Genomic DNA, 72,089 nt, shown 5'->3' with positions numbered 1-72,089 from the left:
CACAACAGGTGTTGCAATCACACCCAGCTTGCTCTACTTGACTCATTAGGCTCTATGCACAGCAGAAAGAACTGTAGAACGCCGCCACACTCCAGATCAAACAAAAGTCTCAAGGCGCACGGCTCAACAATATTATGAGTGAGAAAATAGCCAGCACACTGGCTATTGTCCTTTTCATATAGTTTATTTACCTCTCCATAGAAAGAACAACGGACACATTTAAACCTAACGGGTCTTCCTCAGCGTGTGAGGTACAAATAGTGAATGGTGCAATAAAGTCCAAATGAATACAGGTGCCAACTGTCATCACCTTGAAAGCTAACAATGAGGACTCAGTATTATTAATAGGGTACCAGGAAAGGACACAACTATGTGAAATATACCATGCAATTATATAATTTGTAGGAGATCACATAGAGCCAACTCCATATACATAAATGTAGGCCACTGCAGGGCTTATTAAGTGCCTGAAAGGTTGGTTAACCTAATAAACAAGTGACTTGTGAGTTTCAAAAATACATATGACAAAAAAATACAGATTTACAGTAAAAACTTGAGGTGGAGGCCTATAGATACACTCTAATAATGGCACACGCCCCTGCACTGGACGTGTTTGGAATGGTTGATTATATTGCTTTGGACCTCTAATTTAATGGTTTGAAATGTGTTGGTGCCAATTTGAAAACGCCAATATGGCTGACTAAACGTCTGAAAGAATTCACAAAAAGCAGCTCAATAGAAGCTCCTCATTAAGACCCTTAGGGTGCTCTGTCTGTAGTGTGTGGATCCAGTAGGCCTCCCTCTGGAGTCATTCTTTGTCCCTATCACCACCTCTCTATAATGGGCTGATCGACCACCTCTATCCCCTGAAACCTCAGAGTGCAGCCACCATGCAGAAAAATAACCAGGACTATTGTATAGAATTTTGTTATTGTCAGAATTAATGAGCAGATGGCAATGTCATAAAGAATGAATACAAGTGCTGAAGGTCAATCCCTATACTGCAAAAGGTTAAACTATCTTGTGCTGAATGCTGTTGGCAGATTTGATGTACCATACCTCTCCTGAAACAAAGCAATTATTCTGGAAACACAGGACTACAATTAGCAGAGATACATAACTGAAATGACTGAATTACTTCAAATCTGTTCAAAACAAACAGCCTACAGCAAATATGGACATAAAATGTAGAATCTGTGCTAACAGCAAAGATATTGTGACCTGCAGACAGACATGGTAATCGTACAGATATATTCATCATCAAAGAAACCGGACAATTAAAGTCTCTAGTACAACACATTTATAATAAAACTTAATTTGTACAAAAAATAACTAGTAGTAGGCCTAACAACTAGTAACTATAACAGTTATACAATAGTAACACAAGATAAGGCAAAGGATTGCTCGGGTGAAGAAGTGAGATGACATTTGTCCCATCCCTCAAAATGAACAAACAAGAAGCCGGAATTAACTCCATACATCAGGGGTTCTCAAACTTTTTGGGCCCAGGTACCCCCTGGAGGGTATATTTTCCAGGTACGCCCTCATCCTCGCAACACCGATAAGCATATACTTACAACCTCATGTGTACATTTAGATGCCATTAAACTATTTGTATTAAACACTTCTCAATCAAAATCATTCTGACCCATTTCATAGTCATAAACAGAAACCACTACTACAATATGAATCATGTGCCAATAGTCATTTTATTACGGGGCCAGAGCTCAGCTCTGGACCTTTTTTAATGTTGCCTGTATTCTTCTGTTTCTGCCACTTTTCGCAGTTCTGGCTGAACCGTGCTGTCGCTTTTTACGAAACTCGGCCATATGGTAGATGGTCATGAAAAACGATCAAGAAATAAATCTCACAATCTTTCGTCAAAAGGTGGCGCTATAGCACTCAATTGAAAATGCCAACTTTGAACAGGTATAACTCATGCCCTGTTTGACCTACAGCAATAAAACTTCAATACACACATGCGTCTACTCATGATGAACAACTTTCACACTCTGACTTTTGACCTCTGACCTTTAGATCTCCCACCATTTTGAATTATATGAAAAACAGTTCAAACCTATCTCCTCCTGGGATTTTTGAGTAATCTGCACGAAACGTTTTACACATGAACTTTGGACCTATGCCGACAAACCTATGCAAAAGATTTTCCATAAGTGAAAAAATGAAGCTTTAATGAGCCAATGAATATTGCAGTTTTATGACAATTATTCATCTGCCCCTAACACATACATGCAGACTCACATTTCTTTGAAAAATTGCAATAATGTAGAGGGTCATTCCAAATATCACTGAAACCAATCTTACTCCAATTGGTCAAACGGGGGCGCTATAACAATTTTTTTTAAATGCAAACTTTAAACAGGCAAAAGTCATGCCTCGTTTGGCCGACAGCCATTAAACCTGCTTACACATGTGCCTTGACTCATGAGGAACACATGTATCACGTTGACCAGTAAGCTCCGCCCTTAGATTGTCCGCAATTTTGAGCAGTTTGAAAAACACTTAAACCCAGGATTTTTCAGCTATTTGCGTGAAACTGTATCATCTCTCTGATCTCTTTTTTCACAGATCTTGTCTGTTGGTCCAATGGCTTCTCCCTTAAGCGAGTGCCTCACGACCGTAAGGTTGCCGTTTCAAGCTTCACTTGATGCAGACTCATTTAAATTGAATTGCAAAAAACATGACTGTATCAATGAATACATGTGCAAACGGTAAAGATGACATGAAATGCTTATTTGAGAGGGTATGTTTTTGCAATGTATGACATACTTCATTCTGAAAATAGCCGATCTACAATCTCAAAACTTTTCAGATAGCAACGTGTTTCTGAGCTTGTAGAGCGGCTGGTTTCACTGGTTCACTTTTATCTTCAACAGACAACCTCAGCCTAGATAAAGCTATAGCACTATAGGTAGTGTTGCAGCCTGTCAATCCGAAGGTTGAGAGTTCGATTCCTGTTAATAGTCTAGGACCTGGCTAAGATATGTATGCACTTGATTTAGGAGAGATTATCTCAACTGTTCTTGGCTAATATGACCCCAAGGAACAACTTAGGAACTGTGACTAATTCTCTATCCGGGGCGAAATACCCGAAAATGACCACGCCCTTTTAAAAATAACCACATCCTGTGTGCTACTTCCAACATAGCTGTATCTTCTAAACCGTTTGAGCTACAGATTACCTGAGGTGCTCAAAATGTTCAGAATATCCATGTCTAGAGGGACGTAGAAAGGCGTAAAATGTATAATTTGATATTTTATGAGAAAATGGCCAAAAGTCCAGCAGTCTAATAGTTGAAGAATTCTGTCTTCTCAGGATGAGGTACCTCTCAATGCTCCTTGTGCTACTCCTAAACCAATCAATCTCAGCGAGTGCATCCTATGCCAGAAGAAGAAAACATCCGGGTACCTCTGTAGTGGTGAAATTGGCAGACATGTTATACTTTCACTTGCTAAACAAGCAGAGTGTGAAGACTCTCAAGCTGCTAGGGTTCTTCAACTCACAGAGCAAGAGCAGAGTATCATGAAATACCACAGCTCATCTTGCTATAGAATATTTCAAAAGGATATGAAAAAGACTGACAGCATAACCATAACCAAACCATTAGAACAGGCAGAACCATCTCAGCAGCAGTTGCCTATTCATGCTACATCTGAGTGACGCAGCAAGAGGAAGAAGAAGTCCAGTGTAACTACAAATGTCTGTATCATTTGTGGTAAGGCTAAAACTACAGTTAAACAGAAGAAAATACACGTATTGTTCACAATCTGTGAAACGATGGCCCCAAAAACTACTAAATGCAGCCATGTTGTTCAAGGACCATGTGTACACTGAAACAACAGCTGTGGGTCCAAGCCCCATTTAGAGATGCCACCATTATTCTTAATGCAGAGTTGTGAGAAGGGAGACCGTATTAGTCCCTGATATAGAAACCTCAAAACCCGAACACCTGCCAGATCCCTGCACATGTGGCAAGTGTGCACGTAAGAATGGGCGTCCGTGTCGGGTAGCTGGGATGCCTTGTAGTATGTACTGCAAATGCAAATGTGGTGATTATTGTAAAAATCCTATAAATAAATAGATGTGACATAAACACTATTAATGTGGTCGTCATAGTTGTATTTTTGGCTGTTTATCTTCCATTTTGAAAGCTGCTTAGATACTTATGTCAACTAAAGTAACAACTTTTGCTTTGTATTTTGCATTTCAAGTTAACAAACATTCAATTGATAATTGATAATGTATCTTAATCAAATGCTCACTTTCTTTCTTTAGAAACATATCCAAATTGTCAGCTCATGTATACTATTGGACATAAATGTCATATACATTTATTCTGTCTGTAAAGTTTAAGTTTATGAATACATGCTGTATAGAAGTGTAATAACTGGACTTATTAAGCTATTTTTGGCCGTTTTCTCATAAAAAAAATTAGAAATTTTAAACATTAGATCATGGGTTTTCTGAACATTTTGAGCACCTCAGGATATCTGTAGCACAAACGGTTTAGAAAATATAGCTATGTTGGAAGTAGCACACAGGATGTGGTCATTTTTAAAAGGGCGTGGTCATTTTCGGGTATTTCGCCCCGGATAGAGAATTAGTCACAGTTCCTAAGTTGTTCCTTGGGGTCATATTAGCCAAGAACAGTTGAGATATTCTCTCCTAAATGAAGTGCATACATATCTTAGCCAGGTCCCAGACTATAATGGCAATAGGTTGAGACGTCCAATCAATCCATTTTGCTTCCATCTTTCTCTCTCTTCAATCTATTATGTTTCCATGTCTCTCTCTCTTCAATCTATTCCGTTTCCATGTCTCTCTCTCCGCCCTTAGATTGTCCGCAATTTTGAGCAGTTTGAAAAACACTTAAACCCAGGATTTTTCAGTTATTTGCGTGAAATGGTATCATCTGTCTGACCTCCGTTTTCACTGGATCAGGTCTGTTGGTCCAATGGCTTCCCGCTTAAGTGAATGTTTCACAACATCAAGGTTACCGGTTCAAGCCTCACTTGGTGGAGTCCTCATTTAAAGTGCATTGCAAACAACAAGACTGTATTAATGAATACATATGCAATTGATAAAGATAACATGAAATGCTTATCTGAGAAGGTATGTTTTTGCAATGTATGACATACTTCATTCTGAAAATAGCCTATCTACAATCTCAAAACTTTTCAGATAACGTGTTTCTGAGCTTGTAGATCGGCTGCTTTCACTGGTTCACTTTTATCTTCAACAGACAACATCAGCCTGGACAAAGCTATAGCACTATAGGTAGTGTTGCAGCCTGTCAATCCGAAGGTTGAGGGTTCGATTCCTGTTAATGGCAATAGGTTGAGATCTCCAATCAATCCATTCTGCTTCCATCTCTCTCTCTCTTCAATCTATTATGTTTCCATGTCTCTCTCTCTCAATTAATGCATGTGCAACTGTTAAAGGTAACATGAAATGCTTCTTGGAGAGAGTATGTTTTTGCAATGTATGACAAACTTCATTGTGAAAATAGCCGATCTACAATCTCACAACTTTTCAGATAGCAACGTTTTGTGAGCTTGTAGATCGGCTACTTTCACTAGTTTTCGTTCCGAGGAGACACAAAAATGCCTTTATTGGTAAATGGTTTGTGAACCAGTGATCTAGAGTAGTTCGGGACACAGAGGCTTGGTTCATAATGGACGGAAATACTTATAAATATCAACAGACTACCAGTAATTGTGTCAATTAATACATAATGCAATTGATAAAGATAACCTGAAATGCTTATTTGAGAGGGTATGAAGTATGTACTTCATTCTGAAAATAGCCGATCTACAATCTCAAAACCTTTCAGATAGCAACGTTCTTTCTGAGCTTGAAGATCGGCTGCTTTCACTGGTTCACTTTTATCTTCAACAGACAACCTCAGCCTGGACAAAGCAATAGCACTATAGGTAGTGTTGCAGCCTGTCAATTCGAAGGTTGATGGTTCGATTCCTGTTAATGGCAATAGGTTGAGATGTCCAATCAATCCATTCTGCTTCTCTCTCTTCAATCTATTATGTTTCCGTGTCTCTCTCTCTTCAATCTATTCCGTTTCCATGTCTCTCTCTCTATCTCTCTTCAATCTATTCCGTTTCCATGGCTCTCTCGCTCTCTCTCTCTCTCTCTTCAATCTATTCCGTTTCCATGTCTCTCTCTCTCTCTCTCTTTCTCTTCAATCTATTCCGTTCTCTCTCTCTCTCTCTCTCTCTCTCTCTCTCTCTCTCTCTCTCTCTCTCTCTCTCTCTCTCTCTCTCTCTCTCTCTCTCTCTCTCTCTCTCTCTCATTCACCAGGTCAGGTCTGTTGTTCCAATGGTTTCTCACTTAAGTGTGTGCCTTACAATCTCAAGGTTGCCAGTTCAAGCCTCACTTGATGCAGACTTCATTTAAGTTGCATTGCACACAACATGATTGTTGCGAACGCGGAAGGAGGCCTCCGACCAAGTGGAGCTTACTATATCACCGTGCTTGGGTTGTGTGTGTGTGTGTCTGTCCCTTATTTATGGTCTTTCCGTGTGTGTTCACGCTCTCATTGGCTCGCGCCCCCATGTGACTCGAAACTCCGTGCTGAAATGCCAGCAGCTGCACTGCCTGTATACAGCGTGTGTTCACGCTCTCATTGGCTCGCGCCCCCATGTGACTCGAAACTCCGTGCTGAAATGCCAGCAGCTGCACTGCCTGTATACAGCCGGCAGAGTGCGGCAGAGTGCACTACTACAGTGTGGTTGAAATATAGCAGCCTCAGTCAATCTGCGTTCGCGCGTCTTACTTGTGTCAATTAATGCAAATGCAATTGATAAAGATAACATGAAATGCTTATCTGAGAAGGTATGTTTTTGCAATGTATGACATACTTCATTCTGAAAATAGCCGATCTACAATCTCAAAACCTTTCAGATAGCAACGTGTTTCTGAGCTTGTAGATCGACTGCTTTCACTGGTTCACTTTTATCTTCAACAGACAACCTTAGCCTGGACAAAGCTATAGCACTATAGGTAGTGTTGCAGCCTGTCAATCCGAAGGTTGAGGGTTCGATTCCTGTTAATGGCAATAGGTTGAGATGTCAAATCAATCCATTCTGCTTCCATCTCTCTCTCTCTCTTCAATCTATTATGTTTCCATGTCTCTCTCTCTCTTCAATCTATTCTGTTTCCATGTCTCTCTCTCTCTCTCTCTTCAATCTATTCCGTTTCCATGTCTCCCTCTTCAATCTATTCCGTTTCCATGTCTCTCTCTCTCTCTCTCTCTCTTTTGAGGGGCGGCCATAGCTGAGTGGTTAGTGAGCCAGCCTAGGGAGCCAGAGGCCCTAGTTGCCCCAGGTACGATTCCAGGCCAGGCCAGCAAATGAAATTTGTCCCTGAGCAAGACTCTTAACCCCTAATTGCTCACGGGTCCTCATTGGAAACAAGACCGCAAGGACTTTCATGAACAGACCTGTTAAAGGAATTATCCTTATCTCTTCAATCTATTCCGTTTCCATGTCTCTCTCTCTCTCTCTCCGATCTACAATCTCACAACTTTTCAGATAGCAACGTATTTCTGAGCTTGTAGGTCGGCTGCTTTCACTGGTTCACTTTTATCTTCAACAGACAACCTCAATCTGTACAAAGCTATAGCACTATAGGTAGTGTTGCAGCCTGTCAATCCGAAGGTTGAGGGTTCGATTCCTGTTAATGGCAATAGGTTGAGATGTCCATTCAATCCGTTCTGCTTCCATCTCTCTCTCTTTTCAGTCTATTATGTTTCCATGTCTCGCTCTCTCTCTTCAATCTATTCCGTTTCCATGTCTCTCTCGCTCTCTCTCTCTTCAATCTATTCCGTTTCCATGTCTCTCTCTCTTCAATCTATTCCTTTTCCAAGTCTCTCTCTCTCTTTCTCTTCAATCTATTCAGTTTCTCTCTCTCTCTCTTTCTCTTCAATCTATTCCTTTTCTCTCTCTCTCTCTCTCTTCAATCTATTCCGATTCTCTCTCTCTCTCTCTCTCTCTTTCTCTTCAATCTATTCCGTTTCTCTCTCTCTCTCTTTCTCTTCAATCTATTCCGTTTCTCTCTCTCTCTTTCTCTTCAATCTATTCCGTTTCTCTCTCTCTCTCTTTCTCTTCAATCTATTCCGTTTATCTCTCTCTCTTCAATCTATTCCGTCTCTCTCTCTCTCTCTCTTCAATCTATTCCGTCTCTCTCTCTCTCTCTCTCTTCAATCTATTCCGTCTCTCTCTCTCTCTCTCTCTCTCTCTCTCTCTCTCTCTCTTTCTCATAATTATGTTCTTTTAGAAAGTGAGCAACAGCAACAGTCCACCTGGCCTATTCCCATGGATTGGATCTACCCACCTCACCTGCTGTCATTCCCTCTCAATCCATAATCACACCTGCCCTCACTCACTCCTCATTAGTCTCTCTCTCTCTTTCTCTCTCTCTCTCTCTCTCTCTTCCCTGGCCCCGCTTATCGCTGCTTGCAGCTATATTTATTATTATTATTATCATTACCAGAGACGGGAGCAAATTCGGCCGAATCTGCGCTGGAAATCGAGTGTGACCTGGCAGCTGGAGTCCCTGATGTGAGCGCACTGAGAGACCCCCCAAATCTGCGAGGAAACTGGGCATCAAGAGAAGCTTTGCGCACACGAGACACTTTGCTGGTCAGGTTCCCTGGCAGTATGAATATGGGTTCCCTGGCAGTATGAATATGTCCGCTGTGGAGTGATTAATTAAAAAGCAGAACAACACAAAATGTCACGAGGCCTTCTGGCTCACAAGTGCAGATAAAGTGTAGACAAAATATGTTTAAATGGATTTATTTGTGGCTTCCATAAGAAAATAGAACATTGCCTGTAGAAAACGAAATGTACTCATCTTTTTTGTTGCAGGCTGCTATTAACAATCTGTATGAACACAGCATATAGAAAAATTGAATATATGCAACACATGTGTTGCTATTAGCTGCACAGTAGCTTAATCTGAACACAGCATATATAGAAAATAGTAAAATAAATGCCAATAGGCATATATCCTATATGCTATGTCATTATGAAAGTTTACTGAGCCATTAATAATAGCATGGGCTATTATTACACAATAATCTTTTATAAGAACATAGCCTATAGAAAAATGTAATAAATGCTACACATTTGTTGTAGGCTATATTAATGGCACAGCAATCTTTCATACGAACATAGCATATAGGAACATAACACATTTTGCACTTTGGTTTTGTGGAAAACAGAATATATGCATATTTTTGTTGCATTAACGGCATAACAATCTTTTATATGAACACATTCATTGACATCCGTCAGTCTCGAGAGACCATGGAGTCGTGCCCCGGACAGTGGCTCCACTGCTCCTGGTGCAGTGTTGGGTGTGGCTGAACATACCTATGCGGGATTTACATTCCCTTCCGCACTTCACACAGGGGAAGACTGATGCTGGTCTGTCTGTCTGTCTGGCTTTTCGGCCTAATTTTTTCGCCTCAGTCTCTTCGCCACGGACTGCTGGGCAAGTGTCTCTTCGAACTTGAAGAGACCGTCCTGAATGATCCGTTTCCAAGCCGTTCGATCTAATGCTGCAGCTTCCCAGGTGTCCAGGTCGATGTTCAGGGCCTTAAGGTCTCTCTTGCAGATGTCTTTGTAGCGCAGTTTAGGTCTGCCTATAGGACGTTTTCCCTGAACTAATTCTCCATAGAGGAGATCCCTGGGAATCCGTTCATCATCCATCCTCACCACATGACCGAGCCAGCACATCCGTCTCTGTTTCAGAGTGCTGTACATGCTGGGGATTCCAGCACTCTCCAGGACGGTGTTGTTTGGCACTTTGTCTTGCCAGGTGATGTCCATAATGCGTCTAAGGCAGCACATGTGGAAGGCATTAAGTCTACGTTCCTGCCGAGCGTGTAATGTCCAGGACTCACTGCCATAGGAGGGTGCTCGTGACACATGCTCTGTAGACCTAGATCTTGGTTTGCTGTGTCAGCTTACTGTTGGTCCACACCCTGTTTGTAAGTCTGGACATGGTGGTAGCTGCCTTGCCGATGCGCTTGTTGAGCTCATGGTCAATACAGAGCGAGTCAGAGATTGTTGAACCCAGGTACACAAAGTCGTGGACAACCTCCAATACATAGTTGGCTATCCTGATGTTAGGTGGTGAGTCCACATCCTGTCCCATGACCTGTGTTTTTTTCAGGCTAATTGTAAGTCCGAAGTTGTGGCATGCCTCGCTGAAGCGGCTCATGAGCTGCTGTAACTATTCAGCTGAGTGGGTGGTGATTGCTCCATCATCTGCGAAGAGGAACTCTCTCAGGCGCTTCACCTGAACTTTGGACTTCGCATATAGAAAAATAAAATGTACGCAACACATTTGTTGTAGGCTATTATTAATGGCACACTAATCTTTTGATAAGAACATAGCTTATATGAAAATAAAACAGAAGATTATTGTGCCATTAATAACAGACAAATGCTATTAAGGCACAACAATCATTCAGAGCCTAAGGAAATGCTATTAAGGCACAACAATCATTCAGAGCCTAAGGAAAATAAACTATGTCTCTTTTGTTGAACAACAAACTCGTTTAACAAAATGTTTTCTCTGTTTACTTCAGAAAAACATAAGTAGGCCTACGGCCTATATAGCCTACATCATTTTGGAATTACGTATGCTTAGCGAGGATTATAACCCAATTCCTGCAGCAAGCTGGTACCTGCATGTTCGGGTGGGAATAATTGAGGAGGGGGGGGGGATAAGAATGCCCTGCCAAACTCTGCATCGTGTACGAATTGCTGGATCTGTAATTTGACCATTGACAGCTTTTGAGATGGTAGCCTTTTCAGTGGTTGTGCCAGGGCGGTCAGAAAAGATGAAACTTCATCGCGTTAATCTTCTCTGCGCCGCTGTCGCTCCTCATGACGCGCTATATCCCTTGCCTCCTTAGCGACGAAGTAGCGGTCCAACATATCTGTTGGAGCCGCCTCCTGTGCCCTTCTATTCCTATGGCCGTATGAGGTGCTTGGGCCTGGGGTGCTGCGTCCACTTTGGGTGCTTCTCGCGTCATCATCTCTGCCCTCATCTTCATTCTCATCATCAGAATCATCAACACCGGTGTCATTCGTGTCAATGTTGCTGTAAGATCTGAAACGGTGAAGTGATTAATTAAACCCGACGCATTAGGTAGCATATTATAGCGACAATTGTCAACAAGTAACCTTTCACAACCAATGAGTCTACCTACTATGAAGCCTACCTTCTGGGTTCTGTAGAGGCATCCAGGAACGCCAGGCTCTGCAGGTGTGTTCTTTTTGCCCCCCTGTCCGCTTTTCGTTTTGGTCCCCCCCTTCTTTTTATAGGTGTCACGGAGGTTACGCCACTGTGCCTTGAGCCTTTTCAGTACATCTAGTTGCACAAAACATATGACGGAGAAGCGAATATATAAGCAGGCTCATAAGAAAAAGACACAAGCAGAGATTTTGCCTAATAGGCTAGGCTACTAGTACCTACCTTCCGAAATGTCAATTCCCCTCCAAATGTTGTCCTTCAATTCGTCATCTTTGTATTCATTCAGCTCTTTGTCATAAAGCTCAGGGTGCTCGTAAACAAATGTTATGAGCCGGTGGTAACACTTTAGAATAACCATCCGTTATAAGTAGTTAATAGATCATTCATAAACTGTTAGTTAATGAGTTATTAATGACTTGTTAAGCATGTGTTAATAGCTAGTTAAGGATTAATAACAATGCCTTATAACTGCTTAATAGATCATTTATAAACCATTAGTTAATGAGTTATTAATGTTTTGTTAAATGTTTGTTAACAGCTAGTTAAGGAGTTGTAACCATGCCTTATAGATAGTTAATAGACTAGTAACAAACTATTAGTTCATGTGTTATCAATGACTTGTTAAATATGTTTTAATAGTATGTTAAGGATTTATAAATATGCCTTATAGATAGCTAATATATCACTCACAGAGTATTAGTTAACTGACTTATTAACTGTATGCAGATTATTTATAACTGTCTTATAAATGCCTTATAACTAGTTAATAGATCATTTATAAACCATTAGTTAATGAGTTACTAATGTCTTGTTAAATATTTGTTAACAGTTAGTTAAGGAGGTATAACTATCCCTTATAGATAATTTATATATTACTCACAAACTATTAGTTCATGACTTGTTAATAGCTTGTTAAATATTTACTACCTGTATGCTAATGATTCATAACTATGCCTTATATATGTTCAAAGGATTATGAACAAGCTATTAGTAAAACACTTACTAATGGCTAGTTAAGTATTTGTTAATAGTTCATATATGTTATTGGGTAGTTATTCTAAAGTTGCAACTATTCCTCATTTACTAACATGAGTTAAGTATTTGTTAATGGTTAATTTATGTTATTGGGTAGTTATTCTAAAGTTGCAACTACTCCTCATTTGCTAACATGAGTTAAGTATTTGTTAATGGTTAATATATGTTATTGGGTAGGTATTAGGGGTGTCACGAAACTCGATACGTATCGAAATCGAACCGAAAATGACGTTCGATGCAGTGTATCGAAATCAAAAGCCGTATCGCGATTCAAGGGTTAATTAAAAAAAATACTCCCGCGCATGCGCACATCCGATTGCACGTCCGGGTGAAGCCATGCTCGAGTCGCTGTTGTGTTTTTCCGTGCATCGCGCATGCGTGCTTACGACGGGGGAGAAAAAAAAGACATGCATTTCAGGTGATGTAGTGCAAAACCATGAAAACTGTATGAACTGTTGCGTTTATTAGTTAATGTAAATAATTCGTTTTTGTTTATTTGATGAAAAAGAGTAAGATTTATAATTTGGGAACACTTGTTAGCCTGTTAGCTACAATATTAGCATAGCTACAATTTTAGCACATGGTGTTGCTGTGGCCATACTGCTTACTGCAGAAGGCCTGCTATAAAGCTAAAGCTAATGTGTGTGCTGTATATCCACTGGATAAAGCTATATGTAATCTGGACTGTAGAGGCGGATTATGATGGGATTATGAAGGTATTCCTTTTGGTTATTTCTAATTACTGTATTATCGTTGATATGACTATTTCTTTATTTGCTGTTATTTTAGATGAATGCATTTGTTATTTTTGTACTGTTTTCTTTATTAATTAAAAATACATTGTTCATTATTTCATCTGTGGTATTTATTTTGTAAAATATTGAACAAGGTTGAGGTACCAAAATGAAATATGTCCACAGTATCACATCAAATATCTGTACCACCCATTTGCTGTTGTACAACAACATCTGGTATTAGTAGATGGGTATCAAATCATTAACAATTGATTTGTAAAAGGTAAGTTAAGTATTTGTTAATAGTTAGTAAATGAGGAGTAGTGGCAACTTTAGAATAACTACCCAATAACAGATATTAACCATTAACAAATACTTAACTCATGTTAGTAAATGAGGAGTAGTTGCAACTTTAGAATAACTACCCAATAACATAAATTAACCAATAACAGATACTTAACTCATGTTAGTAAATGAGGAGTAGTTGCAACTTTAGAATAACTACCCAATAACATAAATTAACCATTAACAAATACTTAACTCATGTTAGTAAATGAGGAATAGTTGCAACTTTAGAATAACTACCCAATAACATATATTAACTATTAACAAATACTTAACTAGCCATTAGTAAGTGTTTTACTATTAGCTTGTTCATAATCCTTTGAACATATATAAGGCATAGTTATGAATCATTAGCATCATTATCTCAGGTAATTTGTAAATATGTAGATAACTTGTCTGGCCTTCTGTTGCTCTCTTGTTTTTGATCTCCTTCCCACCTGCCCCCCACCCTCTTCTTCTCCCCCCCCCCCCCTCTTCTTTCTATGGAAACTAACGTTGCGATGGGAACGATGTACAAAAAAGAATTTCACCCACTTTTTTACCTTGTAAACCTGTGATGTGACAATAAAACTGATTCTGATTCTGATTCTGATACAGGTAGTAAATATTTAACAAGTTATTAACAAGTCATTAACTAATAGTTTGTGAGTAATATATAAATTATCTATAAGGGATAGTTATACCTCCTTAACTAACTGTTAACACATATTTAATAAGACATTAGTAACTCACTAACTAATGGTTTATAAATGATCTATTAACTAGTTATAATGCATTTATAAGACAGTTATAAATAATCTGCATACAGTTAATAAGTCAGTTAACTAATACTTAGCTATCTATAAGGCATATTTATAAATCCTTAACATACTATTAAAACATTTTTAACAAGTCATCAATAACTCATTAACTAATAGCTTGTTAGTAGTCTATTAACTATCTATAAGGCATGGTTACAACTCCTTAACTAGCTGTTAACAAACATTTAACAAAACATTAATAACTCATTGACTAATGGTTTATAAATGATCTATTAATCAGTCATAAGGCATTGTTATTAATTATTAACTAGCTATTAACAAATGATTAACAAGTCATTAATAATTCATTAACTAACAGTTTATGAATGATCTATTGACTACTTATAACGAATAGTTATTCTAAAGTGTTACCGAGCCGGTCAGCAGACGCCATTTTTGTCCTTTGTTTACGGCATGGCATGGGGTCAAATGTCAGGTGAGTGAACTTGATTTCTATTGGTCAATCAGTTTTTACCGCATGCGAAAGGACGCACAAATCGAACTGGGTTCGGTTGGGAAAAAAACACACCGCCGCAGCCACTTGCCGCACGGCAAATTCGGAGCCGTTGTGTATGAGGTCATAGAGAACCATGTGTTCTTTTTAAAAATTATATTGTGTGTTTCTTCCGTGCGAAAAATCGCACCCTGTCTGCAAAGGCCTTAACTGTATGCAGGAATCCCAGTAAACTCAAGTGCATTGCCTACAAGGAACCATCTGTGTTCCGTACAAGAACTCACGATACCCATCCGTCTTGCCTGACACATTGATTCAATGTGCTTCTGTCTGGTCCTCAGACGCCGCATTTACAGTATTTCTATGGGTTGGGTTCAAGCCCCCAGAACCCAGTGGTTGCATTGAAGTGCATTGGACATGCTGGCCATTCATAGGTACTGCAGTTCAAAACGGCTCATAATTGGTACACCCCTAGCATTAGTACACCCCTAGCTGTACTGTGATTGGCTGACTCTATTGGCTGACTCTATTCAGCACTGTGATTGGCTAGCGAGACACATGATGAAATTAATAACCTATAAACAGGGGCGTCACTACCGTCACGCAGACAATGTGGTTGCGTTGGGGCCCATGACGTTAGGGGCACCTCCCCACCCAGGAAAAAAATAAATAAATTATGTATTTAAAAAAAAATCACACCCAGTGTGAAGTGGGCGGTGTGGTCACAGTGGTCATCACAGTGATGGAAGTTCACTTAAAGAAAAGTTATATTGTGGACCAACCATTGTACATAAATGTGTTTTTTTTAAGTGCATAGTCCTATTTATAGGGCTATGCACATGTGTCATGTGTTCACTAGCCAATCACAGTCCTGAATAGTCCTGAATTGGCCACCATAGTGTACAATGGTGGCCAATCACGGTGCAGGGTTAGGGGGGTACAATGGTGGCCAATCACAGCGCAGGGTTGGGGGGGTACAATAGGTGGGGGGGTACAATGGTGGCCAATCACAGTGCAGCGAATGTCGATGTCCAAACCTCACATATAGGGGCGGTTTCACCGCCCAAAAATTATGAATTAAAAAAAAAATGGGTGTGCCCCTTAACATTGTTACAAAACCGTTGTTTATGTACCCGAAACCCGCGAAAATCAGAAACCACTAATAACCGCAAAGTTTTTGCGCGGGCACACATGCACGCGCGCTGTGCACGCGTGCATGCACGTTCATGAGGGCCCGCTGTGACCACCTCGCGTCGGGGCATACTGTTGCCTCGTTACGCGACTGCCTATAAATAGGACTATGCATGCACGCACAGGACACACATGCACGCGCGCTGCGCATGCACGCGCGCTGTGCGCGCGTGCATGCGCGTTCATGAGGGCCCGCTGTGACCACCTCGCGTCGGGGCATACTGTTGCCTCGTTACGCGACTGCCTATAAATAGGACTATGCACTTGAAAAAAACAAACGCGGAAGGAGGCGCGGCGAAGGAGGTTCGGCGAAGCCGCGCCTCCGACCAAGTGGAGCTTACTATGTATCCGTGCTCGGGTTGTGACTGTGTGTGTCTGTGTACAGCCGCGCCCCCATGTGACTCGAAACTCCGTGCTGAAATGCCAGCAGCTGCACTGCCTGTCTGCAGCCGCCAGAGTGCGCCAGAGTGCACTACTACAGTGTGGTTGAAATATAGCAGCCACAGTCAATCTGCGTTCGCTTCCAGCGTTCGCGCGTCTTACTTGTTTAAGTGAGCTTCCATCACTGTGATGACCACTGTGATGACCACACCGCCCACTTCACACTGGGTGTGATTTTTAACTATGGTTGGGTTGGGTTGGGTTGGAAAGATGTATGTAACATTTATTATTATTTCATGTGCTTTACTTAGAGTGGGCATATCAGGGCCCCCAGGAGACGCAAATCAGTGTTGTTAGGCAACGGTTTATGTTGTGTCTGACATCAGTGCATGTTGCGTTAGACACACCCCCGTCCTACATTAAACTTCAAACTCCCTTTTAACCATGTTAGATTTGATTCAACGATAGGGTCATACATATCCTGCACTCTCAGGGATCCGGGATGGATTTATACCACACTACCATGGCTTCCTCGACACATAAACAACAGAGCGAGCAGGCCGACGTGTTCACCGGCTTTCAGATGGCTTTCAAGTCATTTGCTACAGAGGCGATCCACGTTGGTCAAGAGCCAGAGCAATGGAAGTCCATGGCTGTAGTGCCACCCATCTCCCTTTCTACCACGTTCAAGCAGTTTGGACCAGGAAAACATGCCGGATTTGAATACAGTCGGAGTGGAAATCCTACAAGAAATTGTCTTGAGACGGCTGTGGCAGCCCTGGATGGAGCGAAACACTGCCTTGCTCTTGCCTCTGGGCTGGCGGCTACAATGACCATCACTCACTTGCTAAAGTCTGGAGATGGTATTGTGTGCATGGACGACGTGTATGGAGGCACCAATCGTTACTTCCAAAAGATTGCAGCTCCACTTGGCCTGGAGGTGGGTTTTGCCGATTGCACAAAACCTGAAAAGCTCAAGGCTGCTCTCAAGCCCAACACTAAGCTGGTGTGGATTGAGACCCCCACAAATCCCACCATGAAAGTTGTTGATATCAAGACCTGTGCTGAATTGGTTCATGAACACAACAAGGACATCGTTGTAGTAGTAGACAACACATTCATGTCTGCTTACTTCCAGCGCCCACTGGCTTTGGGAGCTGACATCTGCATGTATTCAGCCACCAAGTACATGAACGGTCACAGTGATGTGGTAATGGGCCTGGTTTCGGTTATACGGGAGGACCTATATGAGAGATTGAAATTTCTACAGAATGCCCTGGGAGCAGTGCCGTCTCCGTTTGACTGCTACCTGGTTAATCGAGGACTGAAGACGCTTCACCTGAGGATGGAGCAACACTTCAAGAACGCCATCGCTGCCGCTAAGTCCCTGGAATCGGACCCACGGGTGGACCGCGTCATCTTCCCAGGGTTGCCTTCACACCCTCAGCATGAGCTGATGAAGCAGCAGTGCACAGGCTGCCCTGGAATGATCACATTTTATATCAAGGGAAAACTGGAGCACGCCACCCTCTTTCTCAACAGCCTCAAGTTGTTTGCCGTCGCTGAGAGCCTTGGTGGTTATGAAAGTTTAGCAGAACATCCGGCTATTATGACCCACGCATCAGTGCCAGAGCAAGAGAGAATTGTCCTGGGGATCAGTGACACGCTGATCCGTCTGTCTGTGGGACTGGAGGATGAGGCAGACATCATTGAAGACTTGGATCAAGCTCTGAATGCTGCTCATCCAAAGAAGTAAAAATGTTAGGTCTTCGGGTCAGTGTTTGAACCTCTCAACAGCGCCAAGCAAAAGGCATCAGGTACCAGAACGATGGCATGTGGATCGATTGTATTTCAACACATAATATATATATATATATATATATATATATATATATATATATATATATATATATATATATATATAAGCTTGTGTAAAAAATAAGCAAAACTATATTATATTATAATTATGCTTCATTCTTTACACAATCTTTTAAATACGAAATTCGTCAGGCCATTCTTGATCGATCATGTTTTTAGCTGCGGTGGACTCGAAATCTTCTACTGCACCACTCGTCCTAGGATATAATAACATCATATAAAGGTAAGAAAAAGGCTAGTCCGGAATTCTCATATGTGCCGTATGGAGGATGGCAAAATCCCTAAAGACCTCCTCTGTGGAGAGCTCGCTTCAGGAAAGAGGCCACGAGGGCGGCCACAGCTACGATACAAAGACCTAAAAGCCACAAACATCGACACAACCACACGGGAAGCCTCAGCAAAAAACAGAGACACCTGGAGGCTTGAAACCCAGAAGGGGATGCAGAGGTTTGAGGAACACCTGCTGCTTCAGAGGGATGAGAAGAGGGCCCACAGAAGCACTACAAACCAGTCTGAAAGACCTACTACAGTACCTCCTTCATATGTGAGCAGTGGCAGAAAGACTGCCACTCCCGTATTGGACTCTACAGTCACAAGAGTAGCAGATCCAGCACTGCAGTGGGAAACCAGAAGCGCTGATCCAATGGTCCTATGGGTCTTCGGAAGCTGACGAGGGTCCCCCAGGGGCCACATGCGCAAATCGGTGTTGTTAAGCCCATGAGTGGAGATGTGTCAGAGCTAGGGGTGTCACGATACGCCTAATCCACGATTCGATTCGACTTTCGATTTTAAGGTCACGATTCGATTCAATTTTCGATACGATACGGAGGAGTGAGTGAGGGCAGGTGTGATTATGGATTGAGAGGGAGTGACAGCAGGTGAGGTGGGTGGATCCAATCCATGGGAATAGGCCAGGGGGAGTGTTGCACACTAGGATGACTATTCTACAAGAACATATGTCAGAAAATTGACAAACAAATACTGTCAAAATGCCATTTCATCTTGTCTTTAAAAGGTGAACATGCATTAATTAACAAAGTCATGATTTTTGTTCAGTAAATTATATTTGGACTGGTTAAATTGGGGTTTGAACCAGGGACCTACAGACTTGCAGGTAGACAGTGTACTGACTGAGCCATTGGATAGACAGAATTGGATTTCATGTGTGGTAAGTTATCATACAGCATGGATTGCTTATTATATATCTACAAGCTCATAACGCGTCACATTGTAGACCGGCTGTATGTGGTTACTGTAGGTGTTGTATTAATAATTACATCCGCAAAGTAACAAGTAACTAAAGCTGTCATTATGCTGTAATTGTAGTAGAGTAGAAGTAACACAAATGAAAAGTAAAGTAAAAGTACCTAAACATTGTACTGTGCATTGTAATCACTTGTATTGGTACTTGAGTAAATGTAAATAGTTACTTTTCAGCACCATTGAGGAGCCAATGACTGACAGGCCCTAGGTATCACCAGGTGCACTGATTGCTAGAGTGCAGAGGGACATGGGTTGATATTAATGCTCTTAACTCAAAATGTATATATCACACAGCTTAGATTTGTTTTTGATTAAATCGGAGAGTGATGTAAAAAAAAAATCTGTAGTGTAAAAGTTGCACGTTCATATAATGTCAATGTATATTGTTTCTTGTGTCTGGGTAGCTCTGTTGGAAGAGCTCTTGACTCTGAACCGCAAGGTCATGGGATCGAATCCTGGCAAAAGCAACACAGCATGTGAGTAATTTAGTTCCCTGGTGTATAGAGCATTGTTACAGGTATAGACTCATGTGTTCGTTAATGTTGCTACCCTTTAAATGGCCATGGCCAATAACGTGGCATCGGGCGCTTAAAGTTAAATATTTGAAAAACTACACATTATTTCAAAGAAAAAGCCACCAGGCCACTAATGAGTTGTGAGTGAAGACAGGTGTGATTGGTGATGAGTGAGAGCAGGTGAGAGGGGTGGATCCAATCCATGGGAATAGGGGGAAGGTTGCTGACTAGATGACTCTTTTCTACACCCACCCTCACCAACCTTAACCTCAGTAAAACAACGACCTAACCTCAAGAAACACTTTGTAAAACTAAGAATTCCAAATGATGATCACCTCAACGCATTGTTGGGGACAGGGATCGAACCAGCAACCTATGGATTCACAGGCTGCCTCTTTTCTCATTGAGCTAGAAATATGGCCTCCTTCATGGTGTCTGTTGATATCTATAGGTTTTCCCGTCCGTTATGAACCAAGCCTCTGTTTCGCTAACTACTCTAGATCACTGGTTCACAAAACATTTACCAATAACGTCTTTTTGTCTTCTCTGAATGGTAACTAGTGAAAATAGTCGATCTACAAGCTCACAACGCGTTGCTATCTGAAAAGTTGTGAGATTGTAGATCGGCTATTTTCACAATAAAGTATGTCATACATAAAAAACAACTACTCTCAAAAAAGCATTTCATGTTATTTTTAAAAAATTGCACATGTCTTAATTAACAGGGTCATGTTTTGTACAATGTAATTTAATTGTAAACTGTAATGAGTGGGGTTTGAACCGGGGACCTTCAGAACAAGAGGCTAACATTTTACTGATTGAGCTATTCAATCCACAGCCTAAGTCAGTGAGAAAGGAGAATCCAAAAAAAAACTACCCTCAAATAAGCGTTTCATGTTATATTTAACAATTGCACATTTATTCATTGATAGAGTCATGTTGTGTGCAATGCAATTGAGATGAAGTCTGCATGAGGTGGGACTCTATCCGCCGACCCTGTGGTCTCAAGGCAGATGATTAAGCAATCAAGCCATTGAACCAACAGACCTGAACTGGTGAAAAAGGAGCTCACACATTTGACACAGTTTCACGCAAATTGCTCAGAAATCCTGGGTTTAAAGGTTTTTCAAACTGCTCAATATGGCGTAAAATCTAAGGGCGGAGCTTACTGGTCAAAGTGATAGATGTGTTCCTCATGAGTCAAGGCACATTTGTAAGCAAGTTTCACGGCTGTCGGCCAAACGAGGCATGACTTTTGCCTGTTTAAAGTTTGCATTTAAAAAAAATTGCTATAGCGCCCCCCTTTGACCAATTGGAGATTAGTTTCAGTGATATTTGGAATGACCCTCTACATTACTGCAAAGTTTCAAACAAATGTGAGTCTGCATGTATGTGTTAGGAGCAGATGAATAATTGTCATAAAACTGCAATATTCATTGGCTCATAAAAGCTTAACGTTTTCACTTAGAAAAAATGCACTCCCATAAATCTGTTGGTATAGGTCCAAAGTTCATGTGTAAAATGTTTCGTGCAGATTGCTCAAAAATCCCAGGAGGAGTTTGACTTTAACTGCTTTTCATATAATTCAAAATGGTGGGAGATCTAAAGGTCAGAGGTCAAAAGTCAGTGTGAAAGTTGTTAGGCATGAGGAGACGCATGTGTGTATCGAAGTTTCATGGCTGTAGGTCAAACCGGGCATGAGTTGTACCTGTTCAAAGTTGGCATTTTCAATTGAGTGCTACAGCGCCACCCTTTGGCCAATGGTTTTGAGTTTCGGGTCTTCGCCATTTGGCATAGCCCTCTACCATATTGCCGAGTTTCGTAAAAAGCGTATGCACGGTTAGGCCAGAACTGAAAAAACGGCAGAAGAACACGAAAGCCAAGGAATGCAATAAGGCTTCGAGCCTGATAGGCCTCGAAACCTTAATGAGAATAACAAAAAGGGTTTTATGCCCTTACAACAACTGTCATTTTCAGATTCTTCTTTAAGATGAGTTAACAACAACATTCTTGTGAAGCTCTATAACTAAATAAAATCTAAATACAAAGTTGAACATGAAAGAAAAAAGGATCCAAAGACAACTGTTATTTGGCTACATGTTCTTAAACTTCTTAAAGTATGTTCACATTGTTTGAACAGGTAAGAGCTTTAACGTACAAGAAATGTGAATAATAAGCTAAGCCAGGGGTCTTCAACAAGGGGTCCGGGACCCCTAGGGGGTCCTCAGAGTTACAACAGGGGGTCGATCTACAACGCCACAACGCTCACAACGCCTCGCGCTGCGAGGCGTTGTGAGCTTGTAGATCGGCTATTTTTGGCAAAGAGGTATAGGTGTAGAGGGGAAAAAGAGAAGATTATGATATCTTAGGATGAATGGTACAGTAGAAAAAATTCATAACTCCACCCCTGGTCCGCCACAGCTTAAAAGGTGCGCGGATAGGCATTAGGTTAGATCACATATTTTAATAGCTTTTTTTTTTTTTTTTTTTTGAGATCTGACGTGCATAGTGACAGAACACTGTCCAAAAAAAACAAAAAAACAAGTCTCGCTAGACGAGATTGAAATCTCGAGATTTCAGTATCATCTAGCGAGACTTAGATTTTTTTTTTTTTTTTTTTTTGGTTGTTCTCCTTTTTAAATTCTCCTTTAAAGGAAGCGGGAGGGTTTTCCAATTCTTCCGTTTGTGTATTATCATCATTACCATCGCTGGCTTCAGCAGTGGCCATGGTGAAATGTAAAGTACAGACGCAACGCTACAGCTTTCTCTCTCTCTGTCTCCTCCTAACTCCCCTGTGGTGTGTGTGGGTTTGTCCTGTCGTCTTTTTTTTCCTCCCCCGGAAAAACAATAACAGCGGCTCGAGCATGGCTTCACTCGGACGTGCAATCGGATGTGCGCATGCACGGGAGTGCTTTTTTTAAATTAACCCTTGAATCGCGATACAGCTTTTGATTTCGATACACTGTATCGAACGTAATTTTTATGCACTACTAAACACTGTGTACATGGGGGGAACATACTTTGGTCTGGGGATATAGACGGACCAGTTCAGAGGTTGCACCAGTTCTGGTGTGGAGATTGAATGGAGGGATTTTTTGTCAACAAAGAGAGTTGAATGGAATCCATGTCACTGTGTTTCATTTTGATTGATTGATTGATTGATTGAATACTGAAATAACACGGTTATTACAGTCAAAGGTTATGCTGAAGGGATAACACAAAAAGCCTCAGGGGCCTGTTTCCATTGCGATCCATTGTACTCTATGAATCAGTAATATAATAATACAAACAATACGATACAGATAGAACGCAACGTATGCCCTCTTGAACTGGATTTCTTTTAGGTTAGTTTTGAGTTTGGGTAGGGAGTCGAGAGAGTCGAGACCCTTTATGTATTTTTGTAGGTCATCCCACATTTTGGTGGCAACACAGTATAGAATTTTGGGGGAACGAGGTCAGATGTTCTCCTTCTGTTATGCCCATGGGCATCACTCCCTCAGTGAAGTAATTCAACAGGTAGGCCTATATGGGCACTGTTCCACCCATGTCTATAAATATAAATTAAGCAAATATTATTACGCATTACACTACTATGACTGTGGGTAATCCTAAATTGGCCCCTTGAGCTTTGAAGGAGAGTTTGTGAGGAGAGTGTGTGACTGGTAAAATGTCACAAAGATTTCTCACTAATTTCATCCAAAGTTCCTGGCTTCATCACATCTTCCAACCAGGAGTCGCGCTAGGATTTTATTCTGCCGGTCCCAATGTCCGGCATGATTAAAAATGATCTGATCTGATAAAAATAACGGTCATAGATATGTTTAAGCATTAATGACAAGCAGGTGCGTGAATGCAGCCTAACACTTACAGCATGATATTTTGGATTGAACTGTTTGAACATAATTAGTAATATACACCTTTTATAGCAGGGTCATCTTGCATAAATACATTAATTACATTTGATTTGCGCATTTATTTCTCAACATTCCGTTGCGTTTGAACATATTTCCTTCAGAAAAACAAACAATCAAAGGGTAGCCTACTGTACAGAAATGGGTACTTAGAGGCTCAGCTGAGTCGTTAAGGCAATACATTACAGGCTATATACTCACAGGTTATACTGTAATAGATAGGCAGGGGGTGCAGTCCCTGCGTCTGGTTAGGACAGCTTTTGGGGAAAGTTGATGAAGCATGTGGGAATCTTGTCTCCTCATAGAGATATTCCATTCAACGTTTTAACTTGTCCACCTTTATGATTAGCATTGTGTTTCATCTGGATGCGACAGTGTGGATAGCTTTTGTGAAGCATCCGTGTTTGTTTGATGTTTGTTATTAATTCGTGGTTGGACAACATGCCAACTTTACTCACAAGTGCCCTCTCATTTAAAAGTGTCTGTGACGGATTCTAACTAATGATACAACTTGTTTTGACTGTTCAATACACAACTTAATAACCGTGCGGACCGGCCGGCGATCTCACATTTAGAATGCCGACAACATAACTCTAGTATACATGTACGCGACAACTTATCAACAACTCTCCTGTTCCGGTCTCACCTTCACAATAAAGTGTCTCCCGTTTACCTCCCAATGCAGCACATTTTACACAGGTTATTATTAACAGGAAATAGGTGTAACTTAACCATGAAGTTAGGACTTAGCAGCGTGTGTGTGAGACAGAGAGAGAGAGAGAGAGAGAGAGAGAGAGAGAGAGAGAGAGAGAGAGAGAGAGAGAGAGAGAGAGAGTGAGAGTGAGTGAGAGTGAGAGTGAGATATTTGCGGTGATATTATAATGACGTGTCATTGTCAACCGGTCAGGATGTCCGGAGAGATTTATATTTTTTGGTCTTTGTCATAAAATATCGGTCAAAACCGGCAATTACCGGTCTAACGCGACCTCTGCTTCAAACGCTCCAAAACCTGTGCCAAGCTTGGGTCATCAGAGTCCAGAAATCAAAAGATTCTTACAACTTTCTCCATATTTGCTCCAGAAGGTCATCTTGACAGTCTTCTTGTATCCTGTCTCCTGGTCAAAGGTGTGGCATGTCTTGAAAGGGGGAGTGTACAGGTGCAAACTGGTAGCACACTTTGTATCGCTAACATTTTGCACCCGATGCAAGCCAATGGAGTCGTCAATGTAAGTCACACTGTTTTCCTTTAGGATACTCTCTGACGTCTGCATCATGACAGAATTACACTCGGGCAACTTAAAATGTGTCTCCTTCAGTTCGCCCTCCAGCATTTTCATGAAACAGCGGGAGTCTGGATGGTCATGGATACCACTGCGATGACCCTTTCCCCAGCACAGAATCATGAGATTGAACTTCTTATTCCCTTCATACACCAAGTTCCTTGTGTACCTGTACTGGTCAAAATTGGAATATCTGTTCCAATCCTTTGGCTTGCTCTCATATGATTCCATTATTTGCTTAACATCTGCCACATTTACATTGTCACTTTCAAAAATAGCATGCAACGTCTCGATCAGGTCATCCAGAGTTCCTGGCTTCATCACTTTGGTTTGCCCCATGACTGTGCCGTTCTGATATACTTTGTCCACCTCCTCTCCTTTCACCACATCTTCAGATGTGACTTCATCGGTGGTCCTATGCTTTAGGTCTTGTGCAGAAGGCAGGGGCTGGTCCAACATCTTCAGATCAGGGTGCTGGGGAAGGTTGTAGAGTTGACAAAGGTCACAGATGAGCTTCTTTAGCTGCTGCAAAAGCAGGTTATTGCCTCTGCTCACATCTTCCAAACGCTTCAAAACCTGTGCCAAGCTCGGGTCATCAGAGTCAACCAGCCATATTGCAGGCGTAGAGGGGTAGGATTCGGTTATGTTGCAGTGGATAGTCAACAGTTTGTCTCCGGTCACGCTGAACTGGCAGCTCAGCTTGTCAGGCTTCTGGTCAATAATCCTGAAGCGTTCATGATTTCGATCAAAAATAGTCTCCAAAAACTTAAATTCAGCATTTAGCACTGACTTCGACATCTTTAAATCATCTTAATCTCTACTTCTGTTCTTGCATAACTCAAAGACTAACTGAACGACTGACAGCTGTGTTGCTGTGATCTGCCTTTTAAATATCATATTACATCATGATGACATCAGAATCAGGTTTATTGTCACATCACAGGTTTACAAAGTAAAACAGTGGGCAAATTTTCTTTCGTACATCGTTCCCATCACATCTAGTCATGACACGTGCAACCTATATTCAAGCAGCTCAACAATGTGATGTCATATTGTCGTCAAAGTTTGGTCAGATTTGTTCGAAATGTCCGGCATCTTGTTTTCGTCCACCCTAGACTTAAATTAAATTGATTTAGTGAAGTGAAAATTAATCGCGAGTTGGCTCGTAACGTCAGTGTTGCAATAGAATTGTCATCTAAATTGTTATCTGTGCTTTGTAGTATAACTTTGTTATCTTTTTCATAATTTTTCATTCTAGACAGGAACATTTCTTATAATTATTGTTATTGTTACAGGTAAAGTAGTACACGGATTCACTGGGTCATCAAATTATAAATGTAAATTATAATTGATTATTACTACTAAAATATTATATTATAAGAGAGTACTTTAGCACCTAATATTAGAAAGCTTACAAACTATTCCAAACCTTTATTTCTACAAGCTTACAACACCAACACATTAACCCATTTATAGGCTACTGGGTTGTGGGACATGTGTGCTCCAAGGCCCTTATTTATCAAATATTTCCAAGTGAAATACAAGCAATTAAAATCAAGCCATTTACAATATATATTATATATATATTTACAATGTTATAAGTTAAAATCTTAACTCATTGAGTGCCAGAATTAATGTATTAATTAAGTCAGCCCTTCATTCTTTAGTTATTGGCTGTTGAATATAGATTGTTCACGCCAAAAACACAGAAAAAAAACAAGAAAGCAGAGAAAAAGTATATTTTTAACATTTGATTGGACGGGGCTGGGTTGGTTGTGATCACATTATTTCTGGATCTACTCTTCTCCAGAAGTCATAGGATCACTCATAGTTTGGGGAACAGCGCCATCTAGCGTAAACACGGTTTGGACGGGTTACACGTCAATGGCACTGAATTAGTTAATCATTCACCCATATAAACAAGTGCTAACAGTCATGCAGGTCTATACTGGCTCTGTTAAGACATACGAGAAAGGATTACATGCGGAAAGGATTTAGCTGGAATATTTTCAGGAAAATACCTTCTTCAGTGAGGTCTCTCAACGTGAGTAGCCTACAGTCCCACAGTAGGCTACTACGTCCTTCTGAGGATATAGGCTATGCAACATCGGTTAAGGATATAACCGATATAAGCGAAGGAGCTCTTCTTCATGTGGTATCTGATGACTGAAGGCTACAAGAAATATGAAATTATGATTTAAGTACATTGGTTTACTACTAAATTGCAGGCCGGGTAAATACTAAAGAAAATCACACGCCTGATATATCAATGACTAGGTGTGACACTGTTTTACACTTTCTATGGTAAGACAATAAAAGACAGATAGAATCAATTTAAATGTATGGAAATAGCCTTTTGTGTGAACAGACGTCCCAGTGGGAAACCTCTTTGAAGCAGGGGCCACTGGTGGCAACTATCGGCTCTGGAATGCAAGGCAGATGAAGTCTTTTGTCTGAGTTCCAGAGTCAATAGGCAGCTGCTGAACCATTTGACGTGAAGTACCTCACCTGTTTGAAGTATTTTAAACCTCTAGCTAATTGCTAGAGTTATACAGTACTAATAATTGAATCTAATGTGAAAACATAATGATATTCTGATATGAAACCTAGAACTTGTTGAATACACACACAGGATACATTGTACTAAGGATTTTCTACTCATACTGCTTAATAAAACTGGATTAAAGATTCACAGATTAAATAATCAACGAAGTTCACATACTGAATAGTAACCACCTAACTCTCTTTAAGTTCTTCTCATAGTAATTACATGCTGGCACACGGGAAAACTCTGAAGTGAGCTTATATTTTAATAAGACTTTATGAGTGTAACTTTGGGTTGCAATGATTTAATGAAATAACCTTTGGTCTTATTTTAATGTGTGTAATATATTGAATGTAGATAATTGATTGAAGCTATGTTTAATTAATGAAATGAAGGGACAAATGTACTAATCATAATACATGCTAAGGATTAAAAACAGTTGCATTTGCATTCAACACGCAACCGCTGCTACAGAGAGACAGGGTCTCTGTGATTGGCCGAGAATCATGTCACTAAGAGGCGGGGTTTTGGATCAACCCCGGATACAGTAACATGTGAGAACAGTATATATGCAGTAGCTTTGCTTAATTCATGGCGCAATACAACATTTGGAAATCGTGTATCTGTTCGCCATTTCTGACAATAAAACATTGTTTGGAAAACGACTCCCTCGGACTCTAAGCTTGTGAATTATTTCCACCAAAGAGAAACATTTCTGCTTCCGTCTTTTAAACGGGCTCAAGTTACGACATTTATTGGCGAGACAGCTAGGCCCTTTGCTGCTGGAACACGGGACATTTCTACAAAGTTTTCGTTGAAGGTATGTGTGAATTGTACCTTTAATGTTAAAACTTTGTCCGTGTTTATGGCGGTTAGTTAAAAAAAAACCTCGAGCCATTTTTTTTGTTCCGGCGGAAATGAATGTATTCTCTGGGTGGTTTTTAAGTTGCAAGCTCGCAGTCCTTCTGGAATCCGCTGTGTTTTCAGACGGCATTGGTGAGACGTGCACTTTAACACGCACTTAGAGTAACAAAGCGTTAAAGTGTGTGTTTCACCGTCTCCGTGTGCCACAGAAAAATGTTCGATCTCTTCACGGGAGTTCAAGCCGTGTCTGGGTTAAACTGCATTTCGAATAGTATAGATGGACTTTTGATTTGTCGTGGTACATTAAGCGTTTAATTTCTTTCTAGGGGTTCAAGCTAGACATTAATTACATGTAGGATTCGGATCAGAAAGTGTAAAAAGCACATCTGGTTCATGAGGACCCTTGTGATAAAATAGGCTCCTGTAACAATAGATCTCATTATTGGTGTCTGGCCTTGCTCGCCACGATATACATGAGCGCACCAGATAGTAACCCTAAAAAGAAACTATCTGGTTCGGTAAGAATTCTATTTGATGAGTAACGTCGGTGGCACTTAAATTGGATCCTTTTAGTTATGATGAAGTATACTGGTTCTGAGCCGCGGGGTGGATTTTGGCTTATAGTTGAGACCCATTTCATGTGATATGCATATGTTTCAAACGACTTGCTTTGTGATAGGGTCTCAAGTATGACTTTAAAATTCTACTTAGCTGCTTATATGTATTTTTGTGTAAATAGAAGCTGTGTTATATGATGTTTTTTTTCTCTTCTTCTTTTTCTTTTTGTAGAATTGGGGCTGTTTTCTGTCGAGGCCGTGGCGACACGGGACGGGACGCTGTTCCTTTGTTCGCGACGTGTTCTGGGCTGATATCAACAGGTCCATTCCTACTACCTAATTCAGGTTTGAGAAAGCTTCATACACAATTACACTGGTTCATGTAAAGACTGATTTGTTGTATTTGTCTAGTTCTAACTGCATACACATGTGTTAAGGTTAATTCTAGTACACGCTTATTTTTAAATACTGATTACTCCCCGTTCCAGACAGCTAATGACTGTTTCAGAACGGATTTTTCTGTCCTCTCTTCTATCAATTTTCTAAACCTGCTGTCGTTAAACTGCATGCGTCTCAGCTAATGCTGTTTCGTAGGCCTACATTGTTGTGTTAACCTTTTTTCCCAACTTTAACCTTTCTTCCCATCTAATGATTTTATTCCCAAGCTAACTTTTTCTTCCTATAACGATTTTTTTCCCAAAGCTAATTTTCTTCCCTTTAACGTTTTATTCTTTCCCACATAGTGTGTTCTGTTTTATATACTGTTCTGTGATAGTGGAAAGATAATTTCGGACCTTGTCCGTTTTGAGGGACAGCTTCCTTTGTATTCTGCTCATCCCTTCTTTGTTTAGTTAAAACGGTTGAGAGCCCGCTGGACGGATTCTTTATCTAACTTTTCGTTGTTTGGTGAGCTAGTATAACAGAGGTTTAACTTCATTCTATTGTTGTGGTTTCCTGGATTACTGTATCATAAAGTCCGGTCCGTGGATGCGTTAGAACGTCACAGACGCATTGACTCCATTTTTGAGTCGCTGATTGGCCTTTTGCTGTCACGTGACTGTGGCGTTGTACTGCATTGACGGACCGGGTGGCCATTGGTCCGTGGTTCTGTATTCCAGGAAGTAGGCTACAGCTTTGTAGTTCACAGGCGAACATATTTGTAGTTTCTTTTTTCTTTGCGTGTCTGCATGGCCGTTTGAAACCCTTGTGTTTCGTGAGTTTATTTTCTCTAGTGGATAGAGATATAAGTCTTTCTCTTTGCTTCTTTTTCATTCTTTCTTAAACCTAAGATCTTTTAACTGTTTTCTTTGTTTCTTACCTTGATGGTTTTTCCACGAATGCTGTTTGTGTTTATGGATTTAACCATTGAAGGCTTTCTGATAGAGTACTGATTGAATAGTTTGAATTATAAACGTAATGATTTTGTATGCCATTTTTCTACTTTCATAAATAGCACTGTATGATACGTTTGGTTGATTATTGTGCTATCTTGGCGGTAGTTTAAATTAGGCAATTGCTTTGATTTAAAAAAAAAAAAAAATAATTTTTTTTTTTAAATACTTTAGAATATTTTACATTCTTCTGCTGGATGATTGTGTGTGATTGGTTTTAGTACATTGGTTTGTTTGATTGACACATCTTGTATGTATGTGTGTCTGATAGTATACTTATTTCTTTCCTTTTTTTTGAAAAAGAAAGAAGGGGGGAGTGGAGTATTATTCTCAGACCTTTAAATTGTTGTAAAAAATCTTTTCTTAAAAAACTGTGTTGTGGGAGGGAAATAGAATCTGGGGGAGACTGCCTTGTACAAATACAGGTACAGCCTTAGAAACCCGGGTTGTTTTTCCTTTTTACTACACAGTAGAATAGCCAAATTGTTGCTAATGGATATGATTTAGACGTGTACCAGTTTAAATCAAGAGAAGGCTGAATATTTGGGGGGTGGGGTTGGAAATTCATTTCCCTTCCTTATTAAAATAGGGACACGTAAAATTCCTCTCATCTACTCTCCTGAATAAGTAGCTTTGAATAGTTTGGAGATTTTAATAGGAGTAAAACTGTAATGTCAGGTTCCTAGTTTATCAAGTACCACGAGTATATTGAATTGTTTCTGCTTTATATTTTGCATTTGTTATGGCTTTGTAGTTATTTGCGACATATAAACCACACACACATGTGAATATACTTGTTCATACAACTTTGCTTTTATTCAAATAAATTGCAGACACATATAAAATTGGTAAATGGTCTACACGTATTTGACGTGAGACTACACATTTCTGAAATATTTTTACTGTTCACCACTGCTGTACATAGATTTTTGGGAGCTGATATAGTCCTTTTTGGGGCTGGCAAAATTTGAAATCTGTGCTTGAACCTATCAAATTGCAAAGTATAGCTTGGTGACACGTATCCGCAGTGTTGCAATAATTTGGACTACTTGGAGACAAAATATATACAGAATTCTTAGGAAATTGGCATTTGAAGTACATCTTTGTAGTTTTGTAAAATCGTGACCTTGTAGTTCGGGGAAAATGGAAAGCTCTGGGATTTTGGCTGTTGTTTCAACAACTACCCCTGCAGGAATCGTACAACAGAATAATCCGTTATGTAAGAACATTGAAAAGATTTCTAAAAAATTTAACAAACGCTGGCCATCATTGCAGCTACTACAATTGAAACCATGGCCAATCACAGGTACCTTTGACATACAAATCATTAAAACAATGCAGATTCTTGTCAGTACATATAGGACCGATCAAAAAACAGGCAGGAAAGGAAAAAGGAGAAGTGAGAAAAGAGTGCATGAACAAGAAGTGTTGAGCTTGTTCCTTAAAGAAGGTCAGATACTTAGCCAGGCCCTCACAGAGATTCTCCAGTCGGAAATAGCTACTGCAATTGAATTGAATAATCAAGAAGGAGCTAAGGCTGTCCCATTTTCCCACCTGTTACCCCCTCCATATAGAGAAGAGACCCCCAGAACAGCCACATTTCCATCTTTTTCCCCTGTGCCAGCAGCCACATTTCCATCTTTTTCCCCTGTGCCAGCAGCCACAATTCCATCTTTTTCCCCTGTGCCAGTCTGCCCCGTGACCACTGAATCCATCACTGCCAGAACCCCAAACGTAGATCCCATCTTGCCTGTCCTGTATGTTGAGGCCAAGATACAGATGGAGTCAGATTCGAAAATAACATACAGAGACAGTGATGAAAAAGAGCCTCAAATCTCTGGGGAAAAGACCAAGAAGAAGAAACAGAAGAGGAAGAATTTGGATTATAGATCATGGAGGACCACGGATATGATAGACATTATAGCGAAACTCCCACACCTGCAAGATGGAGCTTTTCCATGGCTCTCAAAGTTTGAGGAAATTCTGGTGGGGACTCCATTAGCGATGGGAGACTTTAAAGAGCTGATCTTGACGATCAGTGGATGCCATGTTCTGGAAGATGTCCTGAGCAAAGCGGGACTGGACAGGTACAATTCAACCGGTCAGTATGACAGAGAACTTTTCTCAGCCCACAAGAGGGCTGTGTGGCGTGCCCTCAAAAACTTGTTTCCTAACTAACGCCCACCCGGACAGTATCATTATAGACCCCCTAAGCCCCACTGAAAACCCAAGAACTTACAAAACCAGAGCATACAACCAGTGGCGTGACATCACTGGGAAGGACGCAGACAAGTTCCAGTTGGAACAAGCCCTGGTGAGAGCATGGCTTGCCTCCTTCTATGCGGGAGAAAATGGAGTCAATTGTGGGGCTTGCCAAGCAGATGCTGAAATATTAAGGAAAATAAACAAAGTCAGACGAGCAACAGTACCTCCTGCACCCCGACAGCCCACAAACTTCACACCACGAAACTTCCAGTACGATACACAGCACACCAATTCCCAAGCCCCCGCTCCATATTCAACCCAGGCCCAGCAGGGTACGCAGTCCTGGGACGAAGGGATGCCCGGATTTGAAGAGACAGGCGGAAGGAGGCCTTACAATTACACAGGTTGCTTTTACTGTAAGTCAATGGATCATTTGGCTTGTCGCTGTCCCGAAAAGCCCACGCGGTTTTCCCGATCCTCAGCCCCTGACTCAGGAAGAAAGACATATACCACACAAAGTTCTGGACCACAGGGGCCTGTGAATCCCTACCGAGGTCCCCAAACAGGAGGTTTCGAATGACTATGCCCTGATGAATTCGAAGTGAGGTGCGAACAGCTGGTGATGTCGCATGCCAGATTAGGATCCCACAGTGTGGGTAAAGTTGAACTGAAGGCCAACTCACTTAATTAAAATACTTCAAAGATGCCAGCACCGCGGACACTACAGGATGGAGGGAAAACACACCTCAATTCAAGTTGCATAATTCTTGGTCCCCAAGGAGCTGCCATGAAAATAGATAGACATTGTTGAAACAAACCCCAGAAACCTCGTGGTCCCAGCACAGCACAGATATTGGCCTTGTCAAATCTGCACAACCGGTGACTGTGACTCTCAGAGCAGGTACCACGCCCCCTTGGAGAAATCAATATCACCTCAAGGACGCTGCAATTGAAGGCATCGAGTCCCAGATAAGGGGTCTAACACAAGCAGGAGTGTTACAAAAAACAAAAGACCCCATCAGCAACATGCCCCTTCTACCAGTTAAGAAACCTGACAACTCATACCGTTTAGTACATGACCTTAGGGCCATAAATGACATTGTTGTAGCATCCACAGCCGAGGTCCCGGACCCACACATCCTGCTTTGTGATATCCCACCCACAGCCACTTGCTTCACAGTCCTGGATTTGACAGGAGCCTTTTTTAGTGTCCCACTAGAGGAGGCCAGTCAGGGATATTTTGGTTTTACTTTCAAAAGAGAACACTTCACTTACAAACGTTTGCCCCAGGGCTATAAACATTCTCCTCATATTTTTAACAAAGTTTTAAAAGAGGATTTAGCTGATGTAGGTGAGCTAATGGACAGCACAGTCCTCCATTATGTAGATGATCTCATTATTTGTTCAAAAGACAGGGAAACATGTCATAAAGATTCAATTTTGAAATTTCTAGGTCTAGTACAATTTTCAGCTCCATGGATACACCACGATAACGGGCCCCCTTAGAAGTTTAATAACAGACACAGTCTCAGATAGATTGGAGGCTCCAGTGACCTGGACAGAACAGGCACTACAATCATTTGTGTACTTAAAGGAAAAATTGATGGAAGCGCCAGCACTGGCACTGCCGGATTATTCAAAACAATTTCTGTTGTACTTTTCTTCGTCAGCCGAGTGTACACATGCCACAGCTATCTTGACCCAGACTACAGTGGTTAACGGTAAACCCCAGCCGGTAGCTTACTACTCTGTTAAGTACTCAGATGTAGAGATGGGACTTACACCATGCTACAGGGCATTAGCGGGAACATGTTCAATGTATGAAAAGGCTTCAGCTATAACTATGGGTTATCCTGTAACTATCTTCGTTTCTTGTGACATTAAGAATCTTTTGCAGCGGGGCAAGTACTCTTTGACTGCGCCCAGAATCAGGGATGAGGTTAGGAGGTAGGCTCTCCAATCCCTTGTCCCTAACAGGCGACGGTGGGACCGCAAGGTTCCGAGGACACGTTAAAATTATTCTATAGTGCTGGGGAGGTACTGAAGGCCCCCGTGTCTAATGAAGAATGACTTTACATTCTACCGTGGTTTCGTCTAGTCGATGTGCCGACTGCCGCTAGTTGTAAGGCAGCACATGGTGCGTGGATGACAGTCCACACCTAACCGGAAGAGAGGACTCGCGGCTCACCGGTTACAGGCAAGGCTGGTGAAAACGGTTAAAGTTTCTATACCCATAGCGATAATGGGATAGGGATCAGACCGTCGGTTTCCTGCTCAGAGTGCCAATCACACTTTGAGTAAGGGATCGCTATCGACTGGGTCACCGGCCGGTCGGGTCGCAAGGCGGTAAATCCAAGAATTGCCAAGAAGGCTATGGTTGTCGCGCCCGGCTCAATGTACAGTCAGGCCATCATAAGCTGAAAGCGAAAGGACAGCTAAGTAGGCGAGTGGTGCTCCTGTGATCGGTGTTTTTGAAAAGAAGACACCGGGAAGCAGGAGACTGAGATGTTTGTCCAGGGGAGCCTGGGTAGAGACCTCAGATGGAAAGGGGTCCAGCCTGGGATTGCGCCCTGTTCAGGGAGATCCGAAGGACTTAAGCGGAGGTTAGGAGGTAGGCTCTCCAATCCCTTGTCCCTAACAGGCGACGGTGGGACCGCAAGGTTCCGAGGACACGTTAAAATTATTCTATAGTGCTGGGGAGGTACTGAAGGCCCCTGTGTCTAATGAAGAATGACTTTACATTCTACCGTGGTTTCGTCTAGTCGATGTGCCGACTGCCGCTAGTTGTAAGGCAGCACATGGTGCGTGGATGACAGTCCACACCTAACCGGAAGAGAGGACTCGCGGCTCACCGGTTACAGGCAAGGCTGGTGAAAACGGTTAAAGTTTCTATACCCATAGCGATAATGGGATAGGGATCAGACCGTCGGTTTCCTGCTCAGAGTGCCAATCACACTTTGAGTAAGGGATCGCTATCGACTGGGTCACCGGCCGGTCGGGTCGCAAGGCGGTAAATCCAAGAATTGCCAAGAAGGCTATGGTTGTCGCGCCCGGCTCAATGTACAGTCAGGCCATCATAAGCTGAAAGCGAAAGGACAGCTAAGTAGGCGAGTGGTGCTCCTGTGATCGGTGTTTTTGAAAAGAAGACACCGGGAAGCAGGAGACTGAGATGTTTGTCCAGGGGAGCCTGGGTAGAGACCTCAGATGGAAAGGGGTCCAGCCTGGGATTGCGCCCTGTTCAGGGAGATCCGAAGGACTTAAGCGTATCACAAACTGCTAATGCAGGAAGATGTTACAGTAGTTAAGTGTTCTACTGTTAATCCAGCTGATTCAGTACCCATAGAGTCGGACGGCTCACCCCATGACTGCATACATGAGGTAATGATGTACTCTAAACTCAGATCTGATCTGCAGGCATTGCCACTTCCAGACGCAGAACTGGAATTATGGACTGATGGGTCTTGCTACCGCATCGGAGAAACTTTAATTGCCAGTTATGCGGTGGTAAAGGCCCACGATGCAGATTTTATCACTGTAAAAGCGGAGATAATACCACAGCCATGCTCTGCCCAGTTAGCTGAATTGATAGCACTGACCGAAGCATGTTTGATGGCTAAAGGAAAACGGGTGACTATACACACTGATAGTTCATACGCCATGAATGTATGTCATTTGTTTGGAGCAATATGGAAGAGCAGAGGCTTTAAAGGCAGTACTGGCGTCCCCATAAAGCACCAAGAACAGATTTTAAAATTGTTATCAGCAATGATGGAACCTGAGAAAATCGCTATTGCGAAATGTGCAGCTCATAAGACGGATCACACACGTATCACACAAGGCAATAATGCAGCAGATGTTTCAAGTGCAAAAAGGCAAGGTAATGTGTTGCTAGTGTCTCATTAGGATTATTGATACGTGAACCCATGTAATGGGTCACGTCTCAAGAGGGGAGTGTGTCAGGAAGATAACTAAAGAATATGGCTTTTGGGCACCCTATCTCTTACAACAAGTTGACTACATGATAGGAAGGTGTATGATTTTTTTTAAAAAAAAGAACAATGTAAGACGAGGCATGATTGTTCCTCCAGGACACAAGTTTCTCTGTAGAGAAGTATTCCCACGCTTCGAAATTGCTATATGTCTTGCTTGCACAGGGAAATTGCACTGTACGTGTTTTCAAAACAGGAAGCAGAGCAGGAGGAGGAGTCAGAGAGGTCCGCTGCTAACACCATCAAGCCGGGTGAAGTCGTCCTAACCACTGGAACAGCAATACAGGTCAAAGGCTCTCCCACCTGGTTCCACTTTAATCACTGCATTAAGGCCCCCGTTGAGGAAGGAGACCTCAGCCCTACCGGACATCAGGATATCGCAGCAGAACCAGAGGCAGACGGAGGTCAATCAGATCTCCGTCCTGGGGAACCTACGCCTGACGACATCATTCACCCTACTGGTGAAACTGATCATCACCAGCAGCCTTCTCCTCCAGCAATTACCAGTGACAGCAACTACCAGAGCATGACCGAGAGGAACCAGACGACCACTGCATCGACCTACAATATGCACCACACGCAACCTTACCTCATCCCACAAGGAGTTCCGAATCCCAGTGCACAGGAAAGAGAGATTGAATTGAGTTCTTCTGCATACACTGATTCAGAGCTGTGCAACTTGGTGGAGTACAGGCACACTACAGAGCTGGACACACCAGAGGCTCTGTGTCATACCCCTTGAAACCTATTGTTGAGGTTATCACATTCTAAGCCCCCAGATGTGAACGAACATTACCTCAGAGACTGTACATTCTAAAGTTCCTGGAAAAAAAAAAAAGAAGCAGTGTTTCGTTTGTGGTGTGTGAGCGGAGTTCTGGGCTATGGTGCGTGAGCAAATCTGCAGTTGCTCATCCATCATGGACAGAATTTCAATCATGTACACATATTGAATAGTGCAAAAATGGACAACCAAGAAGAAGCTTGCGTTCGTTATTATAGAAAAAAAAAAAAGAAACACCAGAAAGCGCGCAGATTCCAGATATGACAAACTTGTTGGATGAATTGTAATAACTATGTTTTAATTTTACTTTCCTTAGACTTCGCTATATGCAGGTCCAACTGAGGAAGGGATTTCTATTCTTATTTTTCTATTTTTCTAACCAGTGAAGGTTTATTATTTTTGATGTATTTTATTCTTTCAAATTAACCAAAGATTGACTCCATAGCCCAACGACCAAGAAGGGAAGGCGAAACTTAACCAATCCACAGGAGATTTTGTCTTTTTTGTTTTAAAACTGATTTTAGTTGACACCTACATAGGTACCATCAGCCCGTGAATATCCCTTAGTGGAGAAATATTAATATATCTCCAAGAGGGGAATGTGGTATCTGATGACTGAAGGCTACAAGAAATATGAAATTATGATTTAAGTACATTGGTTTACTACTAAATTGCAGGCCGGGTAAATACTAAAGAAAATCACACGCCTGATATATCAATGACTAGGTGTGACACTGTTTTACACTTTCTATGGTAAGACAATAAAAGACAGATAGAATCAATTTAAATGTATGGAAATAGCCTTTTGTGTGAACAGACGTCCCAGTGGGAAACCTCTTTGAAGCAGGGGCCACTGGTGGCAACTATCGGCTCTGGAATGCAAGGCAGATGAAGTCTTTTGTCTGAGTTCCAGAGTCAATAGGCAGCTGCTGAACCATTTGACGTGAAGTACCTCACCTGTTTGAAGTATTTTAAACCTCTAGCTAATTGCTAGAGTTATACAGTACTAATAATTGAATCTAATGTGAAAACATAATGATATTCTGATATGAAACCTAGAACTTGTTGAATACACACACAGGATACATTGTACTAAGGATTTTCTACTCATACTGCTTAATAAAACTGGATTAAAGATTCACAGATTAAATAATCAACGAAGTTCACATACTGAATAGTAACCACCTAACTCTCTTTAAGTTCTTCTCATAGTAATTACATGCTGGCACACGGGAAAACTCTGAAGTGAGCTTATATTTTAATAAGACTTTATGAGTGTAACTTTGGGTTGCAATGATTTAATGAAATAACCTTTGGTCTTATTTTAATGTGTGTAATATATTGAATGTAGATAATTGATTGAAGCTATGTTTAATTAATGAAATGAAGGGACAAATGTACTAATCATAATACATGCTAAGGATTAAAAACAGTTGCATTTGCATTCAACACGCAACCGCTGCTACAGAGAGACAGGGTCTCTGTGATTGGCCGAGAATCATGTCACTAAGAGGCGGGGTTTTGGATCAACCCCGGATACAGTAACATGTGAGAACAGTATATATGCAGTAGCTTTGCTTAATTCATGGCGCAATACAACATTTGGAAATCGTGTATCTGTTCGCCATTTCTGACAATAAAACATTGTTTGGAAAACGACTCCCTCGGACTCTAAGCTTGTGAATTATTTCCACCAAAGAGAAACATTTCTGCTTCCGTCTTTTAAACGGGCTCAAGTTACGACATTCACATTGTGGGTTTTTGGCCACGGGACTTCAGCGGGAGATTGGAGATAGGTAACTCCCACCAAACACCAGCCATTATCCATTCTTGTTTAAGCATTCATCAATCACTCCATAAACGTTCAGATTGTGACAGCCTTGCCAGGCTATCTGTCATGAATGTGCATGGTGTCACGGCCCCGGGACAGCTTTTTATTTGCAAAACAGTCAGGTCTCCACAGAGTAAAATATGTAAAGTACTGTAGGCCTACTAAGTACACTTTTGCCTACTAAGTACAGTTTTGAGTATTTCCAATTTTTGGTACTTTTACTTCTACTCCACTACATCTCAGAGACAAATAATGTACTTTTACTCCACTACAATTATTTGAAAACTTTATTTATTAGTTACTTTGTAGATTTGAATTATTATTACAAAACATACATTTACCTCTTCAGCCCTATTTAAACTTTGGCTATTTGAAGATAGCCGATCTACAAGGTCACAACGCGTCGCATGCGACGCGTTGTGAGGGCATTAGAATATTTTTTTTTACCTTATGTAATATTTGACATGGAACTCCATATTTGGGTATGATTGACCTCATCATGACAAGATTAAACCCCGCCAAACAGCATAGAAACAGTGCGTTCTCATAGACATTGGGATTGACGTGGGATCTACAAGTATTGTAATCAATCAAGACTCACGACAACACTTGAGAACCAAAGCCATCCCTAATCACTAACAAACATCAGTGGTTGTTACTGTCTGATCGAACACCACTACTGAGGCGGGGGGCCCTGGGCCCAGTCAATCAATAATCAATTAGTTTTCTCCCAAAAGGACAACACTGGAACAGAGATCCAGTAGTATGAAGGAGAGGATTCGCTCCATCACCCGGGAGAATGTCAAAGACTTCCTAATGAAGAACCTCTTTGTTCTGTTCACCATCGCTGCAGTTATACTGGGAGTGATCCTGGGCTTTGGTCTACGCCCACTTAACCTCACGATGCCGCAGATCAAATACTTCTAGTAGTCTCCAGTCTAGTCACAGGCATCGCCTCTCTGGATAGCAAGGCATCAGGTAAGATGGGAATGCGTACAGTGGCTTATTTCATGGTGACCACCCTACTCGCTGTCTTCCTGGGCATCGCCCTGGTCCTGATTATCAGGCCAGGAAAGTTCAGTAGTGACAGCCCAGAGGTTTCCAGTGGGACCATAGAACCAATTCAAGCTGCCGATGCTATGTTGGACCTCATCAGGAACACGATCTCCCCAAACCTGGTGGAGGCTTGCTTCAGGCAGTACAAGACCGTGTACAAGAAGATCATCACCACCAGGAATGTGCCTGTGGCCCACAACATTACTGTACAGGAGACAGTGGAGGAGCTAGTTCCTGTTGCAGGTTCCTCTCCTGGCGTGAACATTATGGGCCTGGTGGTATTCTCCCTATGCCTTGGACTGGTCCTCAGCAAAATGAAGCAGCAGGGGAAAGTGCTCAGGGACTTCTTTGACTGCCTCAATGAAGCAATCATGAGACTTGTTGCCATCATCATCTGGTATTCACCCGTGGGCATACTGTTCCTGATTGCGGGGAAAATCATGGAGATGAACGACCTTGGAGAGATGGGAAGTCAGCTTGGGATGTACACTCTCACTATCATCGTGGGGTTTCTCATCCACGGCCTGTTTATCCTGCCACTGCTGTTTTTCCTGGTGACTAAGAGGAACCCATACATCTTCATCGGAGGATTGCTTCAGGCACTCCTCACCGCTCTGGGAACCGGCTCCAGTGCTGCCACCCTGCCAATCTCCTTCCGTTGTCTGGAACAAAACAATCACGTGGATAAGCAAGTGACACACTTTGTCCTCCCTGTGGGTACCACAGTCAACATGGATGGGACTGCCCTCTTTGAGGCTGTGGCAGCCATTTTTATCGCTCAGGTCTATAACATTGACCTCAACTTTGGCCAGATTATCACCATCAGTCTCACAGCAACCTTTGCCAGCATTGGGGCAGCAGGCATCCCTCAGGGTGGGCTGATTACCATGGCGATCGTATTGGCATCAGTGGGACTGCCAATGGACGGCATAGCACTGATCCTCATAGTGGATTGGTTCATCGATCGTGTGCGTACCCCCATCAATGTGCTGGGTGACTGTCTTGGGGCGGGCATTGTGGAGCATGTGTCCCGTGCAGAATTACAAAACCAAAATCCCTAAATGGTTAACCCTGTCAGTGAGGAGAATGGAGCAACGCTACTACCAACATAACTAAACACGTGCATAGGGTAGTGTGTTTAATCAGCATCCAATTTGTATGTTTCATTTGAATGGCCTAGCGTCCAGAGCAGTCCCGTTTATAGCACCACAATGCGTTCATTAAACACATTCATTTTATAGCTTATTAGTCAGCAGTGGGTTACATGTTTTCTGTCCATGTGAGCTATTAATGTGCAATTAAAATGTGTTCATAGTAGCCAAGTTAGCATCTATATCTGCTTGTTTATATTCATTTCAGTCTGTGTGCTAGTCTATAAACAGTGGTTCTCAATGTGGGGTCCGGTGACCCCCATTGGTCCTTCTTGGGGATCCAGGGGGTCTCCAGCAAAGACTGATAGCTAGTAGTCTCACAAACCAGACTGTTGCCTCCCACACTTTTCAAATGCTTCCGTCATAGTCTGGAGCACGGAAGCTCTGAAAATTAAGGCAATAAGAAGATTCTGCACTTTCGATGCCATCAAATCCAAGATGTCATGTTGGGTTCCTGGTTGGAATTGAATCGCTTCCAGGTGCCTGGTGAGTGTTCTGTAGCTGGGTATTGGGAATTTCATCTCTAGATTGTGTGATATTTTCGTGAAGTTTAGACTTTGTTTGCCGTCTTTGTCAGTAAGATGCAAATATGTGACATAAAAAAATAAACAAATCTACCTTTTCTTAAATATTCATACCCACTGACCCCTGTGGCAACTCTGACTTTTAAGGACTTGGTTATTGTTTCAGATGTCCATTTGCTGATTCTGTATACAGACTCTGGGTGGGTGAAATCTACAGTATAACAGAGAGGAATTGAGAAAGAGAAAGATTGACCGACAAGCATGGGCAGCAACTCTATCACCCTTATACGACATCCTACCAATCACTCAGCGGTGGCCTGTGTGTGCTGTAAGTCAGCAGTTATGTTTAGAAATTGTAATATTGTATTTGAATCCCCTCTCCTAATCTTTGCCTACAGTATGTTCAGACCCCAGAGATACAGTATCTCCCTACCGATCTGGTGTAATATTAAGCAACCATTTCAGCTGTAAGTATTGGACACTTCGTAGAACAGGGCTATTGAATTAAATTGTTCAGGGGGACACATTGTCAGAAACCCAAGGGGCCGGGAGCCATTAATCTCATTATATGTACACTTGACACAACACGCTACCACACTTTCACAACTTTTATTTAACTACATTGCAAAAGTAACATACTTTGCATGTAAAAGTGCTCAATATCTGTGCAACAACTGTAAACATGCTTTCTTGTTTAGAACTCAGCTAGCTACATCACACATCTCCTCAAAACAAATTTATAAGAAATATAAAACATCTGTGAAAAAGCTGGGCTACTACTAATGAGAGAGATGGCACGTCTTTGACTGGGCAATGGCAGAGAAGGAGGGTTCATAGGAAGTGAGGGCTACCCACAAACAGTGATGCAAATGTTTGTTTGTCAAGGAGGCATGGATGTTTGTTTTGGCGTTCATGTGAGAGAAGCTGGATTCACAGGTGTATGTTGATCCGAACATTGTTAACACAGATATGGCCAGCTTTTTTGTGTTGGGGAATTTGTTCACATGAATACACTTTGTCCAAAATGTTGTGAATCCCTCTTTCTCAAATGCCTGCTTCAGAGCAGATGATGCTTGCATGTCAATTATCGTCAAAGTCAATTGATGAAAGGAACTCTTGCCCTTTTGTGGAAATATCAGATGCATTGGCAAATGGGTTGCTCACAAAATACAGCAATTCTTTGGGCATGTCAAAGTCATCAAATTGTGCTGCAAAGTTATGCCTCAATTTATCCAAGAAATCTGACATTAATTGAGTGACTGTGGCACTTGCTGATGACCTGATATAGTCACTAAGTGTGGGGAAGTGGAGCATTCTGTTAGTGAGATGGACGAGGCGCAGTTAGACCTTCAACAACATCAACCACTGTTTTATTTCTACCCTGCAGTCCCAGATTAAGTTAATTCAAGTGATGAAAAATGGTGTGTTTAAAAAGCACATAGGCAGGCCTATCTGACACAAACCGCCATCCTCCATTTGCGACAGAAATGTGTTGGCTTTCTTGTGCTTGCATTCAAGGAGAAAAGTTTAAATTGCCTCCCTGAGGGCACATACTCTCCTCAGGGCATTGCCCTTGCTTAGCCACCGAACATCATTATGTAACAGTAAATCACTATGATCAGCTGACATATCGGCAAGTAGTTTACGAAACAGTCGGTGTTGAAGACTGGAGGTCGCTCTGATAAAGTTTATGATATCCATAACTGAGTCCATTGTATCTTTCAACTCACCACTGAGTCGGGCGCACAGCACGCTCTGGTGGATCAAGCAGTGAAGTGACTTCATCCTCGGTGCATTGTCAGACAGTCGCGCAGACAGGCCTTTAACTCTCCCGAACATGGAGCACCGTCTGTAGCTAGCATGTTAACATGCTCCAAATTAAGCCTGTTGTCTTTGAAAAAAGCAACAATGTTCTCTAAAACAATTTCACCAGTTGTACTTGTATGTCCTTCCAGTGGTATTAGTCCCAGGATGTCCTCTCTGAAAACGTCACCATCGAAAAAACGCACAAATAAACAAAGCTGAGCTACTGTATGTCAGAGTTATCTGTGGATTCGTCCACAGCCAGCAACATACAGTAACATCAGCTTTCTTCAATTGATCCAAAAGAGTTTCAAAGACGTTTGTGGCTAAAACATCTATCCTTCTCGCTGTTGTGTCTGAAATGGGTATTGACTTGATACATGACATCACTTATTCTCTCACTTTATCCTCCGTTACCACCTCCTCCACAGCGGCAAGTATGCATTCTTTTATCATCTCGGCATCAGTGAATGGCATTTTCTTTTTGCCAAGGATCCATGCCACACGGAGAGATGCTGCTGTTGCCTTCTGCTGGACAGTACATCCTTGTGAATTTCAGACGTGTTTTCTCGTAGCCTGCAGAGAGAGTTTTGATCCTTTCCTGGCGAATAGCTGAACCTGGTGGATACTTGTCATCAAACTTTTCGTGCGTTGTTGTGAAGTGCCTCCGCAGGTTGTAATCCTTTGCGACAGCATTGATTGTGTTACAGAGACACATTGGCTTGCCCTCAGGAGTTTCAATGTACATATATATACTCGGTCCAGTCTTTATTAAACTGACGATTTTCTGAATAAACTTTTCTTTTTCTCAGTGTTGATAGTGCCATGGTTACACACCAGCTAGTCTAGTGGAGGCGAGCTGCAATGTTTTTTTTTTCAACACACGTTCAGGAGAGCTGCTTCCTTGTTGTTCCTCTGAATCTTCCCTGCTGAAAAAACCAGCTTAGACCAGCCTAAGCTGGACCAGCTGGTTTTAGCTGGTCTTGGTGGTTGACCACCTTAAGGTGTGTTTTGGACGTCCAAAACACACCTTAAGCTGGTCTTGGTGGTTGACCAGCTTAAGGTGGTAGGTTTTGCTGGTTTAAACTGGTAGCTGGTTTAAGCTGGTAGCTGGTATTTTTGATGGTTTAGCTGGTTTAAGCTGGTAGCTGGTATTTATGATGGTTTAGCTGGTTTAAGCTGGTAGCTGGTATTTTTGATGGTTTAAGCTGGTAGCTGGTATTTTTGATGGTTTAGCTGGTTTAAGCTGGTAGCTGGTATTTATGATGGTTTAGCTGGTTTAAGCTGGTAGCTGGTATTTATGATGGTTTAGCTGGTAGCTGGTTTAAGCTGGTTTAAGCTGCTATCTGGTATTTATGTGTATTCAGGTGTATTCTGGATATGCAGTGACCACCTTTGCTGGAGAGGATGCATGATCATGGTGAATTTCAGCCAGGTGCCCACAGCACGTGGTATATTTAAAAAACAGTAGCCTACAGTAGCCTATATAAAAGTGAGCAAAATCCACAAAGTCATAAATAATCATGTATCAATTTCATACATAACAATAATTTATTAAACACTTATAAAAAACCCTCAAAAACAACATTTAAATAACAAATAAATGTATAAATAAACACATAAATACATGAACTTCAACCTGAGGAACACACTAACACACACACAGTGTTCAAATGACTGGAAAAGAGTGAGAGAATATGAAAAATCGGACAGATCCGTCTTGATTACATGACTATGGAGATACTGTATACCGATGTGTGTGATGTTTGGAAAACATCTGTAAAGTTGCAGCCAAAAATGTGTCTTGCAAAAATCGGCCTGCTGGTGGCGCTATAAAGCATTACCCCCCCCTACACAGACACACAATTTCTTGTCCTTTCTATTGATGTCCTGGCCATGGTCCATGGCCTTCCTCTTTGTGAGAATGTTCTGCCCCTGCAGCCACCAATGGAAACAGTCTGAAAGAAAACAAACAAGAACCCCCAACAATAAAACAAATATAATTAGCAATATACTGCATGGGGTGAGTTAAATGAATTGTGATGTTTTGAGAAAAACTTAAAGTAACTTAAACTTCACCCATTTTCAACCTTATCTTCATATAACTAACTGATCCTCGCTAATGTACATTATACAATGGCACCATTTCTGTCTACTCGTTCTGCCACTCATTGGTGGAATGTGGACAGTTCAGAAACCTGCCTACCAGTGACATCACCAATGGAGATTCCAAGCTAATAGAAACTACAGTGTGTCTCTACCTGGAAAGTTTGCATGCAGAAGTAGAAGCCATTGTTCTTGCATTAATAATGAACAAATAAAGTTGTTCTAAATGACCAAACCTGCCTACCGATGATGTCAAAGGTAGGCAGGTTTCTAAACTGTCCACGACCTATCAACGAAACACAGAGTGAGTAGACATAAATGGTGCCATCTTAAAATGTGTATTAGTGAGGACCAATTATATGAAGATGAGTTGAAAATGGGGTGAAGTGTTTTTTTAACCCCGTGTTTCAGTTCAGTTAGAAAACATGCATTTGAATGAAAAAGGTGGGTGGACAGTGGGCAGGCAATAAGTCAGATGGCTACAATGGACAACAACAATTTGGGGGAAAAAGCTACCCCTGCCACACATGCATGTAGGGCTGCCACTACCAATTATTCTACTTGCGATTATTCTATTGATTACTTTTTTGATCTACAAGCTCACAACACGTCCAACGAGTTGCAAGCTTGTAGATCGGCATTTCTTTCAGCCATAAAATCAATTTTATTACAATAGAGTATTTTCTTTTATGATTGATTAATAAGCTTAATATAATCTCTTTTCCAGAAGGTGACATTCCCGTTTCCCGATCAGTTTTTCATAGCTTCATTTGATTGGCTCGGCAGCAGATATAAATTGGAAACAACCAACATCTCCATATGTGTTTCTGGTTGAAACAGTATGCTGCTGAGACAACCAAATGAAGGTATGAAAAACTGAACAGGTAACGCTAACGGGAATTCCACCTTCTGGAAAAGAGAACTACAGTCATGCACAGAGCAGATTGAATTATGAGATCAAGTCATAATGAACCCCCCCACCCCTCAGTAAACATACCTCTTCTGAGTCCTGCGGTCAGGGGGGTTTGGCCTCCCCCTTGCTAGTGGGGCATTCTTTGTAAGGCTCCTGCATGGTCTTCAGGGTTGTTGTCCCCCAAATGGCAACAGCAAGCTCCTTCATGAACAGGGAGTCCTTGGTGTTTGCTGCCACCATCTTCCAGATCTCCTTTTCGAGCCACACACCAGAGCCAATCTGGACCTGAAACAGAAGAAAACAACACATGTTTTAGAAATTAAAAAACATTTTACCATGACATTTCAGACTCATTTTTGACAAAAGCAGGCCCACTTCAAACAGAATTTACTGTAAAGAAATTACATTTTCAAGGACCCCCAAATGTGGACCCATTTAGAAAAGAGTTGGTGCCATGGACCTCCAATAGAGAAGATGTTAATTGTTGGATTACATTTAGTACAGAATTCTACAACTGTCTATACTGTAGGTGGGGAGAGTTGAAGTAATTCTTATACAGTACATTGTCATTGGATTACATTCTAGCTGGTAAAATAGTAGTGAAATTAACCTTTTCCACCCGGCATCCCTATTTTGTTCATGCCATAGGCAAAACTGTTCAAAAATAGTTCAAAAATAGCAAAACATATCTGATCTACAAGCTCACGATGCATCATGACACGTTGCCTATTTTTTAAATGATAACTGTTTCTTATTTAGCTGGGGACACTGTGGAACCCCACTTTTAAGAACCACTGTCCTACACAGTATGTTTCTTCAATACCTTGTCACCGTTGCCGTCAAACATCCCAGGTGTCGATGCCAACTCGTCTGACTCGGGGGAAGAGGAAACGGAGGAAGTTGCAACTGAAAATGTAGAGAATCATATTTAAGCTCCTTTTGGCAGTATCACAGTACTTATATTGTACACATTGTCACCATTTTCCGTAGAACAGTATCACTGTCTAAACACACCTATGCTGTCACTGGTTTGCTTATCTGCAGCAGGGATGTCAGGCTTTGCTGCAGAGCTATATTGGGGCCCTTCCTCCAGTTTCTGTTTTGCAATCTCTAATTTGTTGCATCTTAAAGCATGAACAGGGTACGGAAAAATAAAAAATAAAAACTGAATTGATGTATGCCTTAGTAGGATACCAGTTTAATAATGAGCCTAGCATCTGTCCACTCCATTCAACATGCTTTCTATATAATGTTTTTTAACATTTGTGGTCAAGATCTAAGTAAAAAAGAACATGAGAACAAATAACCAACATATCGATATATACAAAAAGAGAAGAGCAAACTCATGCAACTGTTTCGTTAACATTAGTCATTGCTTACTTAGTTTTAAGATGCTGTAGGTCCAGCTCCAACTCTTTGGCCTTCTTCTGGGTATGACTGTACTTGACATTTCGTCGTGGATAGCTTGGGGAACAACAGCATCTCCACCGTATTCAGACGAGTCAGAGTCTAAAGGTAGTGCAAGTAATATATTTTGGATAAAACAAGATGTTTTTTGTTAGAAAGTTAAAGTGGAATAAAATGTAATTTTATGCAACCTGTATCGTAGAGTATATTAATACAATATAACTTATACAATCTGTATGTTAGAGTATGTTAATACAAATAATACAATATAACTTATATAATTGGGGTGGTTGTATTTAGTCTCCCTGCTCTTCTATTGAGACATTTAGATAGTGTCAAAGGTCATGTCTCACCTAGACACAGGATCTGACATGAATTTTGATCTGATGGTCAAGATTCAATGTATCACCTGAGCAAGCAGGCAGGCTCTATTAGCTCAATGGTAAAAGGTTACAGCACTTGCTCAGGAAACCGGGTTCAAATCCGGGGTAGAAGAGGAAAGTTACATAGTGCAGCTTTAACCCATTAAGACCTGGGGCCGATTCTAAAAATGCTCTCTAAATCCTAAAAGTTTTTTGAACATAAAAGGAAAAAGATTTGAGGTACAAATGTTCACTTTAAAACATATATATTCAAAGATTTTCAAAAATAGCAGATCTACATGCTCATAGCGCGAGCTTGTAGATCTGCTATTTTTGAAGCCAAAGGTCTAGCCAAAGAAATCAAAACAATTACACAGATGCGTTCCTGGTCTAAATGGGTTCAAATTTTGTATGCCCACTTCTTTGTGTCATCACTTCCAATTGTAACTTATTTATCCTGTATCCTGTATGAGTTCTGATTGGTTAAATTTGGTATTCCTGGAAATGCATTTTCGGCTTACTAAAGAGGTGGAGAGTCTGGGAGACCCCTGTTACTGAACAAGCAATGATTACTTTAACATTTAACAAAACAATATCACTTTACCTTCAAACTGTTTTCTTCTCTTTGTGGGAGGGGGGGGGGGGCATAACACATAATGGTTCTCTTCTTGGGTTCCTTTTTCTCTTTTAGTAGGGCTGCAAACCATTCATTTTGGCCACTGCAGCCAAAGAAATGTGTAATAATAACACACACACACACACACACACACACACACACACACACACACACACAGACAGACAGACAGACAGACAGACAGACAGACAAGGGAATCATTAATGTTCAGAGTTCACAGGATATTAAAACACTCTGTAGCTTCATCACTGAAAGCGTGTGTCCACACACACACACACACACACACACACACACACACACACACACACACACACACACACACACACACACAGACACACACACACACACACACACAGACACAGACGTCATATTCTGAATTTAGTTTTGAGCGGCACATAGGCAAGCAGTAGTGGCCTATAGTATAAATTATATTGTATATTCCCACTATAATTTATTGTAATTATTGTCATAATCCCTTTATCAAGACAAATTAAAAAACTAAACAATGTGTAGAGTTTACTTGGGTCATGACATGAGTCACTTGTGATTGACTTCGAACACAGCAGCCTACGCACTTAATTATCAATACAGTAATAGTAGGCTAAAACGCCTACATAAATAGTATTTCTGTGTGTCAACACTCACCTAAAATGTCCGCCGCTTCTTCTTCTTTCTTTTATCTTCTCTGAAGCCGGTTTATAATTATTTTTGATGAATCCAAAGCAACGCAATAAACTTTCTACTGAAGTGAGAGCTGCAGCCTGCAGGCAGCTCGACTCAGATAGCATTCATTCTCCCCGCGTATCGCGAGCGGTAGTTCAAGGGTCACGAGCCTGCTGAGACAGTGTTGCCAGATTTTGTGAGAGAAATAAGCAGCCAGGTCTGTGAAAAAAATTAAGCCCAAAAGAAGCGACATTTAAACCTATTTGAAAATAGCCGATCTACAAGCTCACAGTGCGTCGCATTTGCAACACATTGTGAGCTTGTAGATCTGCTATTTTCAAAAATAATAAGTGAAATATTTCACTAATATTTACAAGCAACTTTACAGAAAAACAAGCCCAAAGTCACTTATAATAAGCAGATATGGCAACACTGCTCAGGGCCCATAAAGGGCCCGCTTCTCTGTAAAAACAGATGTACAAGCTCACAACACGTCAAATTGCGACAAGATGTAGATCTGTAGATCTGTTCATTTTGGTAACCATAGCAAAAAAAAGTGTTATTTAGAATCAAACTAGCATATTATTTGCCAATTGCGAAATTAAGTAAATAAGTTTGGATGAATGTTGTCATGATAATAATAATACATTATTATTATTATTATTATTATTATTATTATTATTATTATTATTATTATTATTATTATTAAATATAATATTTATGTCACATCACACGAAAAGGACAAGAAATGTAAAGTAAAATACAATACAATACAATACAATACAATACAATACAATAAAATATACTGTATATACTGGGGGGGGGGCAATTGTAACAGAAGAAAATCTTCACAGTCTAATGGCAGGTATGATGTCTCCCCGGGATCCAAACTAGTTAAAATAGCAGATCTGCAAGCTCACAACGCTTGTAGATCTGCTATTTTCACTGCATGCTTTTTTTTATTAATTGATGGAATTTCTTAGATTTTGTATTTATTTGTTTTTTTATTGATGAAGATTTTAGATTTTTGGGTGGGAAATGTTTTGAAATAATATAGTAATATATTTTTGTAGGAAACAAAAAAAGGGATCTTTCCTCGTGATGTGTACATGACCCACAAATGGGCCCCGACCCACTGTTTTGGGAAACACACACGTGATCTAACCCAGTGGTCCTCAACCCTTTCAGGCCGCGACGTCCCAAAATAATCATATTTGAACTGGGGACCCCCCACCCTTAAAGCACTTGGAATGTAGGAGTTGATGCATTACGTTTAGTTTGACTCTATTGTGAAAATAGCAGATCTTCAAGCTCACAACGCCTCGCAAGGAAGGTGTTGTGAGCTTGTAGATCTGCTATTTTCAAAATGTTTTCTTATATTATTATTATTGTTAGACAATTTGGCCAATGTTTGACATTTTTTTATAGTATAGTTTGTTGATTACTTTTGATGCAGTAATGGTGTTTTTTTTGTAGGTACTAAAAAGGTCTTAAAGGTCCTTAAATTATCACTTCACTGTCATCTGGGGACTGGGACCACCCCCAAATCACGTAGGGACCCCCCTGGGAGTCCCGATCCACATGTTGGATCGGGATCTAACCAAACTTGACCAGCTGCTAAGCTGGTCTTTGCTGGTCTGTCCAGTGTCCAGCCATCTGACCAGCTAAGTCTAGCTGGTAAGCTGGTCTTTGCTGGGAAGTCCACCCATTTGACCAGCAAAGACCAGCTACCAGCTTGGCTTTGCTGGTCAGTCCAGCCAGCCAGCTGGCTGACCAGCAAAGACCAGCAGAATCCAGCTTAGTGACCAGCTAACCAACTACACTGGCAAACCAGCCTGACCAGCCTGACCAGCTTGTCCAGCCTGGTATGCCATCTAAACCAGCTTAAGACCAGCTAAGACCAGCTAAAACCAGCTAAAACCAGCAACCACCATAAGCTGGTCTGTGCTGTTTTTTTCAGCAGGGTTCTTCTTCCTTTTCTCACGTCTTTTGGATGCATACCGCCACCTATCTTCCCGGAGGATGTATTGTATAACATGCTATTTTACCAGCACTTTGCTAGTGTGAAGGATTTATTCATTGTGCGGAACATGTCAGATATAGATTATGATGATGTCTGTGTTCATATGGCGAACGACTGTGGTTGTTCCAACCATATGGGGGTAATAAGTAAAATAAGTTTACTTACGGGCCGCCTATTGAATAGCCCTGTTACACAGTACACACAACTTGTGTTGCATTGGCCCAGACAGGTTTACATTTTCAACTAGACTGCACTATCGGCCACACCCTGATCATGATGTAACATAGTTAAAAGTTTCAACATGTTGAGTCCAATGCAACACTAGTCTTAGTAACTTGTTTGTGGGGCCTTGTTTACCCATACTTATTTTATGCCTTTGACCTAGCCTGGTTCCAGACCATAGACCACTCTCTGAGTGGACTGCCTCTTGGTCTGGTGTTGTAAATGTGAACCTAGGATTTATTCGGTACAAAATGTATTGTCCCATGAGAGTCGGAGGACGGGTGGGGATCCCTTAGGATTGGTTTAGGGAAATTAAGAGGCAGTCCACTCAGAGAGTGGGCGGGGTCTACGGTATGGAACCAGGCAAGGCCTCTCATTCTGTGGACCTTAATGACCAAATGAATAGAAAAAACACAAACAAAAAGAATAGCATGACATCACAGGTTTTATTTGAGCTTTTGGGCCTGTGGGTCCCCGACTATAAAGATTACAACAGAAATGCAATGATATTCAAATACTGCATTTGGTCCAATGCATCTCCATATACTGTATGGACATGTACAGACACATACAGAAATCTCTGTATATGGGCATAAAATGGACACAGTTAAATCGCCACGGCAACTCCAGCACAATATAAACACGCACGTATAGAGCCGTGTTAGGCAGTGTGCCTTCATGATGTCAGAGGGATGGAGATGTGATGTAAGATATCACATTTGTGGAGGAGAATTCAGGACAAGTATTTGCATTTATGGGTAGACTATAATTCCAAATAGGATGTATTACTCTCTTATCTCCTCATTAATATAGGTAATCTTTCTTTCCGATATTAGGTTTGCTATGGTTAGCTAACAGTTGAATTAACAGTTATTACATTAGAACATAGATTAAAACAAAGCAATGCAAAGATTAAATAAGAGTGTTTAGGCCCGGACCGCTACCTAGGCTCTAAAGTAGTCTGACAGCATGTTACGAATTTGAGTCCCGTTCCCGACGACCTTTGCTGCGTGTCTCTCCCCGTCTCTCTCTCCCTCTTTCCAGTCCATCTTCTCTTAAAATCCATCAATAAAGGCAGAAAGTTTAGCTTTACGGAGCAATATTTCGGAACACATTAGTAACATTTTCATTTGAACTGGCAACAGTGGGAGATGGCTGGTCTTTCCAGTTACGCTGTCCGCATGGCCCGTCTCAGTGGCCGCATTTTCGGGGATGTGGTCCGTCTGACCGACACCAGGTCCATGAAAGTGGTGCAGCTATTCAAGGAGCCCCCCCTGGCCCAAAGGAAGGAGGTGTACAACTGGTACCCCCAACACAAGATCTACTATGCCATGACCCAGAAGCTGAGGTTTATGGGACTGTTCAGAGATGAACACGAGGACTTCAAGGAGGAGATGCATCGTTTGAGAAAACTGAGAGGCAAAGGAAAGCCGAAGAAGGGCGAAGGAAAGCGAGCTTCTAAGAAGACCTGATGCTATTGAGGATAGCCTTGATGAGCCTGGAGCTTCAGGCCTGCAGAACGTCAGACTGCGTTATTATGAAAAACAATTGTAGTTATCCGCAATACAAATAAAAAATTAGGCTTTACAAAAAAAATCTAGTAAAACTAACTTAAATCATAGAAGACATGTACTTGTACATGTGCGCAGCTGTCTGAGAGATTGTCTATTGACAGCCAGTCAACAACTCCAGTCTTGTGAATGACAGGCAAAGGAGAGAAGGGGGAGGATGGAATGGGGGACATTGAGCAGGAGGAGGAGATGGAGACATGGGAGGCCCATGACGGCGTGCTGACTGGGGGCAGAGACGGAGCAGCGCTGTGCGCTGAGGGGGTGTGGGGTGAGCAGGTGGTGAGGGCAAAACGCTTGCCATCCGTTCCCTGGTGGACGGAGCCGGAGCTGCTGGACTCGGGCACCGTGGCCCGTGAGGCGGGAGAAGAAAAGGGCTCTTCATCTGAGGCATTAAGAACTAGATGGTATTTTTTGGCACAGCTGAAAACAAGCACATGTAAAAAACAAGGACTAAACTTAACAGTAATGCTGCGTCAGTCTAGAAAGTTTAAACGATAAATTCCGAGATCAAAGGATAACGAGAAGGCAACGATACCTACTGCGTTCTGTTCGAAACCACGTTAAGCAGTACAAACAAGTAAGTTGAACAATCACAGGAGTATTAATGCTGTTGTGATTGCAACGAGGATTGGCTGTGAGATAAGTGAAGGCAGGTGTAATGGCCGAGATAGAGGGTGGTCGCCACTCACTTGTGTTGCTCACAACTTCATCAGTTGTGCTTCAGGTGTGATTGCCAGGCAGGGAGGGTGATATTTGTCACTGCATGTACTCCTACGGGCTGGGGCAGCACCTGTCAGCAGGGAGTGTTGGGCGGAAGAGTAGGACGAAGGCTCTACAATGTAGTCTACATCCTCCCAGTGGGGCTCCTTACTGCATGGCAGGTGAGTTAAGTATCATTTATAGTCGGACGTAAGGATACGTAACGAGCGCCGGCGCTCCTTACGTTGTCGTTTTTGTCTCCCCCTCCGTCACCTACGGCTCCAGGATTTCCTTCCGTGCAGTCGACATTCACCGTCAGGCCGACGTGCACGTTGACTGTAGTACCACTGGCGCCCGTTGGGAGTATAAGGGGAAAAAAGCTGTCCTCTACCCCTCTTTCTCAAAAAAAAGACCCACGTTGGTGCATGACATCACTTCCACCTACTGGAAGTGACATCTCAAAGTGTCTTAAAGCAACAGTGTCTGTGTCATGTTCAGAACGCGAAGATGACAACAAAATCATCATTCAAAGAGCAACTTTGCCTACTAGTGCGGGACTACCCATGGCTCTATGACTGTTCAAGCCCAGAGCACAAGAATAAAAACACAGTCCAGGGCAGCTGGGGGCAGATTGCCGAGGTATTAAATTCAGACGCAATAACAGTAGAAAGAAAATGGAGAAACGTCCGAGACCGTTTCACACGAAAGTTAAAGAAATACAACTTGTCGAAGCGAAGTGGTGCTGGCGTTTCCCTCGCCGATGTCCCGCAAATCTTCACGGATCTGTCATGGCTAAAGACCTACATTTCGCACCGAGATACATCCACAAACTTCCCGGTCAGCGGCGACATGGTAAGCAGCAAAACAAACATTCCGGTCATCTTTTCTACTTGGCAGACGTCGTCTTTCTTTAAGTCTTTACAACAACAACAAAAAGTAATCGAGCCTATTGATTGACTGAATACTTTAATAGACATACATGTAGGGTGCCAAGCATTGTTTTTGTCTAAACCTAATTGAAAATAGCAGATCTACAAGCTCACACTGCGACGTGTTATGTGCTTGTAGATCTGCTATTTAAAAATAATCTTGAAATGAAATGTGGAATATTTAGAAAGATTCTAACAACACAAATCTGACTCATCTGACACCAAACATTTAAAGATGGGGGATTAGGGACAAATACATATTCATTTGGGGGTCCATGACATGAAAATATTTGAGAACCACCAAATAAGCAACAACACTTTAGAAACAAGCCCAAAAAAAAACCATTCATTAGTTTTTGTGGTGCAATTTATCAATACAAAACACTATTGAAAACTGAACACAGTGAGATACAGTTGAAATTGACATTCTCCACTATCTGACTTCTTTATAGGCACACTCTGATGAGGAGGACAGTAGCAGCTTGGGAGCATCTGAGAGCCTCAGCCTAAGTGAACATTCTCTCATTTCGCAACCTGGAACTCCAACACGCTCCAGCCAACAAACCCCTGCACGACCATATCCTTCTGGCCAGCACAGGGCTTCTCGACCTGGAACTCCAGCACTAGCAGCCTCCCGCAGCCTAACATACTCCAGGCAAGAAACCCCGGCTCAGCCCAGGGCCACCCCAAGCCAAGGAGAGCCTCTCCCCTGTCCGTCTGGCATACAAACCTCAGCTTCCAGTTCCCAAAGCACTCCCAAGCAGAAGAGGAAGAAGAAGAGGCCATGCGTAGAGGAAGAGGAAGATTCTGCCCTTTTTGCAAGACTTGTGAACATAGCCAAGGAGAGAGAGAAGAGAGAGAGACAGAGCGCAGACAGACAGGAGAGAGAGGAATGCCAGCACATGCAACGAGGCCTTATGGTTTGTCTCGGTGAGTTCTTCAGTAGTGTTGGGCCAGAAGAGGCCGAAAAACTTGCGCGGTCGATCCACCGACTGATGGCTTCTTATTGGCAGCAAGAACCACCGCAGTACTAGCACATGATTTTGCTGCTGAGATCACACACAATGATTTTTTTCAATGCTTGTTTTAATTTGTTTGCATTTAATATAGTTTTTAATATTTTTCATGTGTGCTCTTAATTGTCTCCGCCAGGCCGAAAGGCATGGCGAGAGAGTATGTTTTACCCTCCGTCCGTCCGTCCGTGTGTCCGTGTGTGTGTGTGTGTGTGTGTCCGTCTGTCACCAGCTAATCTCCGCCACCGTTGACTTGATCGCAGCGAAACTGTGCACACACACTCCCTGGATGCCAATTCCGAACTTCCAAATTTTTCACATGGGCCTTTTATAGCGCCACCAGGAGGCCGATTTGTGCAAAACATATATATATTTTTTTTATTTTACTAAAAATGGCTTCCAAAGTTTGCAGGAGTGCTCCATTTTCAACAAAATGCCTCAAATCATGAACACAGCATGCAATTTCGGTGAAATTTTGCACGCATATTTCCACTATGCCGAGGAAGAAATGCCACTTGAAAAATTTCAAATCAGCCTCATGGTGGTGCTATAACAGGCCGATTCATGTTTTTACCTATAACTGCACCGATCTGTGTAAAACGTTGTATGCGCACTCCCTAGAGGTCAAGGAAAACCCTTTGCCCTGCATTTTTCCCATTTGCCTTTTATAGCGCCACCAGGAGGCCGACTTATGTAAAACACATTTCTTTATATTACTCCTTTTGATTTATCCAAATTTCACGCAAATCGGTACACATGATCTCCATAGTCATGTGATCAAGACGGATGTGTTTGATTTTTCATATTCCATCCTCATTGGCTAAGATTGACATCTAAAGTTTGTAGTAGTGGCTTGTTTTGAACAAAATTCCGCAAATCATGAACGCACCGTCCGATTGCGGTCAAACTTTGCACGCACATTCACACTATGCTGAGGAACAAATGCCACCCTTTTAACATTGGCCTGTTATAGCGCCACCAGCAGGTCTAATTTAGCAAAAAAAAAAGTTGCACAAAATGCCTCAAACCATGAATGCATTGTCCGATTGCCGTGCAAGGCCTAAGAACAAATGGTACCCTTTAAACATTGGCCTATTATAGCGCCACCAGGAGGCCACAATAACCTACCTGACCTGGCGGAGACCTGTTCTCCGAGGAGCACTTTTTCTAGTTTTGTATTTTGTCTTGTGTTGTTTTCTAAACATTTGTTTGCATTTAATCTAGTTTTAAAGATTTTGAATTTGTGCTCTTTGTGCTCTTAATGTATTTTATCTTGTGTTTTATCACTTTGCTGCTGGGAGACTTGGGAGTCTCTTCTGTATTATAAGTACACTTGCAACTCAGGTCTGTTTCACTACAAAGAGGGTTTTCATTTCCACTCATGTTGAGATCTACAATACAACTTCTTTGTTGATAAATGAATGTGGAAAATACACAGCAGATGGACATCACAGCAAAACAGCTTAGCATCAAAATCAGTTTAACCCCTGAAACCTATTTTATACATCAGCATACAACAATGGACAGCAGGTATCTTGTCTTGATGAGAGCACCTGTTGTGAATATGAACAGTCTGGATAATAATCCATGATGATGAGACTTGCCATTATATTCTGATTTGAGTAATGAGGTGTCAAAGTGGAGTAAAAGACATTTTCTGGTTTTAAATGTATTGAAGTGAAAGTTGTGATGAATAGGCTATAATCTCAAGTAAAGTATATAATCTCAAGTAAAGAATAGAAGTATTGTAACAACTGGGAATACACGCCAAATGTGACCAGATGGACACTTTTGGATAAATCAAAGTGACTATGCCACTCTCTTAAGGGGAGAGACCCTGAACAAACTATGCATTTGCTCCCCACACAAGTTGGACAAGACGGACAGAGGCTTTCGTGTGTACAATCATATGACCACTTTATTTAAATAGATAGCAGCAGAAGAGTCTGATCAAAGTATCACCACTTATTGACCGGGGGGCAATAAGAACATTTTCAGAATACACTGCACACTGATAAAATAACACTGCACACTAAAAGTGGGGAAGGGACAAGAACGGTCATCAATGAGAAGATACAATAACTGAGGACTCTTATAAAATCTGAAGCAACAGTGAGGCACTTGAATAGCAACTATAAACGATTAAACTAAAATAGAGGACATTTCAAAAAAAAAATTGCATTGTGGTTATTTAGTCACACTCCAGTATAGACCACTTTCCAGTTAGCGGCGGTTAAGTCTGCCTTGCCGGAGGACATTATCCTGCCATGCAACTCTACCTGCTGGCGTCTGGAAGTAATCTTTAAAAACGTTCCTAACGGCCAACCCATCTTTCGTTGCTCGAGCTGCAGTGTTGCGTGCTAGACCAAGGAGGTTGTTATCAACCCTAACAATATCTCTCCATTCTCCATCAGCACTGGCACTGTCCACCAGTGCGTTGTCCACATAGCGTGGCCCTACAGCTGTGTCACTGTCAGTGACTGTCAGGTAATTGTGTAGCCCCACACAAGCCTTGGTTATGTCTTCAACTTTTTCAATGCTACACTCCATGGGACCCCCGAAGATCCTCCACCTTGCCCTAAGAATACCGAAGGCATTCTCGATCACCCGCCGTGCTCTCGAAAGCCTGTAGTTGTAGATGCGCTCATCACCTGTCAGATTCCTCCCTGTAAGACTATATATATAGGAGCTGATATATTGTCATTACAAATAGCCTAGGTATAAAATAGGGCTAAAGTGGTTAATGTATGTTTAAATAGTACAATATTTGCCTCTGAGATGTAGTGGAGTATAAGTATAGACAATTGGAAATATTTCAGTAAAGTAAAAGTACTTCAAAACTGTGTACTAGGGTAAATGTATTTAGTTACTTTAAACCACTGGCAATAGATGCAATGCAGTTTCACCTCCATAAGGTCTCATCAGGTTCACTTTTGTGGGAAAGGCCTCGTCAGAGACGAAGACATGCGGTGCGATGACCTCACTTCCTGGCAGCAACGATGGACGTGGAAGAGGGAGCTGTCCATCGATTAGCTGTGATCCGAAGACGCTCCTTGAGAAGACACCAGCGCCACTACTGTCTCGTCCATACGCACCGATGTCGATGTAGGTGAACTTGTACCTGGCATCACAGGCGGCCATCAGGATGAAGCTGAAGTATCCTTGATTGATTGATTGAATATTTTATTAGACAGAAATGTAAAAATTCAATTCATCAACATATAAAATAGCACCAAACATTTAATATCATCACAGATATAAGCTATGACCTTGTATATCTGCTATTTTTTAAAAGCCAAAGTATAAAAGGTTAAAAAACAAAAAATCAACATTAGCAGCCCCTCACCCTATTCTGTTGTAGCCGACCACAGAAAGTCGCCTTTGTTTTCAAATGGGGCTCATTTGCATTCGGCCGAATTGTTAATGAGTGGCCATTAAAAACCAGTTTAGCCGTCAAACCGGTTCTGGCCCGGTTCTGGCCCGGTCAACGTTAGAATCCACCAAACGCCACTGCCTTTGGCTATTCAAAAATAGCAGATCTACAAGCTCATACATTTTAACTCAAGGTACATTACCTTTGTAATTGAAGTAGGCACTTCCACTGTTGATTGGTGCTTGGATTTGGACATGTTTGCCATCGATAGCCCCGACACAGTCTTCCCAGAATTCAGCCTCAACCACTCCGCTCCCGTAGGAAAAGCAACAAACTCATCCTTCTCATCCTTCTCACAAACTCATCCTCCTTCCTACGCATAACTCTATGGTCCTACATTACTGCCTCTGATTGGCGAGCTCAACGCGGGGAGGCGGGACATGGGCGGTGGAGCAGAGTGTGAGAAAGGAGCTTAAGTTTTACTAAATTATTAAAAATGTTAAACGGCATCGCCGATCCGCACGCTTTAATGCAGCTTTCTCGCGCGTTAGTATTGCTCATGTTGGTACCTTTGAGAAATCTCTGCAACTTCTAAGCGACGAGCTATTAGACCGAGACCAGACAGTGGTAGCCGCCGGTACGAGAGAGCGTGTTTTGAGCGACAAGGGACCCTGGATACCGCCTTCCCAAATACAAAAAAGGTAAACAGGGTCCCGAAAGGGGCTAATTACTCACCAACCTAGGCCTTGGAGTCATACAATATTTATTAACTTCTATATTTGAAAACGGCATTACTTTTAATTTGAAACCACAATTCATAAGCATGTGTCTGATCCTACAACTTACTTCTTGAGCACTCAGAGTTCAGGATTTATTTTCCTTTTCTGTCCAACAGGGTAACTGGCTCATTGCTGCCTAAGGCATCCATCACCTTTGCCGTCATTCCTTCAATGGTTGCATCAACCTCCACAAAGTGAATGTTTTGTGACCTTGAACTAAACAGCTTGCCATTCACGACCTCGGCCACACTGATTGACCTGGGCATAAAATCATACATATATTTAAAATCACACCTAAACTGTATGAATGAGAGATAAGATTATCACAGCATAGATCAGTACATTTAACTACTAACCTCTGGGATGATTTTGTTGGGAGTTCCAAACAGAAGCTTCTGGTGTTTCGGTGGAAACTACAGAAGAAGCAGAGGGTCGGCGCATGAAGGTGAAAGGAACACCAGCAGTGGGTGTGGGTATGGCTCTGCTTGCAGGTAGCTGCCTCTGATCTGGATCTCCATGGACCTCGTAATGACCACGATGTACAAGACGGGTGGTCGCAAAATGTCCTGTTGACTTTGCAAATATCGTTGTGTTTGTGTCATCTTTAATGTGCAGATTACTGGAGCTGACCTGTTTAATTGGACAGAATGAAAAATACCATAAATGTTTAAAAAAAATCTCTTCAGATGCAATTACAAGCACCTTTTCACCAATGAAATTAGTGAAATAAAAAATATAGGATATCGTTCACTTTAGTCTTTTTATGGGTTAAAGGTAGTGATATTTTTTGGTTAAAACAAAACGTTTTTTGTGTTCAAAATGTGTCTCTTTCTCTCTGTCTCTTTAATAAACAAAAACATTTTCAGATGGGTTGCCAGTTTACTCCAATATGAAGAGTGTACCCATTTATTAGCCTAAAATTCATAGTGTTTCAGGTCCAAATTTGGCTGCTCATTTCTTTGTGTCATCACTTCCTATCTCACGTGTGTATCCTGCATGAGTTGTCTCTCCTGATAAAGCCAATCTACGAGCTCACACAGCATCGTTATTTTTGTTTGTTTACATATAGGGCTTAACATTACTAAGTCAGGTTCTCTGATACTGTGATTTCAGTCTCACGTCTCTCAATTAATTTAAGCCTAACTATTCCCCTGTACATTCTATATCATTGTAATCATTGACCATCAAAACACAGCGTAGATATCAGTCATTTTGTAATATTAGGAGATATAGGTTTAGGAGATGATGCAAAACATAAATACATAACGTGGTTATGGCGGAAACAGTAAAAGTGCCGTTGTTTTAGCGGTAGATCCAATCCAGAAAATGTTCATGGCCTAAAACTGTACACATGTACCAAGTGTTATGCTTTTTACCAGATTACATGGAATCACATACTACCTAGCTCTGGTCGAGAGCGTTCGCTAGTAGAGCTACTTGAGTTGCTACCTATAGGTAAACAACAGTACGCACAAACGTATTAATACAAAAATAAACAATTACAGTACCTGGAAAATCATGGCAATCTTTTCCGCGCACATATCCTGCTCCAATACTGTACGCGCCATTTATCTCCTCTGAATAAGACAAAGCTGTAGCCTTCCATTTTTTTTACCGGAGAAGCTACCTGACCCACGCAGAAACTAGAATGAATAAAATTCATTCTATGAATTGTGGCGCCCACTCTCTGTTTATCCGGAAGAGGGAGGGACTTCCGGGTCAGAGTGCCTGGAATATGAGTCAATAGAATTCAGTACGGCTTGCACGCTGTTGTTTTAGAACCACACAACAAAAATCGGGAATCGGGTCATATAATGCCTATTTCTAAGTTTTGTTTAACCATTTCTAAATAGTATTTCAAGTTTTCAGAAATGTATTTATCAAATATAAAATTCAAATTCAAATGGCGGACTGTTCAATTTCATATTTAGAAAACAAACCAGACGATTTGATTTGAATCAAAATCAAAATCAAAATCTCAAAATCTCAAAATCGTTCAGATTGACTTGTGAAACACCCAAGTGTTAAAGTGGGGAGACAATGTGGTGGCTGCACAGCCCACATTGACCTTGTCAAAGAGAAGGCCATGGTCCAATGGCATGGAGACCAAGACAATTGGGGGCTATCTTTGCTGCAGCCTTCTTCCGCCTTTGTGACCGTTGTGGAGCTCCTCTGCCATCATCTGCCCACTCCGCCGTTGAAGGTCTTCTTTGGATCGGTCTTCGTCTGGAACCTCGCCCTCGCCCTTACCGGAGCTTAAGCCCCAGACGACATCGCTCTCAGGTTCATCGGAACACTCAAGGCTCTCCACCACGACAAGGTGGCGATTCAAGGAGAACAACACACACACACACACACACACACACACACACACACACACACACGCACACACACACACACACACATACAGTACCGTATAATCTATGTCACACACTTCATATATTCATATAGATCAGTCCATAATAAATCAACTCTGTTCATCATACAGTTAAAATGTCACTACAGTTAAAGTATTATTATTATTATTTTATTTTTATCCCACGATTTTGTAACCCATTTTTTTCACCCAGTGCCAATTGCCTATGTAATCCTGGGCGCTACTCTCCCTCCTAGCCTAGATAAAGCCCAGCATTGAGCTCATGCCTCCTTCAATGCATGAGGAGCTAGCAAGCCGCTTCTTGTCACCTGATAGGGGGGAGTTTCCCCGGTTGGACGTAGCGAGTGGAAGGAACACGTTATTCCAACCAGTTCCTTTCCCCTCCATCAGTATAGAGACCAGGATTTCTGCATGTTTTTTTGTGAGGGTACCTACCCTAGGGGACACAGGGAGAATATGCAAACTCCACACAGAAAGGCCCTTTCGCCAACTCCACCTAGGGTATGGGCACTGATGATGCGGAGGAGAGGACACTCACCCAGCGCCCACAGCGTCCCCGAGTTAAAGTATTTAACAATACAAAATATTACTACGTGGCTGTATGGCAATCTCAATAACACACTGACCTCTTTGTGTCACTAATTAAATTATATTTGAAAGATTCACAACACTTGGTAAGACTTTGGGTTAGAGAGATGTTCTGGTTGGGAATCGACTGTAAAACTGTAAAATGAATACTTACTTATGTACCCTGTAGTAATAGCTTAAGTACAAGGTATACAGGCTGTAAAATTACTGTATTGTTCACGGTAGTTATGGGGTAAGTACAACACATATTTGATAACAATTTCTGTAATGATAAAGCACACATAGAGGACATGTACATGTAGTGTTGAAACATTGTACTCTGTACTTCTGTAAAGAAGTAATCAATCTAACTAACTAACAAACTAACTCACTCAACTGTCTCCTACCAAATATGCACTATGATAATTTAACAATAAAAAACATACACTTAACAGCTACACAATCCAGCGGCAAATCAGCACTTTACTGCATTATTGCATTCATATCAATGAACATAATAATTATTGCATTGCATATTAATGAATATAATAATTAAATGTTTTATCCTGGCAAAATTAATGTGCACAGACACTGATGCTCATATTGCACCACCAGTAATAACCTATGAGCTGAAGGGAATAATACACTATAATAAAAAAAAACATTTGAAATTCCATCATGTTGAATATAAAATAAGATCCATACACAACATAAACACAAATATAAACACAAGACACTATTAATGTTTATTTTATACAGTCATGTTAAACTATGTGATTCCTCTGCTTTAGTCTCCTTCTCATTCTCATCCTGGATTAGTCTGAATGCTCATTATGTTTGTGTGACTAACTTCCACTAAAAGCCTCTCTCCCCTGTATGAGTCATCACGTGTATTTTTAGATTACCCGTTTGAGCATAGCCTTTACCACGAACAGTACAAGAAAAGGGCTTTTCACCTGTATGAGTCCTCATGTGTCTTTTAAGTTTACCCATTACAGCAAAGCCTTTACCACATACTGTACAAGAAAAGGGCTTTTCACCTGTATGAGTCCTCATGTGTCTTTTAAGTTTACCCATTACAATAAAGCCTTTACCACAAACAGTACAAGAAAGGGGCTTTTCACCTGTTAGAGTGTGTGTTTTTAGATCACTCGTTTGAGCACAGCCTTTACCACAAACTGTACAAGAAAAGGGCTTTTCCACTGTATGAGTCCTCATGTGTAATTTTAGATTACCCTTGAGAGCACAGCCTTTACCACAAACTGTACAAGAAAATGTATTTTCACCTGTGTGACTCATTGTGTGATTCTTCAGATGTGCCTTGTAATTAAAAATGTTGCCATACTCTGTACAACTAAAACTTTTCTTCCCTGTGTGACTCCTCATGGAGTGAGTTTGTTTCGATGATTTCAGGTCCTGGGACAGCTTGCGCTGTCCTCCCACATGCTGTGTCTTGTTCGATTTCAGTGTGTTTAAAGCTGACTGATCTCCCCTAGTCTCCTCCCACTCATCACTGTCTTCAGTGTCTAATTCAGAACAGTGTGAAGAGAGGAGCTGGTCATCACTAGTTGGTTGTGATGTTCCACAGTCCACTACATCAGCTTGTGTTTTCATGTGTCCAGTTGAGGTGCTGGCTACAGGCTCTGTCTCTCTGTTTTCATCATCATCTTCACTTTCCATTGCTGGTAATGTGAACGTTGACCCACCAGCCTCTTCTGGTCTTTGGAGTAGCTCCTCCTGTTCCTCTTTAATCTGTTGAGGTTGTGGTTCCTCCTGGACCAGACTGGAGCTCCAATCCTCTTCAGGTGAAGCCTTCTCTTTACACACAGGGACGTGCAGGAAATCTAGGAAAAAGATACAATGAGATGCAATAAAAGGTTTGAATCTTGATTCAAACAGATTACTCTTTGCCCACATCTTCCAAAATGTAAATTTGATGGTGCGCTGACTGCGCTGTGTGCTGTAAATGGTGTGGCCGTTGTTTGCTTACATTGCAGCTCTCATAGAAGATGTGAGACAAGCTGAATGAGAGGCGGTTCTCATTATTTTGAAAGTAATGACTTGAAAGTAAATGTTAGATCAGGGGGTCTGCTGCAACAGGTTAGTTAATACTGAAGTAGAATTAACTGCTAAGCTTCAGTGAACCCATTAATAATTGTACAACTGAACCATCGTCCGATCCATGGTACATTTAGATAGATGCAGGGGTCCATACATCGATGTAGTTGCATTGTTAATGTTAAAATCGATAACCGATTCATATCGGTTAATCTACACCCTCAGTACCGGCCCATTTTCACCAATAAAATAAATAAAGAGAGAGTGCTTAAAACTTACTGAGATCCAGGTGTCCTTCAGCTTCCTGTTTAAGGTCATCTTCAGTTTCCTGCTTAATAGAAACAGTCCTGGCTGGAGAACCGATCTTCACCTGCAGACTGGACTCCATACACTGGTCTGGAATGAAGGAATACAATACACACGTTAATAATAAGTACTTTGTGACATGAATAAGGACTTAAATAAAAACGACTTTGATTTGACATGAATAAGGACTAAACCAGCTATTCTCCAACTATGGGTCGTGACTCACAGTGTGGTCGCAGAAAGTTGCTGTTGGGGTCGCACATTGGCAACCGAAAAAAATTATTTCAATTTTATAATCGAGAAATTGGAAAAAGTGGGGCCGTCGACTCGTCATGACCAGCGTGAAGAGGACGTCAAAGACAGCCACCGTATCAATCTGTAGTCATTATGTACTCTCTGCCCGTCAACATGGACGATGGCTACCAAGTCGCACGCCACGCCTCCCTTGCTGACGTCAACGTTGCCACCCACTATTCTTTGAGACACACATACGGATATTTCGGGGCGTGGCCGAATCCGCCATTCTTTCATCGAGTGAAACAACACAGCTTTCACCATTGGAATTGCATTATGGAATGCACACTTTGTTACATTGAGTGGGTTTATTTCGTTATAGCACAACATATGGTGAAGTATTGTGGTGCAGGTCATTGCAACAACCACCGATCTTGTGGAAAATTAAGGCAAGAAGAACAGTGAGAATCTGTCACGGTCTGCTCTTCGGGCCGTGGACTTTCACGTTATTATTTAGACCTTCCTGCCCATATAAGGTCTTGGACTTATTAGGCCTTTGTTCTGTTCTGTAACCAGTCTTGTTATTCTGTTACTCTGCTGTTGTTGCCCTGCTTTTGTTCTGTACCTTATTTTGTAGTATTGTTTCCTGTTCTGCTTAGTTACTGTTACCTGTCTTGTCTCACCTCCCGTGTGATTGTTCTCCTCCTGTGTCCTCTTAGTCCCTCAGCCTATCCCAGTGTTGATTGTCTGTTGAGTTCACCTGTGTCTTATTATTTCCCTGTCTATTTAAGCCCTGTGTTTGCACCTTGTCCTTGCTTGTTCATTGTATTATGTTGCGTGTAGTTTGCCCATGGTTTCAGTTCCTGTTTGTAGTCCTACCTTTTTAGTTAATAAACCATTTAAACCGACCTGTCCCTCCTGCCTGCACTTGGGTCCTACAATCCTGCCCTGACTCAGACCGTGACAGAATCATGTAGATCTCAGGATTCACATGGGAACGGTGTGGCTCCAATGATGATCTCTGACTTCATGTGATCACATGGATTAAGCTTCTCCATCGTGGCGACAGATTTACATCAATTGGATTCTATAACTGTGTGTGTGTGTGTGTGTGTGTGTGTGTGTGTGTGTGTGTGTGTGTGTGTGTGTGTGTGTGTGTGTGTGTGTGTGTGTGTGTGTGTGCGTGCGTGCGTGCGTGCGTGCGGGTGTGTATGGGGGATAGGCTACAGAAATGATCACTGCAGTGTGGGATGAGGAGTTTATCAAAACAGACCCTACTGGCCGGTCTATTTATCTACAACCTAAGCTCTATCTCTCTCTGAAAGAGGTTGCACATGAACTCTGCAGCCGCACTGAGGCGCTCCAACACAAACACTCTGACATTAAGCTTCCCACAACAAACATCAGCACTAAGCTGCTGTTTGTCCAAAACATACAATATCTCCTCTCCCACTGATGACATGAGTTCATTTATCTTCAGCCGTATAGACTCCATTTGACACGTTTTTACCTCCTTTATTATGACACATTTTTCACCGCGACCACAGAGTTATGAGTTATAAATATAGAGTTATAATATATTGTGCTGCGTTACTTATGACCCTCATTTTAGCCAACTATGGGGCTGCACGGAGGTTGGGAGAGCTTCTGCAACCCAAACACCGCCCACGCCTGTTTCCATTGGCTGCATCTGGCGGCTTTTGGGCGTTACTTTGGATCAAGTTTAACATTAGCCTTTAGTCATCAGTAACCAAATCCTTAAATAAATACGGCACCACTGTCTGAACTTGTTTGACAGAATCAGAATGGTATAATCAATACTGGCGTGTTCATTTTGGATTAAAGTCCACCGGCCACGAAAACAGTATGAACAGTGTTTGAAAGTAATGAGAGTAAAGTAATGTAAATAGTTTGTTATATAAAACAAAGTCTGCCGTATATGCCCTATTTTTAGGGCCCGAGCACTGCAGAGTAGTGCGAAGCCCATTGAAATTGCAATAATTATATAAAGGTGTCCTGCTGACAAAATACTTGAAGCCTATTAGTCCGTGAGCCAGGACCCCAAATATGGGGTCATCACTACCATCTGGGGGGAATAATTCTCATAGTGATTTTTGGGTAGGTATACACCCCTAGAGCTAGGAAAAATGTGATAGCCTTGCATCGGTGGTAGCTATCTGTGTGTTATCACTCCTTTTATAACCACAAGCCAAAGCACAGTTTTCAAAATCCGAATGAAGCATTCTACTTCAAACTGATGGCTCGCTCTTATTATTGACCCTCTCTCTCTGAAAAATGGTTGGGATAAAGCTCAGACTATATATTGTTCAGAAAGGTTGTTAAAATTAGCATATCTAGAATATTTTTCTATTACAGGCAGTGACAACATAGTGACTATATGTGACATAAGATGTACTTCGGTTTTAATGAAAGATGGAACACAAAGGGTTCCTTTGTAAATTACCTAAAGATTTAAAACCATGTTTACATACATAGATTCTAAGGAAATGTATTATGAAATTCAATAAACAGAATATAGTGCAAGTGTGTAAGAAAATATCCAAAATGGCCACTAAACACACGCCTGGCAATTGTTAACTTGTAATCCGCTGGTCTTAGAATACCTCTGTGTAATACCTCTTTTTTTAGGGTTTTCATGTGTAGAATCCATTCCAGTTTTTTTTTAAATATCAGGTCAATCATGTCAAAGGTCAGGTCAAGGTTAAATTTGACCTCTGGGAGAACAACAAATGGAAACAACTTGATGAACTTTCATTCAATTTGTTTTGTGAAAAGTGTCATTAACATGTCACAAGAACTGGTATTCATAATAACCTGAATGTAAAATGATATAATCTAACGGCAAATATGTATCTTTTGCAACTACATCTGTATTCTCCAACCCACATCCTGTTCTACCTCATCCTTACAAGTATCCTCCTTATTGACATCACTCCTCATCTGTAGCATGAACATATCATCAGTAACCATCTTCACCAGAGCAGTTACAGTAAATCAGTGATGTACTTCTCACTCTCTGTGTCCTACATTGATATTGCACCATGTCACATAGCTCTGACGGTGCTGGGTCACCCTTAGCAATGACAGGAACAGGAATATCCTGGATCTCCCATCCAAATTTTGTGACATCAAACGACTTGTCAGGTGGAGCTTGGTGGTCTGCCACTTTCCACAACATCACTTGTAAATGAGCCCACATGTGGTGCAACAGGTTGGTCGGTGTTGGAGGAAGGGCCATTGACTTGTGGCACCCACCTCACCCAGCACATCAGGGTAGCCTGGGAAGTTCCCTGCCAGCAAAGTGGTGTGTGCTCTGATCTTGCCATACATATAAGACTGTCCCATCACAATGCTCCATCTGTACTTTACACTGTAGGTCCACCTGATACACCCCAATACACCAACAGGACAAGAACATCAGTTAAATCACTGAGCATGTGTATCACACCCTTTCCAGAGATGGCTGCATCAGGGATATAGGAAATCATGGTGATGTCTGCCTCATCATGACTAAATGCAGTATCTATCGTCAGCATTGAAGGTGTACAACATGCTCAACGGCTTCTGCTTCATGTTCTTACTCTTCATGATGACGTCTCATATGGGTGATCTTTCTGTGTGTGAGGATACACCCCAATATTTTATGACCAAGACACACCAGTGCTTCAACTCTCCCTCTACTGTTTCTGCACATTTTGGGGAAGGCTTCAGTCCACTCCACTCACATGCATCATGACAGCATCTTTCCTGATCGTTATGGCAGTCTGCTCCCCAGACTGGTGAGCAGAGACAGTGATCCAGAATCCATCATGGTGCTGACAGACAAGGTCTAGCTTAGCCTCTATGGCATGGAGCACATGCATCTTCGGCAGGCACTGGGTTAGATATCAAGCACACTGCACATGGCCAGCACGGAAGAAGTGCTTCAGTCATGTGCTTCATGAGAGAAAAGGTGAAGTTAATGTCAATGTGTCTCCCTGCACATTCAAACTGGTGGATGTGTAGTGTAGGAAGAAGTTGTCTACCCACTGTCAGCCAGTAGGATGGAAATGCGCAGTGTCCAGGTAGGCTACTGCTGTATCTGTTCAAATGTCTTTGGCCAAGTTGAGAGAAACCACTTCAAGAGTGCTGCTGACTCAGGACTGACCACTGAACTTGCCTGTCATGTTCTGCAACCACATGCATTTCCACTTCCAGTGCTGAACCTTGCATCAGTTTTGCAATGCAGCTGAAGAATGACTGTATAACATGCATCCCACCGGGATGCACAATTACATTATAGAGCTTTTCTGGCTGATTCCATACCTGTAAGGTGTCAACTAACGGCTCCATGTCAATTGTGAGGTGAATAGGGCCTACTGTACATGTCAACCAGTGACCATATCTGCTGCCTGCTTGGACACCTGGTTGGACGATAAGGTGCGAGAGAGACCTTGACCTGACCTTTAGCACATAGGCCAAAGACTGACCAGCAAGTGAAAATATAACAGTAGAAATAGATTCTACACCTATGAACCCCCCCCCCCCCCCCGGTCCCCATATGAATCACCATAAGTTCACAGATTCCCTCACACAACTGCAATATTTTGTTGTTTTTAACATAATTTAGTACAATGGAACATCACCATGGGATGGACACCATCTTTGATTTGGCAATAAATAATTAACTGATGGTAATTTCACTGATTCAGCCATATTTCTTGAACCCTAAAACCTAGTTTTAGACACCAAAACCACCTTTCTAGGTTGAACAGTATCATAAAGCCATTTAAGCTCATGGCAGTCATATTGGACGCCATCTTGAAAATGATGGCTTTACGAGAAATATAATTTCTTAGATTTTTTTGTATGTTCTTAAGCATGCCTAGACGTACCAGAACCAATTGAAAAACCTTTTGTATATTTTTTTGGGGGGGTTAATAGTATGTTTTCATAGACTGACCCATGTCATTTTCGCCTAGTGTTATAAAATAAAATGCATGATAGCACCCATAAAGCTACCATTGGTGCAAGGCTATCACATATTTTCTAACTCTAGACATGCATACCTTGACAAAAATCACTATGAGCATTATTCCCCTCAGATGGTAGTGACCAACCCCCCTGGCTCACGGACTATATGTCTGTATAGTGATTTATATTTGTGTCAAGTAGCCTACATAATGTAGGCTGTAACAAATACACTGGTGATGTTTGATCATAATTGAGCATGAGCCGTGATACAGCAGCGGTATTGAAAAATAGCCAAAATGTCTTCACTGTCATTTGAACGTTATCTGACTTTATCTGGAGGAAGAACATTGTTGCTTGTACATGACAGTTCTGCCAAGCTGTAGCTAATGACACGGACAGATTAAACAGTTTAGGACTTTTCTTTATAGTATTGCGGGTTTTGGCTCATTGACTTTGCAACATGACAAATGTGACTGGGGCTAGAGAAAAGGATTATTCATTCATTTTCCTCCACGTGGAAAGCCTGGTAACACGATTAGTGCTTGATTCATAACTTTGTTGTGTTTGTATCGTCGTGTTGTGTCATTAGCCAACAGCCTGAAGGATTTGTCAGCCCTTTCATTCTGTCTTGCTTCCGCATGACGGTGATGTCACACACAGACCCTTAAAGGTATATAACTCTGGGAGTGTATACTATAAATGTAACCAAATGAACCTGAGCAAGACTCTTAACCCCTAATTGCTCACAGGCCCTCATTGGAAACAAGCCCGCAAGGACTTTCATGAACGTCCTGTTAAAAGGAATTATCCTTATCCTTACCCTAATTAGGTCTTTAACTCTGGGAGTATATAAAGTAACCTTTGGATACAATATAAATGGATCCATTTGGTTACATTTAAATACACTCACAGAGTTACTAGGTTATGAAAGCCTGCACATAACAGTTTCTGGAATGAATGGGTCAGTTCACGTGCACGCCAACGACCGAAGCATTTTAGAACAAATCGGTCATGAACATCCCATCACTGCAGACGGTAGAGATCAGATTGAGTTTCTGGTGTGCGGGGCAAATGTGTATGGCTTCCC

General features: G+C 41.6%; 4 protein-coding genes and 1 pseudogene across 5 annotated transcripts; 3 read left to right on the top strand and 2 right to left on the bottom strand.

Annotated features, from left to right (window-relative positions):
• Nucleotides 1–16,771: 16,771 nt before the first annotated feature.
• LOC308074852 (cystathionine gamma-lyase-like) lies at nucleotides 16,772–18,004 on the top strand (the record flags this gene model as incomplete). The annotated part of the gene is made up of 1 exon (XM_080414350.1): nucleotides 16,772–18,004. One exon carries the CDS (start codon nucleotides 16,772–16,774, stop codon nucleotides 18,002–18,004), a length of 1,233 nt encoding a protein of 410 aa, XP_080270476.1.
• Nucleotides 18,005–24,843: 6,839 nt separating this feature from the next.
• On the bottom strand, nucleotides 24,844–25,434 carry LOC308074851 (cysteine dioxygenase type 1-like; the record flags this gene model as incomplete). The annotated part of the gene is made up of 1 exon (XM_080414349.1): nucleotides 24,844–25,434. One exon carries the CDS (start codon nucleotides 25,432–25,434, stop codon nucleotides 24,844–24,846), a length of 591 nt encoding a protein of 196 aa, XP_080270475.1.
• Nucleotides 25,435–40,023: 14,589 nt separating this feature from the next.
• LOC308074849 (excitatory amino acid transporter 1-like) lies at nucleotides 40,024–41,375 on the top strand (annotated as a pseudogene). The gene has a single exon. The product of its transcript is annotated as an excitatory amino acid transporter 1-like (transcript).
• Nucleotides 41,376–45,320: 3,945 nt separating this feature from the next.
• LOC308074221 (uncharacterized protein) lies at nucleotides 45,321–49,970 on the bottom strand. The gene is made up of 6 exons (XM_080413573.1): nucleotides 49,860–49,970; nucleotides 49,185–49,299; nucleotides 48,192–48,320; nucleotides 47,635–47,717; nucleotides 46,896–47,096; nucleotides 45,321–45,750 (listed from the first exon to the last, which is right to left on the bottom strand). The coding sequence occupies exons 2-5, from the start codon at nucleotides 49,285–49,287 to the stop codon at nucleotides 46,914–46,916; spliced, it is 498 nt and encodes a 165-aa protein (XP_080269699.1). The 5' UTR covers nucleotides 49,288–49,299; nucleotides 49,860–49,970; the 3' UTR covers nucleotides 45,321–45,750; nucleotides 46,896–46,913.
• A 3,303-nt stretch (nucleotides 49,971–53,273) lies between these two features.
• On the top strand, nucleotides 53,274–53,594 carry LOC308074848 (small ribosomal subunit protein mS33-like; the record flags this gene model as incomplete). Its single annotated transcript, XM_080414347.1, has 1 exon — nucleotides 53,274–53,594. One exon carries the CDS (start codon nucleotides 53,274–53,276, stop codon nucleotides 53,592–53,594), a length of 321 nt encoding a protein of 106 aa, XP_080270473.1.
• Between the last annotated feature and the right edge of the window lie 18,495 nt (nucleotides 53,595–72,089).

The sequence above is a fragment of the Gymnoscopelus braueri genome (assembly GCF_963280865.1).
Source record: "Gymnoscopelus braueri genome assembly, chromosome: 19".
In the NCBI taxonomy this organism is placed as follows: domain Eukaryota; kingdom Metazoa; phylum Chordata; class Actinopteri; order Myctophiformes; family Myctophidae; genus Gymnoscopelus; species Gymnoscopelus braueri.
The sequence above is the reverse complement of the archived record's forward strand: the minus strand, read 5'-3'. Positions and strand labels throughout refer to the sequence as shown.

Bases quoted from the DNA above. Each gene is read 5' to 3' on its own strand.
- LOC308074221 (XM_080413573.1), bottom strand. From the start codon at position 49,287: ATGGTTTGCAGCCCTACTAAAAGAGAAAAAGGAACCCAAGAAGAGAAC. The intron at 47,718-48,191 runs GTAAGCAATGAC...CTACATTTTCAG, and splicing joins CTACAGCATCTTAAAACTAA to TTGCAACTTCCTCCGTTTCC. The intron at 47,097-47,634 runs GTATTGAAGAAA...CTTCTGTTTCAG, and splicing joins TTGACGGCAACGGTGACAAG to GTCCAGATTGGCTCTGGTGT.